General features: G+C 38.4%; 2 protein-coding genes across 6 annotated transcripts in view; both read left to right on the forward strand.

Annotated features, from left to right (window-relative positions):
- The first annotated feature begins 1,462 nt into the window (after window positions 1-1,462).
- On the forward strand, window positions 1,463-51,669 carry LOC113145582 (copine-9-like). 3 transcript variants are annotated; one of them, XM_026332462.1, is made up of 21 exons: window positions 1,463-1,685; window positions 3,423-3,463; window positions 15,761-15,807; window positions 19,008-19,111; window positions 20,292-20,331; window positions 20,568-20,570; window positions 21,721-21,797; window positions 35,704-35,767; window positions 37,133-37,236; window positions 38,223-38,327; window positions 39,349-39,390; window positions 39,663-39,738; window positions 41,494-41,547; window positions 41,847-41,908; window positions 42,342-42,388; window positions 43,868-44,049; window positions 45,277-45,404; window positions 47,164-47,266; window positions 47,955-48,012; window positions 49,801-49,874; window positions 51,005-51,669. In XM_026332462.1, the coding sequence occupies exons 1-21, from the start codon at window positions 1,606-1,608 to the stop codon at window positions 51,185-51,187; spliced, it is 1,674 nt and encodes a 557-aa protein (XP_026188247.1). In that variant the 5' UTR covers window positions 1,463-1,605; the 3' UTR covers window positions 51,188-51,669. The 3 variants fall into 3 exon arrangements, with proteins under 3 accessions (XP_026188247.1, XP_026188245.1, XP_026188246.1); XM_026332460.1 differs by lacking the exon at window positions 20,568-20,570 and having other exon boundaries at window positions 20,292-20,352; XM_026332461.1 differs by lacking the exon at window positions 20,568-20,570.
- Window positions 51,670-63,003: 11,334 nt separating this feature from the next.
- LOC113146203 (Krueppel-like factor 15) overlaps window positions 63,004-72,089 on the forward strand; it is a 10,869-nt gene continuing 1,783 nt past the window's right edge. The window contains exons 1-2 of one of the 3 annotated variants that reach the window (XM_026333537.1): window positions 63,004-63,194; window positions 64,895-66,494. In XM_026333537.1, coding sequence (XP_026189322.1) covers window positions 64,993-66,494 — 1,502 coding nt within the window. In that variant the 5' untranslated portion in view covers window positions 63,004-63,194; window positions 64,895-64,992. The other 2 variants (XM_026333538.1, XM_026333540.1) reach the window with 2 other exon arrangements.

Here is a 72,089-nt window from a genome sequence, read left to right on the forward strand (position 1 = left end):
GCTCTCAGTTTTCCATCTAATTCTCACTGGAAACCTAGTCTCCTATGGTTCATTGCTATAACTAGGTTAGACTTTCATGGGGCCCTGGGTTAAGAAGTGCTGTTTAGCCCCTAATGACTCCTTCACCCAACCTGCCATTCTTTAGCAAATTCTTACTTGTTATACTTCAAGTGCCTGTTAACTGCAGTATGTTCACATCTGGTCATGTATCTTGTATCATGTCTCAGACTTACAGTAGTGCTTGTTACCCTGTGCACGCTGCTGCTGCTGCACTCTAATTACACAATTACAGTGCAGGTCAGTGTTTATAATTGTTTGATTTTTTTTTATTTAATTACTACTATCATGTCCAGTTTATATTTTTATACCATTATGTCCAGTCTTTGTAAAGTTGCATACCTTTCTGTTTCTGAGACAAAATGGTATGAGAGCTGTGTCCAGGATGCACAGCAATGACACTTTCTTCGTTTCACCAAAGGTCAATTGCACAGCAGCTTTTACTGAAACAGGCTGTTTGGAGTTCATCGCCATAAAAGCCCCATTACTCATGAGCCACACGGTGTAAAAACAAGTCTAGCGGTTCACACACCTGACTCAAACTACAGATATATGACAGAGAGCCTTCACCAGATTTTCTATTTCTGTGTATACTGTATTTACTTCTATATTCTATATTGTACTTATTCAAATGTTGTATTTTCTGCTTGTATTTTTCTATTCTGTTTTCATTCTTATTATTTAATAGTTTTCAAGATTGTCTGTATGTAACTGAGCTACTGTGGCCAAGGAATTTCCCTTGTGGACCAATAAAGTTGATCTAATTTAATCTAATCTAAAACGTGCCTATCATATAATTGGATAGACGCTTTGAAGTAACAGTGAAGAGGCATTCATTGATTGATTGTGTGTGAAGTGTTAACTAGTCACATAAAGTCGTGATCACTTGTAATTTCATGCGTGTATGAAATCAGTGACTCAGGCTTCGGTTATGCATGTTTGCCTTTATCAAGTGTCTGCCCCTGAGGTGCGTTTCCTTTTCAGCGGATCTCAGGTTGTTGTTACGCAGCAAAGACATATGATGTGATGATAAACGACTTCTGTAACTTAATACTTGTTGGTACCACAAGATAGAAAATGTATGGCATGTTAGCAGATACTGAGCGTAAGGACATGCGCGCTTTTCAGGACTGGGAATTGCTAATATTTACTCATTTTGTACATTGGAACATCAACGATGGCGTTAACACCTTAACTAACAAGTGACACAAAGGTGGGTGGGGTTGGAGAGACAGCACCGTGCTGTTGCCGGTGCCTCCGGTTGGCTGCGCTCTCCTCCTCCTCCTCGGCACCGGACAGACACGGGGAGCGCACCGTGGACGCACGAAGGATGGATCAACTTTAAATCTGCCTCACAACTTTCCCCGCGTCTCACTGTCTTTCAGCCCGCTGGTGTCTCTCCCTCCTCGCCTGCCCTGTTTGTTCCAGGGGTGAAAATCCAGGGGGAGATCTCGGCAATGGATTTACTGCGATCACGATCCTGTGGTGAATGAACAGTTTTTTTTTTCCCTCTTTCTTTGCGGATGCTCATTAGCGTCTTTAGCCGAGATGATGGCATCAATAGGGGAATTCGATCCTCTCAACACCAGAGTCCCTGCAACTAAAATAGAAGTCACCGTGTCGTGCAGGTAAGGTGCTACTCTCATTGATACACGAATATATTTCAGTTTAAACCCCAAATGAAAGTCTGTAATTTGACCAGCATCATGTTAAATTTATCGGATTCACAGTCAAGCATCGTCACATCATTAAGTTAGATGGATGTGTGCCGTGAATGTCACTGCTGTGTAGTTATAAATAACAGGTTATTTTCTGATGTGTTTTTCATGTAGGCTAAAAATACATTTTGGTAACGTTTGGAATGTGTTTTTTGTTTTGTTTGTTTTTAGCTGCCCAGTGAATTTGTATGAATGAAAAGACTGAGGCTATCTGTGACACACACATACTGCAGAAGGTGCATTTGGTATTTCCCAGACCCCTCAGTGTGTTTCTCTCCTATGCCTGACCTTTTGCTTTCTGATGCTCTTTGCTCGTATATAAAGGGTTAAACCCACCAGCTGCCCCAGTATCCATCACAGTGATTAAAATTCTTGATTTCTGTTCATCCAGTGACCCAGAAGATTACCACTGGTATTCACTGGTCTGGTTGATAGACGATGTCTGTGAATTGTTTGTATGGCACAGTAGCACAGCAGTTTGACATAGTGATCCTGTATCTTACTGTTTTTACATAAAATATAGGAATACAGTCAGTCATTATTTTCAGAAAACATTTTAATTGTAATTTAAAATTCTTAAACAAAACAGCAACTAAATGTGTCTGAATTTACTGTTGCTGGCTTTCTTAGCTGCTCTGCATATTGACTGACTGGCTGACTGGCTGAGCTGTAACACTCAGACTGTCAGCCTGCCTTCATGGTGGTATGCTGACTGTCTTTCCAGACCACTCTTGAATAATGGATGGCTGTGACTCGTGTGTGGTCCCTCCTGATATTAGCCTGACTGGAAGTGACCAGACATGAGTTAGACAGACCTGGGAGAAACATTGTGCACAAATGAGCTAGATGATGAAGTTATGATGTTTTCATTTCATCCCAAAGATTCAAAACTGCAAAATTGCATTTCAGATGGCTGAACTGTATTCACCAAGTACACACCATGATTTTGCAGAGCAGTGGATTGTAATTTATGGTATTTTCTATCTTTTTTGCCTTGAATCATTGGATTATTGGAAGACTGAGTAATAACTTACACAATGGAAAATTCTAGCTTAATATAAAGGTTTGAAGCAGGGAGAAACTCTTTGCCTGACTCTAAAGATAATAAAATCTATGTGCCAGCTCCTTTACAGCTGATGAATGCACACATTATATAGGTCCAATCGCACTGACCATGTAGTCAGTGGGGAGAGTATATACAATAAAACATTCTGTCCAAGAGCAGAATTTTCATCATGTTTCACATTGAACCAGTTGTTGCCAAATTAACGTGATTGAGGTTTGCACTCCATAACAATGACCTTGAATACTACTAACTACTCTAACCTTCACTGTAACCTGTGATCAGTAACAAAGCTTGTCAGTACATTTTTCAAAATTTCCAAAATGATCAAAACCACAAGGATATGGTGAATGCTACCAGATGACAATGTACAGTTTAATCAAAGGTATACATTTTACTAAGGTTTACACAGCAATCAACTGTGTCGATTTTCATTGTAGTTTTAATAGTTCACCTGTTTAAGCAAGAATATCCCTGCTGAATCTTTGCTAGTGTACAATATTTGGTTTACATATGCATACATGGTATTAAAACATTTCAAAAAGTGCAGAAAGGATTTTCTTTTTTTTTTTCTGTTAACACAGGAATCTACTGGATGTGGACACATTCTCCAAGTCAGATCCTGGTATGTATGAACTACTTATTGTCTCTAAAAATGCATTAAAATACTACTATTAATAGAATGTTTTTTGTTGGTCGTCATTATATTAAAGAATAAATTGTTTCATGCCAATTTCAGTATTTAACCATAAATCAGCAATTAATAGTTATTGCATTTTAAAATGTGAGCTGTATTCTGTTATGTTTTTATGTATTTTGTTTGTATTCGTTATGCTTCCTTACTGCAAAAAAAAAAAAAAAAAGGCAAACGCACATAATGCAATGTGTTGTACTCTCCTTTTGCATTGGTAAATGACGTGAAGAAGGTCAGAGTTATCAATAGGAGACTACACTGCTAATGAAACACCAGAGCAGAAAGGGAGAATAACGAACTGGGAAAAGACTAGGGAGGGCTGAAAAGTCAAGGTTGGAGAAAGGTCAGGGTGATTGGTTAAGCTTCAGTAGAAAAAAAAAAATGACAGGGAAGAGGATGTCAGAGCTGGAAGACAATGCAAGTGTTAAAAATCCTGCATATACCTAATCTAGTGTAAGAATGAATTCTACAACAACCTGTTGCCATTCAGTCCTAAATTAGGTGTCTCCCAGAAGACCCATGAGCAGTTGACATTAATTGATACTTTAAGAAGGACCCAGGAGCCACAGATGTTTACCTGGTATCATTATCTAAGCCATGTACAGTAATAATTGAGCTGCACTAACCACACGATTAAATTGACATTCTTCATCCTAAAACCTAATAAATTAGATCTTCATGGTAGGGTAGTATTCTGCTTAGACCAGTGCTACTTTGCAAGAAAATGACATATATAATCAAATAAAACACACTAGTTGCTCATTTAATTAAATGCTATCATTTAATCTAAGCTTTTCTGTTTTATGTTTTATGTAATATACATAGGCCTACATGTGCATAATATATACACAGTAGGTGTCATAATTCTTGCATCTTGCAAATGTCCAGCAGGTGTGAAGCAGCCCAGCATTTCATAAGCCTGGACTATATTTTTTAAAATCCTGACTAGGTTGAAAATGGAGAGAAGAAGATGGACTTCACCGATTTCTGAACGTAGTAAACATGCACCAACATAAAACAGCTGCATCCTGCTACATGATAAACTAAATGATAAAGTTATTTAAATGTTGTCAAGTATTAGCTAATGCCAATTTTCATGCAAATATTACATTTATTTAAAATTAAAATTGCTCTTTGACAGTGGTATAGATAGATGGATTTATTAGGGGAACTGGATATGGTGGCATCACTGTTTGCTGCCAGTTTCCCCAGTGGCCAGTTGTGGTATTGCAACCAAAAACTGCCCTGCAGTAAAGAGAGTAGTTTCTGTGTAGAATACAATTTTTAAAATGTTGTAAATGCATATATGACAGAGGTAATACATGTTCATCAATCCCATAAATTATGTCAAAGCTTGGATGTTATAGTAACGAAATGGAAGGTGGTGGATAGTTCTATGCAGAAGCTGGTAAAATTTTATGGTACAACAGCACATGTTGTTACTGCTTTTATGACTGTTAAATGAACTTTTTTTTTTTTAAAACATTTTTCAGATTCTGGTGTTCATGGATGCTTGCTTTGGTGATCACTTTGAAATGCATACAGACGTTATACAGATATTGCATTTTCTAGAGAAACCAGGTGTGCTAAAGTCTCATGATCTTGTGTGTTGACAGGCTAGGACTAAGACAGGAGTCTGAAAAAAAGTTTTAAAAATACAAGGACAAGCGCTGCATACAAAGTACCTTTAAATTGTATTTTGAGTGGTTTGCAGGTGATGTGCTTTATGTCTTGATAGTAAAAATGGCCATAATTAAGCTGTGAGGACATTATTGCCACATGTTTTCTAACCACCTGCTGTGTGCGCACCCTGAATTTATAAATCTGTCTGTAAATTATGGCAACCAGAGAATCATCTATATGTTTTTGTGGAATACTTGGCAGAGGACGGCAATTAAAAGACAGATGTACTGGACAAAAGAGAAACAAACTTTAGAGTGACAGGTAATAATAAAGAGAAAAACAGAATGATGCGGGTAATTGTTGGTTGCATTGTAGAAACGGAAGATGATAGCTGCGGTGATTTAGTCATTTAGTGCAACCATAAAACTTTACTGATGAAACTAAACTGCCTGTTACAAGGGATCATCCAACACACTTTTCAGAATTTCTTCAGGTCGAGCTGTGTTTAAATCTAATAAATGAAAAATATTGTTTGGCTTCACTGACGTTTAGAAATTATGTCATTGAATAGAGTTACAGACAAGGCAATATAAAAAATTGTGAGAAAGTGTTTTACTTAGAAATTTGATGACAAGCCTGAGTGCATTTGTACATCCTGCACATCTTCTCTGCACCTGGCAATCCAAACTGTTCTGTTACAAGTTTGGCTGTTTATCCCTTTTGCCCTCCTAACACTAATAATTTCTAGCTGTACCTTCAGTATAGTACTTTTGAGAGCTTTTTCAGACATGTTACCCCAAATCAGCCAGACTGTCTGGCTTTAAATGCGTTACACAAATCACAGCTGGAGAGCACAGCTGTCTTACTCCACGCGCCCAGGCTGATCTTAAGGCCATGGTGATAATGTGTGTTTCTGGCCACAGATGTGAGAGCTGCCTGATGAGTTAGTGGGCTGCAACCAGTACAGACAGGGAGAAGTGGTGCATGAGCCTTTCCTTCAGTCCAGGCAACAGATGTTGCAAAGTGCACTACAGCTGGAACATGTATTAGGATAGACACTATTAACAATTGTAGCTTAAGCAGCACAAACAGCCCAGAGAAGAGGACTGGTAGAGATTCCAGATTTAAAGTTTTGTTTTTGTTTTTTACAATGAGCCTCCTACCTTTCTGTCCTTTCTGGGCCCCAGGAAATATCAGAACAATAGAACAGAAACAGGAAACTACAAATCAGAATTTAATCACTGAAAATTGCACAGTAAGAGTTTGCTGTGCAGCAATGAAAGTATTGTGAATTGAAATATTTGCATTAATCTGTATCTCATAAGTGCAACAGGAGAAAAACTGTATGTGCAGAATGAACTTGGTTGGATGTGCAATATTAAAAGTAGAGCTAGACCAATAAATCAGTCTGGCTCATATAAACCTGTTTCCATTTCCATATTAAACTTTCTTGTGGTTCTCATGATCTTGTTTTTCTGCTCTGCCTGCTGTGGTTTCATACAGTGTAATGATATAAAGTATAATTTTGCACCACCTTGTGAACTGTTGCCACTTTACTTGATTGACTCCAATAAGCACATAACTTAACTTAAAACATAATCACTAAGTACTTTCATGTATGTCAAGAATCTCCTGTGAAGCACTAAATACATTCACATTTATTCCCATTACATTCATTGGAGTGCAGGAGATTACCTGGCAGGTTTCTTTAGAAGATTAAAGATGCACTTTTGGTTGTTAAGAGGGATGATGGAATTATCACCAAGATACATGAGTTGTCAAAACCTCCTACATAGTATTAGAAACTACTTTTTGGAGTATTTTGGACCCTTTAAAAACCCTTTAAATCTTCACCTAACTGATACTGTATGTTCACATGTCCAGCCTTTAGGAGAAAGAACACTGAATTTAAAAAAAAAAACTCAGCTTTTGGTTATTTGGCCACAAAGTTACAGAACATGAAAGCAAATTGTTGCTGTTGCTGGAAAGAAGTAAATATGGTTGCAGTGTGGGTGCCACACAGGAGAGAGAAGATTGACCCTCTTAATCAGTGAAACAGTCTATTCCCACTTCTCATCTAATTGCTTTAATCATATTATACACACTTAATCAGCGCTACATGGCAGGACTACTGAATGTGCTAAATATAGTAACTTTCCAGGACAGAGTGCAAAAATACAAAATATACTGTCAAGTAGAAGGCAAGTTAATAACTGTAATCTCATTCAGAACCAAATAGTAAAAATCAGTAAGTGCATCAGCTGCATCATAATGGCACATGAGGTGTTTGTTTGGTCCATCGAAGAGACTTTTTGATTGTGAGACTTTATCAAAGAAAGGGGAGGAGTTATGCAAAATTATCATTTTTATTGTTGTTTTCAGCAGGAGCACCCATCTCGGTATGGTGTACCTAGCCCTGAAATGCCTTGTACTTCGGCCATTTAATTTTTTTTCAAGATGTTATCATCTCAAACCTAACTGTGTGTTGTAACATTTAACATGTAGCTGCTGTTACCTGGCAGCATGTTACATTTTGTTGTTTGGTAGCTATAGTGTTTGTGTGATTTGCTGTAGATCATCTGCTTAATCTGTGTAAGTGAAACCAGGTTTGCATCATTAGGTCTTCTAAGCATTAGGTGAATGGGTACCATTTCATTATGGAAGAAAGGTAAAACTGCCCTGAAGTAAATTAAATTCTGGTGAAGTTGGTGCACTAATGGGTTTGTGTGTGTGCCTGTAAATAAATTGTGACGTCATTTGTAATTTTGCTTTGTGTGTTAGTCTGTGTTTTTTAGTTGTTAGTCTTTGTTTTTTTGCTAACCTGGTAGAAGAAGCTGAGAAGGTCAAAGGTCAGTCACAGGTTGGTGGTGGGAGAGAGCAGGTTAAAGAAGGTTTTTTTTTTGTCTTAACATTTTCTAAATTTTCAGCTGTACCATGTTTTTAATCAGCTTGGTCCTTTCCAAAGTATGAGCTTTTCACCAAATATTTAAAATACTGAATCTGCCTTGAGACAGAGAGAGAATCTGAGCTCCTGAGAAATACACTACAAGTAATGAGAGACCAAGTCAGAAAGCCAGTGAGAGACTGAGATCATTTGTGCATATATTATCAAATGGTTTTTATGGATTAAAGCTAGTGATCAATAACACATCACAGTACAGGGACCATTTGGGACACATTTGGAAAAATAGAAAGAAAGCAGAAGTTGCAGACAGAACTTACAATTTTGTACACTTTATATCAAGATGTTATACCAGTTGATTCAGGTAATTATTCACTCTCATAATTACCTCCAATGAGAGTCTCGTTTCAGTGGAGTATTGGATCACTCCTTTCTTATTTTACCTGCTTCTGTTTTCTGCCGTGTTGTCCTGTGTTCACCTCCTTAGAGTTTTAGTCATCCACAGTTTTGAGCCAATAAGTGTGTGTGTATGTGGCTGTATGTGTGTGTGTGTCCCAGCTTTGTACAAGAATGTGCCAAGATACCAAGGCAAGACCCTGCTGCACTTCTCCTTATCTAATTTATTGATGACTCAGAGTTTGTCCTTGGGGATGTTGTATCGCGATGCCTGGCCATTGTGTAAATTAAATTTGAGTTTCTCTTACTCCATCATCAGATTACCTGATGCCTCTCTGTGTCCGCCCACACATGGGGGATGTATAACTGCAATCAGTGTGCATTTTTGTCTGAAGTGAAGAACCAGAAAGCTGGCTTGCACAGTGGACTGTTACTGGTATTTTACAGTACGTGGACATAAGCAGAAACACTGAGAGCAGTAGCTAAACATGTGAAAGGACATAGTTCCAGTACAGTGCTTTTCCTTTTTGCAAACGAGAAGGCTTCTAGTTCTTTTCACTTATTCTTTCTGCTCTTATGCCGGGTTACACTGGAAGCCCTTTTTAGTCACTGCTTTAGGTTATAACTATCTTTGTATTATGAATTTAATATGCTTTGGAAAGACCATGAACTGCAGACATGACAGTATTCAAGCTTGCAGCTTTCAAATCTATCCTTGGTTTTCAATTCTTCCTCCTGTCTCAGGCTCGTCTCATTCTTGGCCAATGCTCTTGCCCTTTACATTGTTTGAACTTGAATAACTTCAGATTTTTGTATTTCTGCCTCCATCATCCCTGATGAATGTAATGTCAACTTACTTTTCAAAGCAATAAAAAGATGCAGTAATCAATATTTTTATAATAACAATGACTGTGACAATGAATGTGCTACATGAAAAAGATTTATTATTGATTCTGCAATTGTGGCCTGCAAAATCATGTTTTCCTCACCCTCATTTCAAGTCACAGTAGACAGTGGTGTAATTTCTGCTGAAGATGGGGTGAGCTTGTCCTGTCCACTTCTTAATATATACTTTCTGTTCTTGTACCCATAGTTCTCTTCCTTCTGACCTCCATTTTTCTGTAATATTAGTGTCCTCTGATTGTCTAATTGCCAATACAGGTGCGAAAAGAGAGGAGTTGATCAAAATATAATTTGTAATTTGTAAATTTGTTCAATCCATATGCACATTTTCTGCAATATATCAAGAGACACAGCCCAAAGACTAAGGTACAAAAGTCTCACTAATCCCACCTAAAAAGAACATAAGATTCTCTACAGATACTATAAAAATGATTTTAATAGGTGGGAAAAACTACTGAACCGAAAATGTCACTTTTTTAAATGACAGGTGTTTTATTTTGAAACAAAAGATCTTTCACACATGCATTGCTGTTGGTCATATACTTACACTGACACTTTGCATAGTCCCATTCAGTCCTGTTTTGATACTATTTGAACACATTCTATATATTAACTTAAGTGACCTCAAGCACATTGATGTTGCCCTTGGAGAGATTTATAGGAGACTCATGCATTTCCCAGAGCTGAATTCCTCCCCATTTGAACTGTAGCAGCCAAAAGAATTGAAATTCCTGCAGATATTATGGGCTGGAAGAAAAAAAAGAAGTTCTATCATTTTGTGAAACAAATGCATCAATACATTTGGCTCAAGATAAAAAATAATGGAATTCATGAGATATTTTTCTTCTCATTCTCAATAGCTTTAACTGTACTTCCTTCTGTTGGCACAGATTTTCTTCCACTGAAGTCACCCTTCTGCGCTTCAAAAAGTATAATTTCCAACTCCAATTCCCATTGAAATATAAAACGAATATGATTTTCAAAAGCACTATGAAAATCACTGACATTGTATAATGATCATTTTGAAAGTTTAAGAGAAGTCACTGTAAAAATGGAGATGATCTTTTAGTTGCTTCATGTTCTCACTGCAGCACCTGAAGCTACACACAAGTTTTATCTGGTTCTTTTATTTCTATCCACCACTATCAGGCTCCCATATGAACCATCCCACTTCTCTTATGTAACATCATTTGCTGGTGGAGTACTTTCACTTTTCATCCACATGCATGGGTGTTTCAGTCCATTAAAATCTGTAGGCAGGACGGCCTCCCTGCTCTCACCAGCCCAGGAGTATTTAAAAGTAAACACAATAAGTATATTGAATCAAATATGAATATTCTTTGCAGTCTCATTGTTAGGTTAGTGAGTCACAGTTATTAAAATTTACACACTGTTATTTCCTGTACATTTATGTTGTGTCTGCTTGAGGATTCTGACTCATCAGCAGGTAGGAGGTAATGTTTTGTCATAGCACAGCAGGTGTGATTTTAAGAGTTTGTTCCTTGTCATGTTCTGTTTTCATGTCTGCTTTGGTGCTCATTTGGTAAATTTCACTCTGTAAGATGATTAAGGCTGTTTATATAAGATTCAGATTTCAGTTATTTTTGAATGTATATTACTTTTCCAGAGGTTTTTTTTTTCTCCTTTTTTTTCTTTCCTTGTGGGATTTGTTGCTTGAAATAGATGTTTGTGAAAACTGAGTAGTAGGAACATGAGGAGCATAATTCAAGTTCTCCTTTGATAGGCAGGTCAATTATAATGCAAAACAGGCAGAGTGGTGGAGGTAAATAAAGACAAGGCCTGATTTATACCATCTAAATTAAGGTCAGTGGTCTCTAATTAAGCCAAAGGTCTTCTAATGAGATTTGAGGAAAGAGTGAGCAGCTTATGATGATTCAGATGTTCATGGTCATCTACATGACACCCACAGCATTTACTAACCACATTTACTTAAAAAAAGCAAATTTAAAAAAAATAAGTGTCATAGTTACAAATTCAGCTTTCCATTATGAGCATGGATATATATGTTTGTTTATAAGTGCAACCATATAATTTAATAAAATAAATAATTTAATGGTTATTAGTTTGGTTTGCTAAAGTCTCTGGTTGCCTCATGGTCCTCTGTTGCATTCACACTCTCTCTAATTAGTATTTTTCTGTTTTTTTTTTTTTTTTGACTGAAGAACTAGTACAAAACAAATAAGTATTTGCAGTATTTTTTCTTTCAATATACTGGATAATATTAGGGCAGGATGTGCAAAAAGAGGGACATTAGAAAAAACAAAAAATGGTATATAAGCATATGTACAGTATGTAAACATGTATACATTTGTTAAAATAACTGTCTGTACCTTGAGTCTATAGTATGTATGATTATGAATTATGATGATGCTGTTCATTTGGTTATTTTCCAGTGAGATATCATTTTGGCACACGTTGTGATCCCATGCCTCACCCACCCCTGCGATCAGATTGATAAAATGTAGTGAATCACAATCAAACCACAAACTGTCACATTTTTATTTCTGTTGTTTTTAACAAACAAGAGATTTTGTAGTGTTGATACCTTCATCATATTTTTGAACTCTGATCAGAACCATGCTAGTTGTTTATTTTGCTGCCAGACACACAAAACTGGCATTGCTCTTTTCTCAAGCTCTTGGAAAGACAAATCAGCTAAAATGTTGGTCTTAATAGTACATCATATTAACAATATACTATCTGCAACTGTATCTGAAGAGAGTGAATACTGGTCTTACATACAGAAGTAAAAGTAAAACAGAAAGACCACACCAAACACTGGAACTTGATGTTGACAGTCACGGACTCAATACCATCTCAGTGAAGGGTGACACCATCCTCTTTGTTATTATAGCATAGGTATTTCTGATTTAGGCTCATAAGAAGACAGGATATCCCCAGAAAAAAACCTGCCTGGTGCTAGATAGCCCCCTGTATTGGACCCTAGCTGTGCAGCTTTGTCATAGCTATTCCAGTAAGGTTCAAGAATTTGTCTCCAAAGGTTCTTGGCTGTCCTGTCTTATCCCTCTCCTGGCAGCAGATCAATAGATTAGCAGGGCTGTATGCCTGCTCTCTCACCTAAATTACTGTGTGAGAAGTGTATCTGTGAGGGATTTCACAGTCAAACCCTAAAACCTAGCCTTTCATCTCCAAATGAAATCTGTCACCACCTGACTGCTTTAGTCTCAGATTTCTACTATGCTTTAATTTCCTAAATAATCATCTATCTCATCACCTTCACTTCCTCTTCTTTCATAACCCTCCTTTTTTATCGCTTTCCATTTTCTGTTCTTCATTCACCGTTATACTTTCCGCTTCTCTTTCATATTCTATCATGTCGTCCTTCAGTACTCTGTTTCCAGTGCCATCACCCCACTGTCCCACGTTTCTGCCACTTGACCACCTCTCCGTTTCACCTCACAATGAGCAGCTTGTGCCATCAGCCTGTAAGTAAGCCTGTGGCGATCTGTCTCTGCCTACTAGCTGATTATATTTTCCTGCAGTGCAAACCCAGCAGTCAGGCAGCAAGAAATCCCCAGTTAACTGCTGCTGTCAGCTCACCTGGCAGTAGCTAGATGAATACAAAAGTACTGTAGCCACCATTTTCAATTATGCTCAACAGGAATTTAAAAATTGAAGAGAAACAAATATTTGTTAGTGTGTGCTTGTACATATGTAAGCATTGATGTTGGAGATGTTGTTTACTCCTTGTAGCAATAAGTTCAAAATATTACTTGGATGTGTGAAAGTACATGGCACTGAAATATTTATTGGCCGTGAGGTTCACATATTGTGATTTGACTTCCTTTGCCTTTTTTGGTTAAAGTGCCCCTCTGGACCAAAATAATATATATGTGTGTATGTATACTGTATATATGTGTGTGTGTGTGTGTATGTGTATGTGTATATATATATATATATATATATATATATATATATATATATTTGTCTAAAGATTTTGCAGCATATATTGGTTATGGGCTACTGTAGAAACATAGCGCCACAACATGGCTGCCTCTGTGAAAGGTGGCCTGTTCCCGTTATAGATTTAAAGGGCTCATTCTAAGTTTAAGAAGATGCAATGGCTGGTATTTAGTGTGACAAAGTTTAATTTGCTTTAAGCAGTGCAGGCAGTGACTGAATCATGTTTTCCCCTTGGGCATTAATGTTGATGTACTCGCCACTGAGCATGAGTGAACTGCTGCCAATGCCAGCTCTTGCACTGTACATACCTCACAATATCCCCCATACATGCCTACCTGCTGTGCATATGCCAAATAACAGAAAACATTTAAGCAATTTGGGCACAGGAGATATTTTTGTGGTGTCATTTTATGACAAAAACAGCTGTGGCAAAAACAAGAAATGAGATGACATACTTATGCATAAGGTTACATAGCCTCATACTAATGAGAAGTTGAAGTCATTTTTACTGGTTTCCCCTAAATGTGGAGCTTTATGATCTTGCCATTGTACGTTACCTTTATTTGATAATTGCCTGGATATAGCTTAGCAGGTTCACAAATTATTACTATGAATAATTTTATAATATGTGTATTATAAAACCAGTGTTTTGTATAATGTCTTTGTGTGTTTGGGACATCAGTCTTATACAGTGTGCCCACATCCAGAGAAGACATGGGGACACATACAGTGATGTGGGGGTGCCCTTTTACTTATAAAGCCATTGCCTCTTGCAATGTCAGTGCACATATCTGTCAACTGGAAATCCATCTATACCATGCAACTGCAGAACTCTTTTTACTGTATAGAGCTAAGCTGTAGATTCACAGAAGAACTTCTTGTATTTTGCACTTAGTTTTGATTCATTTATGTTCAGGGTCACCTGCAGCCAGGCTATTGTCAAGAGTTGTAGTTGGGAATAGGGTTCACAGACAGTGGAATGCCTTGTGATTTGGTTGCTCCATGGGTGACCAGATGGGCCCTTTTCATTCTCAGTCACTTTCTATAAAGTAGGTAATCAGTCTGGCTCTTCAGACATGGCTGACACTAAAGTAACTTCAATGCAAATTAGTCCAAGCAGGCTGGGCTAGTTCAACTCTGTAACCTTGAGGAAAAAACAAGGTCCTGACAGTCTTAAATAAACAGACATGTTTTCTGCTTCTTCAGCATAATCTTTTTCAGTTGTTGGGCAGAGAGACCACTGGGCTATGACTGATACAAAAAGCTATAATCTCTGTGTATTTATTATGTTTTCTTTTCTGTAATTTAATTGGTGGCGCACATTCACAAACCTGTAGCTCAGATTTTCCAAACCAATTTAAGCAGTGTAGGATACACTTTCTGTATGATTTGCAGTGTGATTGTTTTCCTCTAAAGACACTGTGTCTAAAAGGTTCTCTGTCTGCTGCCTTATCTCTCCCCTGTTAATTGCTCATTAGGAAGGAAAATGTGGTTTTAATTGTCTTCTGGTCCAGACAGTCTGAAGTTCATTAGAGCTAATATCCAAACTTCACAGAGGCACAAAGGGACTGATGGCACCTGTCTAGACACACACAGCAACACTATTATAACATCCCCTAAGACCCTTTACTGAGAGTTGTTTACTTTTGTATGTACATATGTGTGTTTTATCACATTACACAATATGATAAATTTGGGGGCTGTAATTGGGCTGCCTCTGAAACTATTGCATGTTTATGATGTTGCACTCATATTTTTTATCAGATGAAATGTAATGTGCAGTGAACAATCTCCAGAAAGATTTTAAGAGGCTCTGGCCATGCTAACAGCTTTGTGAAAGGGTTGCATTGTTCACTGTCAGAGAAAAGTGAGCACCCCAACTGATAGGAGTCATAATTATACAACTGCTGGAAGGCCATGTCATTTGAATGTAAACATATTGTCTTGTGGCACTTGCTGAAACTAATAATTCTGTTCATTGGATGACAGCATTAAGGCCCAGACTGTACTATTTCATCTAGAATAATGAAATATACATGGCAATCTGCTTTTTGTAATTATAGATGTTGATAGCTACGGAGAGGCCTGGCTGAAGGTGCTGGCAGCATATCTGAGGCAGAAAATATAGATGTTGATTACGTCTGCACTGCTATGAAAATATACTAGCTGGAAATACCACAACAAATATATTGTGTTAATATTTATTCACAATGCCTTTTCTGCCTCACTATCAAGAATGTGTTCATTGTCATGTTCATTATTATATAGTATGTACTTAATTGTTCCGAACATCTTATTCTAACAGCGGTTTTTCAGGAATAATTGACTTTGTTTTTGACTTTGGGTTTTCTTTCCTGAATGTTTTAAGGTCCTGCAGGTACCAACACAAAGAAAATCAGGTTAATCAAAACTGAATCCTAATGTTCCCCATTCAACAACATCTTCTCTTTCCTTTCCAGTGGTTGTGTTGTACTTGCAGTCTGTGGGAACCAAAGAGTGGAGGGAGGTGAGTTAAGAAACCTCTTTCCCCAGTATCACTATTCAATATCTCTGCCTCATGTTTGTTTTGTAAGAATGCTGTATATGATACCTGATGCTAGTGACTTTGAGTTCAGGCTAAGGGAAGGGCAACTTACTGTAAACCCCGAAGAACACTATCGTAGAAAATTGAAAATGTCAGCCTCCTCACTTGCCGACACAGTTATAATCACTGTCTGGGATTGATTAATGTAAGAGAATAAAGCTCCACATAACTTAATGATAAATTAACAATAGAGGTTACAGAATAAATAGATAAAAAGCATCTCATTATACCATGCTTCTTATGTTAGACAAGTATTCACATCATGACTGAGGACTGGGAGAACTGTTTCTAGTTTCATTAAATATTTCATTCATGGCTGCTTCTTTGAATTCCCTCCCTTATTCTTTTTTCCAGCATGTCTCCTTAGCCAGCACACATGTTTCAATGTCATCTCTTAGCTTGATTTGCTGCCTGTGGCATTCTGCTTTAGTTGGTGTATTTACCCATTTGCAGATTCAGAACCAACACAGGTGTGTCTGTGAGGACTTTGCCACCACTGATCCCCTCACTTCAAGACACCTCACATCTCTTTATTCCATGTGACAGGGCTTAATCAAAAACACGGCATGAATTGCACTGCAATCAACAGAGTAAACATCTTGCTGCCAACCAAACACATTTCGACACCATGTGCAGATAATTTTGCTTGAATAGAAAACTGACAAATCTTTTGTCTGTTTTTAATCATGATTGTCATCATGACTTGTCATCATAATAATTTGTGAGTGCAGGTTTGCCCTTAGCAGGGGAAATAGTTTCATTCCTACATAACAATCAACCTAAGCTATAAATAAAATTAGCTTCATAATATCAGTATATCCTCTAGGTCCAGTGTCCCCAGCTATCCATATTTCACCTTCTGCTGTGGAGTCTCTTTTGTGGTTTGTGTTAGTTCATTGTTATTGTGTGTTTATTTTTTTTGCCTTTTTAATGCACCAACTGCATCAGGCTGTTCACTAGATTGGTTTCTGATGAGAAGGGGTTCCATTATCCCCCGCAAATGGATATGATCCTCCACGTACTGACTCCTGCAGATCAACTGTTAACTGCACAGTCAACTCTGTCTGTGTGGTAACATGCTCTGAAACCTGAAAAGAAAAGGCCTGGTCATGTGAGCATTTAAAACAGTCACATTCTGTGATGAAACCAGTTGATTATAATAGAATTGATATGATCAGTGAAGGTTAAATAAATCCATGCAAAGTTAAACTTCAGTTTTTGGGTCTGCCTGACTTCCTGTTGGTTCCCTGCACACATGAAGGAAATAAAAAAATAATAATAATAATCCTACTGTATAGCTCTTCTACCGCTTTAAAATTGATTCACAGCCAAATACTGTTACTGAGGACTTGGCTGGTAGTCCTTGTGCCAGTAACCCTTTAGAATTATAGTAAATATGTGGTGAAGATGCTTGGAAGAATTTCACTTAGCATTTCTGACCTGATTTTTTTTTTTCCAGGTTATTTTGTTTGCACAAAAGGACATAATCATAATATCTAGATCACCTTTCTATTGAGGATAATGGGATCCAACCTAAAAACAAACACTTTACGTCTTTTCTAAGCTCATATTATTGGTTTGATGTCAATAGGGCTCAATTTTGATATGTAACAATCATCCATGCTCCAATCTGTATTAAGAAACATTTGGATAATCAGATAGTTGTGGGCTTGTTTGCCATGAAAGCTGTTTCATTATGTATTCATCTCATTCAGTGTTAAATATTGTTAAATTATTGTTTGAATTATTCTGAGCATGGATTCATCTTGATCTTGGTTTTTTTCAGGTGTGGGGTCACCATAAATTCATGGAAATCACATAGTTAAGTTCAGGGTCAGTTCACATTATTCTGCACTCTGTGTTGACCCATCCACATTTTCAAATTGAAACTAAAAAGGGTAGAGAGAATTGTTATTAAATTGCCTCAGTATACACAGTTAATGTCATGGTGAGGTTCTACTGCTGTACTTTTGCTGTAATGCCATTTATATTAGAAGAGACACACCCGGTGCCCAGACACCGGCATGAGACATACAGATTTCCTCAGCAACAATTCTTTGGAAAGCCTTTACTCTAATGCAAGTATTGTACTGTAGTCTGTATAAGCTCCATTTCATTTTGCCCCAAACACAATGAATGCAAATCTCTTACATATCAACACACAACACTGTGCACATACACAACTTCAAGCACAAATCCTTCTTTTGTGCACCACTGTTGTTAGTATTCAACTGTTATTTTGGCCTTGAGTGAGCTCTTTTGTGAGACAGTGCATTTCTGAAAACATGTTTCTTCTCAAAGGCTTATTGAAGAACAGTAAATCAAAGGATTGGGTTGAGAGATACAGTAGCTGAAAGATATACATGGTATTTGTAATATACCCATTTCATATTTTTATCTCAGTAAAGCCTATGTTCAAACCAATAATTGTCTTTCTAAGTCCTCTGCTTTCTCAAAAACACCCGAAAATGTCTTCTCCAGTAACAAATCAGTACTCTAACCTTCACCCACAGTGTCACTCTTAACCAGTAACACTTGTATGAACACAAAAATAAAAACACTGCAAGGAAATGTCATGGGATTTTCCTTTTGAGTCAATTGAGCAGGTAGGTCTTGAGGTCCAATACACCCCCTTGTAAGGTCTTGTTAATGTATAGGCTGGGGACACTGTTGATAGCGCAGATTATGTGTGCTGGGCACTAAAGACTCGAGTAGAGGTACCAAGGTTGTGGTAAGGCACTGCCAAGATCAATAGCTCATTACATGGTGCAGTCGGGCCTGGCTACAGAGGCGAGGCTGGCAGTCCACTGGGAGGATTACTGGAGTGATTGTCAGCGAGATGGAGAGACAGGCTGGCCCTGGAGGGAGACTGGGACTGGGACATAGTGGACTCGCAGGGTGAAGTGCTGGCTCTAATGTTCATTTAAAGTAGCAGTCTGATTTCTCGGGGGACACAAGATTTAGCATGCAGTGCAATGAAGCTCAGTGTGTTACAGTGTGGTCAAAGGAATTTTGTATTTTTTGATTACAGTCCTAGATTTTTCTAGCATGAGGTTAGTAAGACACAAGATGCTGACCCTTTAATAGTTACTGCTATTATCACTTTTTTTCTGTTTTTCTAGTTTGGTAGGACAGAAGTAATCGATAACACTCGGAATCCAGATTTCGTCAGGAAATTTGTCCTGGATTTCTTCTTTGAAGAGAAACAAAATCTAAGGTTTGATGTGTAAGTAGCCCGACAGTTCTCTAATTCACATTTTAAAAAAATTAATCTGAATTAATTTAATTCAAAATGTGGGGGCATCATTTGGGGAAATAGTCAAATACAGATTAAAAGTAGCCCCAGAGCGTCATCCCTGCTTTGCAAGGTCCTTTTCTATATTCAAGTCCCCCCAAAAAAACTTTTGTGCAGTAACTCATACAGCACTATAGAACATCAGGCTTTAAAAGTTGTCATGAAGAGGGCAGCACTTTCAAGAGTTTTTTTTCTCTTTACTATTTTCAGTCACTTCATTTCTCAAAAATAAATGAAAGTAAAATGGGAACTGGTGCTCAGTTAATTACGCGAATGATTACTTTGTCATGGTTCAGTTAATAGTTGACATTCTGGGAAATATGCTCGGATGAGAGGATCTCATCTTTCATGATTCTCATGTTGTTGCATTAACTAAGCTAGAAGCGAGATCTACTGGAGTTTAGCATAAAAAGTCAATGTGGCTAACCCGCCAACATTACATTCAAAATGTAATTTTTATTACCCAAAATATCAAGGTCCTCAAATTATTTTTGCAATCATTCACCAGTAAAAGTTGACTAACTCCAACTCCAAAATCCCACCTCTCCTCCTTTGTAGAATAGTGTGGCTGAACAAACCTAGAGTGTGACAGTATTTACTGATCAACTAGCTCAGCTCTGGTAAATGCACGGTGACATGTGAGAAGTCCCAAACTCCCAGTGAAACTTTAAACACATCCCTCCATGTCTGGACAAACCCAAGTGCTTCCTGAATGTAGCCTTGCCCATGGTTAGCTACTCAACAATAACATGTAAATAAGCAGAGAAGAGAATAGCAGGACTACCCCCCCCATACAGTGAGTGAACATGTACTGTGTACTGGGCTAGTGTTTCCAATGCATGGCCTCAAAAGTCCTGTATGTGCAAATATTCTGATTCCCAAATTCTTGCTGTAACAGAGTAATCCAATGTAACTCCCTTAAATAAATTACTGGATTAATTATTAATAGATATTAATTACTAAAATAAACATCATTCTGCAATCTGTTCCTCAGTAATATCTTGGTCCCCAATACTGATGATTAATAGTAAAAAAATAACTTAGTAGTGCAGTAGTGCTTCAAATGCAAGTTTGCAAGTTCTTTGTCTTATCACCTGTGTGTTTCTTTCAGGTACAATGTGGACTCCAGAAGCTGTAACATTTCTAAACATGTAAGTTCAGCATGTCAGACAGTCTTGACTCAGAGCCGACAGTTTCCATCAGCCCTCAATGTATCATGTTGTTACTCAGACGGTTAAAACTACTTTACAGTGAATGAGTGTAGCAGCTGATGATGATTCAGCATGAATGACATCTCACTGAGTATTTAATATGTTATAAATCTCTGTTGTAACAGAGTCTTTTTTTTATTTGGTCTTTTCTCCTACAAAAACACACATGAGTGCAGAAGGTGAGTGTATATATGCACTTTGTGTTGTCCCCGTGAGTCCTGGTATTATGTTATCTGTCATTCATTTCACTTTTATGTTTTCAATAGGTTTCAATGTCTTCAGAAGAGACGTGATTTTTTTTTTTTGTTTTATTTCATTCACTTTAATTTTATTGTATTTTTCTCTCATTCTTTCATGTCATTTCATCAAGGACAAACACCAACAGCTCTCTGCTGGAAAGCTTCCACCGTAGTGTTGTTCCTCATTTTGTGCTGCATTTTATCATTCAATCAGGTAATGAAACTTTCAGAACTCGACTTCAAAGTGAAAGCAGCTGTTGATGTTTGAAACAGTTACACTACAACAGATTGTGCACAATGGGACATTTACAAGAGCTACACACTTTTTGCAGTATTCACACTTACACCTGCTCACGCCCACACATGACAACCATCAACAGATAGTGCTCTGGCCTTTATCGTGTCGTGTCATCTTTCTGCTTGTTTTTTGTTGCCATAAGTTTTTCCTTCTAGTATGTGGGCTGGCTGCAAAGTCCAAAATCTTTTGTTCAATGAAAATGCCAATTGAAAGTAAAAAAAAACACTGTACAGTATTTTCTATTTTCTAGTATGAAGGTATTATGCACAACAGTGCTTGACCATCAGGATTTTCTAGGTTTGACCTAGTTAGATTAATGAATGCTAATAGGGAAATTTAAATTAAACCCTAAATTTAATGTGTAATTTTAAATGACACTTCAATAAGATGAGAGTCGACTTTAATTTAACTTTAATACATCTATTATAATCCCTATGGACTTTATAGTCTTCCACAACTGCTATTCAGGTTGTTATTTTCAAGGTTAATCCTGTTTATTAAAACACATGGGAGTCCAGAAAGGGTAATTGGTTTAGTGTTTATTCATGTTAATGTACTGGTTCCCCTGTGCTAAACACTTATGGAGAAAGTTTTAGAACTCCTTAAATAAATAGGAACCTGTCACCACATCGTTGTGTCTTGGAAGTGTGTGAAATTAAGAATAGTACCATGCCTTCATCCACCAGGGCATTATTCTACTCTTCTGTTGTTTAGAGGCTGTTATGAAATCTGGGCTCTCTCTTGGCCCTCTCATGTAATGAATTCTCTCCATTTTATCTTTTCATCCCTAAGGATTTTCTGGGCCAGACTTTCTGCACCCTTGGAGAAATCATTGGCTCCCCAGGAGGACGGCAGGAGAGGACCCTCTCGTGAGTCTGCTAACATCTAACATCCTAGCCATTGTTTAAGTGAGAAATTGCTTCCCAATTATGTTCAGGTGTTGAATCATATTCATAAGATATATGCACATAAATAATTTCTAAATGCGCCCCCCTCCTGTTCCATATTTATTCACGGCTGCTGTGGCAGACAAAAACATATGAGCCATCTCACTAATGCAGTGTGTATGGACTCACACAGTTTAAATAGCATTCCTCTATTTTGTTTGATCAGAGTGTGAGAGGCGAGATCATTCTGTTGCTTCACTGCAAACTGAGCTTTTGTGGCTAAAGTACTATTCAGTTTTTATTACATTAGACAAAACCAAATGAAGCCTGCAATATTATTTTGCTGTGAAAGAAGTCAATGCGTAACTTTTGATACTGACAGATACAGGATCTGCTCATATTTTCTGCTTTGTGATATGTGGAGAGTAGAAATCCATGCTTTTTTTTCACACAATGAAAAGGAGAAAACGGCACATTCTTTGCGAGCACAAACCCCTATTTTTTTATTGTATTTCTGCAGTGTTAGATAACACACTGTAGGAGTGAAAGAAACACTGACAGACAGGGAGAGATGTGGAGTCAGAGAGGTCACAAGCCAGAACTGAACCCATTTTAGTGCAAGGACAAGGTATGCTCTTTTGTCACTGTATAAGAGAATGTGTATCCAAACCTATATAATCTCAGCTGAACAAGTTAAGTGCTGCAGAGGACTTTGTTGCATTTCCTGTGTAGGTTTTACCTCTGGTTTAAATTATTTCTCCTTATGTTTTGAGTTGAATGGTCACTTTGCATTTGGATTTTTTTCAGATTAGAGACATCAATAATCTACTGAGCTGAGTAAAATTTGAAATGAATACAAATCCAACAGAAAAAAATAAGGAGGGTAGATGACAACTTGTGAGGTTTTGTTTATGAGCTGTTTCTTAGTGACAGGAAAGTCAGTTTCAGCTGCAGCTGTGCCTTCCTCTGAACTCTCCAAGGTGGTGGATGTACACTGCCACTTGGTTGCTGCTACCTGTGGCGCTTCTGATGTGAGCTACAGTAAAGTAGCTGTTAGGAGGTGGCCAAACAAATACTGTAAGCTAGTCTGGGCTAGAAATAACTCGCAGTGTGTCTGAGACAGATACATTTCTGACCGAAATACCTTGTACTTCTCTTTTAATACTGCAACTAACGATTATTATAATACTAATTATTTTACTGATTATATGACAAGTCCAAAATGTCCAGTATCCAAGAGTCCAAGTAGTTGAGTGGCTTCAGCAACACAGCACATTACACATCCTGGTTTGAATTTGGCCTGCGACATTTGTCCATGTCCTTGTCCCCTTTTCTGTGACCCACTTACAAATAAAGGCAAAAATGCCAACAGAATATATTATTCAGCAAAAGGAGTTTGCTCAGTTTTCACACAACCGAAGTTCAATACTTCTGTACTACCTCTGTAACAACCAACCAGCTCAAGTATGAGTTTGGTTTTTTTTTTTTTAAACAGTTACAACAACTTTTCCAAGCTTATGAGTTGCTGTCAAAGCTGTGTGGCAGCTCTGCCTGTAAACAATTACTTGTATAATGAAAACTCCAGTCTGTAAATCATATGTCTGTCTGGGTTTGTAAAGCTTTGTTCTGAAATGGTAGTACAGTGTATGAATCACTGACTTGCCAGACTTGGGGATGAGTCCAGTGGGACTGAGTCCAGTTTATGCCCCCTGCAGTTTTCCCCTGCCAGCAGCACTATTGACATGTTTTAGCAAGCTTATCATTCTCAGACAGACCAAACAATCATCTGGCTATGGTTCGCTGTCAGCACAAATGCCATTGACCTGGGCGGAGGGGGGGCATAAGATAGCACATTATATTTTGGCATCTTTAGGATGTAAAGTGACTGGAATGCTTTACCAAAGCCTGAAAACACAGAAAAATACAGAAACGGCCATAAAACCTGATATGAAAATTATGTGATTATATAAAATTTAGCCATAATTCTTACACAATTCATGACTAAAGCTGTTGTGTATTATTTCTTTTCACTCTGAAAATTCTGTCAGAATGTGTATACAAATCCTCAGAAAACTTTTATAGATTTTTTTTTTTTGTACCATTTTTTTTAATTAATTGGGCTTTGAAAGACCATGACAATTACTCACACTCAACACAAACCTGCTATAAGTTCCAAGTGGTTAAATCATCTTTTCACATTATTCATTAATGTAATCACCACGAGTAGAGAAATGATATGGAAATTAATGAAAGGTTACATACAATAAGACCCTTGTCTGAAAGATTTTTATAATCACTCATTCTGTGATTAATGGAAGACAATACAGTTTAAAGACATCCATAAGGGGATTTTCCAGCACTGTGCAGATAACAGCCTGGTCCATCCATCTAATGAGCCCTGTACTGGCTCACAGAACACAGTACAGTCAAATTAAATGATCTCGATTGCTTAGTTACAGAGCTAAAATATATGATTGATTACATGGTCACTGTATTTCTATTTTTATTAAAACTGAAGTTATTATCTTTTTCCTAGAGAAAATCCATTAATTCTATTTGCTTGACCCCCCACACTACTGCTAAAATCAAAACTGTACCATGTATCACAGGACCCTTGAAACTACACACACCCGTGCACCCACCCTCTCTGAGATAACGTTAAGCCCTGAATGTCAATCTTTGCTGTCAGTGAAGGTAGAGACCAAACTCTGTGGAGCCTCTGTTGCTTCTTTCAATGGTCAAAAGAAAAAAGTTAAAGTTCAAGAAAACTGTAAAGAGTACCCCAGTCTGACGGTATCAAAAATCAACATCAAGAAAAGTAGAGTAGCTCACTGTGAAAAAATAACTCTTTCATGTAACAGAGCATTACAGCAGTATTAATAAGTGTATGTATGTCATCTCTGTGAGCTGTCATAACAAGTGAATTTCCCCGCTGCTGGGATTAATAAAGCTTATTTATTTATTATCAACTTATCTTATGTACATTTTACTTCATATAGTCGTTGCAGGTTTGCATAACCAGCAGATGTAAAATAACATTAGCATTTGCGGCTGTGTTTTGCCCAACTAATAAATGTAATTTTAGTATTCTCTTTTTGGCTTTATTATGGTCTCACCCTCCTCTGCTGCTAAATAGTCACATATGTTAGTCAGGTACTTGCTGTCTATGTTTGCTCTATGGTGCTGAGCAGGAAGCATACAGTGGGTTTAGAGCTGAGGGCAGCTGCAGAGTTGGGCAATGTTCACACACACCCCCTGCTCTATCCCTGTGTTGGGCAAATCACTTGATTTATTATTTAAAAAGCCAGTAAAGTGCAGCTTTAAAATCATATCACTGCTTCAGAAAGAAAGGAAGATTAATACAGTGTGACATATTCAGTACAGAAATGTAAAATGGCATGTGTTAGGCTGATATTTTATTTCCCATAATTCCTGCAAAAAATGCTTTTTTTTACTTTTATCCCAGTTGTTCTTCTGTATGCATAGAAAAATGTAATAAAATATGTGAGACAAAAATACCTGGTGACCTCAATTCCCTTAAAGACAAATGTTTTTAGTTTTAAAAAGCATCCCCAAACAAGTCAAGTAACACAGCAGGGCTATGTAACTGTCACATTGTTCCCTAATGATCTCTCGATACACCTCGTGTCCATACAGTTGTCACAAAAATACCTACTTCCCCTCCAACACCCTCTCTTTTCCACCACAGACCGATCAGTTTGGCTCTTGACGTCCTGCAAGATTTAGCAAGAAGAAAAATAGTGGAACCAAAAGAAACAGCTATACCAGTGTTTCAAGAAAAGGCTGACAGTGAAAAACAGAACAAAACAATAAGAGAGCACAATCAATATTCCTCCCATATGGTCAGTGTCTCTGATGATTGCCTGCAGGGAATAGACAGCTGTCTGGAACCTCTGATATATCATACAAAGCAAAGCCCAGGGGTAGAAACAAGGTAGGTTGAAGGGAGAAATGGAGGTAAAAGGAAGAGAGAAAGGGAGGTGTGTGAAGAGCAAGTGACAACTCAGCAGACCAGGAAGAGAGGAAGGAGAGAGAGGTGGAAAGGGAATGTAATTCACCACAAAGAAACAAACATAATAACAAAACAAAAGAGTATATGATGAATTGGGTTAAAGCTTTGGGTGTGATGCAGGGAAGTTTCTTAGGAGAGACAGAAAGAGAGACTTGTGTTTCCAGAGTCTTTTCTATATGTGTGTTATTTCAGAATACTCTACACTCTTGGAAAAAATGGAAGACTGCACATATAGACAACACACAATAAAAAAGCTTGCACTAAGACAACGTATGATATATAAAAACATCTAAGAGTACATCATTTATTGATTTTTTTTTTTTTTTTCCTTCTGCATTCATTGTCATCTAACACAGTCTAAAACATATATGGTTTTGGTAGCCTCCTCATGTTGGTGGGTGTACGTTTTTATAGGTCAACAGTTTTAGAAACGGGCTTCATGCTGTGTGGCGAGCTAAACACTCCTTTCCACTTACCTGTGTGTTACTATGGTAACCGAGGGAGGCTATTAGCCGAGGCGGTAAAAGTATAACAATAATCCAAAAGACACCCTTTTGAAAAAGGGGAAGTTGGGCGGGATGTATAATGTGGACACCCATACAGCTCCACTGCATACCAGAGTTATTTTTAAGCTGGACCTGAGGTTTGTCCAGAGCAACATAATCTGTGATACACTGTCTGTAAATACAGTACTGTGCAGATGTTTTAGGCACTTTAGATGTTTTAGGTTCTTATCACACACCATCAGGTGTCTGATTGATCCCAGGTTCATTGTGCAGGACAACAAGCTCATAAGGAACCCTTTGGAATTCATGAAGAACAATTTTAAGAGTCAAGAAGAACAGTAGTCCTGCATCAGATGGTTAGAGCGCTGATTTCAGCATTGTGGAGTCAGTCTGGGATCACATGAGAGAAACTGGTTTAAGGGCAAAGGGGAGTGCTGCAAACACTGATTAGATATGGGTTTTGTCCCTTTTCCAGCACTTTGTGTGAAATTAATTGATGAATGAAATAATAATTATTATTCATGTAATTTATACTTAAAGTATCCCCTGTGTATTTTTAATGCCTAAGACATTTGAATAGTACTGTGGGAAGCAGAACCAATCAGTACCAATCAGGAACTAAAACTTGGAAACGTCACCATATCATCACCACTTCAGATGGCAAGAAAGCAAAAATCAGACAAATCGCCCATTTGTAAATGTAATCTGAAGAAATGAGGCCAATCTATTAACAATCCCACACGCCACCAGTCACCCAGATGTAGATTGATGAGGTGGATACTGGATTAAATAAGTTGTCCATGGGGATGGTTATGCTGCTGGCTTTATGGCCGCAAACCAGCCTGTGTCATGAAATTCTACGTGTCTAGAATTTGCAGGGAGATATTGGCCAGTCTGTTGGTGCAGTGTGTCAGAGGTCATTGCGTGTAATTGGGGGCGCTTGGTGGGATACATTCTGCTCTGGCTGATTTCATATAGACCACTGCAGACAGACAGTAGCACAAACTTTCTGCAAAATAAATTGTCATTCTGCTCTATAAGAGGTAGCAGATTGCAGCCAGTGTTAGTTACTTGTGTCTGAACTGCTGGGGTGGAGGAGGAATCTGTACATATTGTCTTGTCCTGTTGCACCACATTAAAATGCAGATAGACCGCTTGGAAAAACACTGTAAGATAGTGACTTCTGCTGAATTTAGCAAGTTCCAAGTTCACAGATTTTCTTTGGTCAAATTACTTTATTGTTACTGTTAGGGCAATTGCTTCATTGTATTACAAGTTTGGGTGATATATAAAATTTTGCCATATTCCGTTAAAATCTCTGGGTGTATGAGGCAACTGTGGGCAATGGTGCAACTCAATGACAGATTGATTTTTAGTCATGCTGTTGATGTAATGTTGGTCTGTCAGACAGTTGGTCCATGGTCCAGATGTAAAAATCTGCTGTTGAATGGATTGTAATGAAATATTGTTCAAATATTCATGGTGCCAAAAAGATAAACCCCTAGGACTCATCAAATTTTCGTGTAGTTTGCACCACCATTATGCTGACACAAAATGTTTGTTGATATATTGCCATAGAATATAGTATAGCCATTCATGTTCATCTAAGGATGAAAAATACAATTAGCCCCTTAGCACCATCAACAGGTCAAAAATTTATTGCATATTTATATTATGAATTTGTCAGATATGTTTGTCAAAAATATACATTCCTGTCCATTCTTGGTTATTTTGACCATAACCGTTTCTCCTTTGGCCAGAAAATATGCTACTTGTAATTAAAAATGAGATGATTGTTATAAAGGATATATCAATCTTGTTTACTCCTAAAGCTGTCAGTGGCAACTGTATCTTATTCATGTTGCTTATGTGGTGACAACGGTGATCACTAACACTAGTACAACTAATTAATTCTGGCCACAGGCAAAGATCTTTTTCCAGGACTTACAATCTAAAAAATACTAGAAACAATGGTAAAAAACTAAAACTTCTCAGACAAACTAAGATAATCTCCAATGAAATTTCTTATTCAGAACAACTGTAATAGTTTGCCTTTGGATATGCTCGCACAGCACCTCATAAGAATTTGTCTTGAGTATACTCTGGCCTTCAGCCACAAGTATTTGATGCCAAACAAATCTAAAATTAGAGCATCAGACACACATGGCAGAGATTACTCTCCACTGACACCAAACAATCCCTGGCTGCGCCTTGGTATTCAGGTGGTGCTTATGGGCATCACAAACAATCAGGAGAGGTGACAAGGGCATATGCCCTCAGAACCCATGTTGAGTGTTTAGATTATTGTAGAAACATCAACTTAATAAGTCCACTTTCTGACTAAATGTATTAGATTTATGGTCACTTTGTTTCCCTGTTTTCATTAAAACTCTAATTATTTTCCTTTTTCTAGAGAAAATCCAGTAATTCTATGTATTTGTATCACTAGGCACTCGAAACTACCCACACCCGTGCACCCACCCTCTCTGAGCTAATGTTAAGCTAACCCTGAGCGTCAGTCTTTGCTGTTAGTGAAGGTACAGAGTCTACTCTGTGCAGCCTCTGTTAAAAATATGCTTCAGCATTGGTAAAAGTGAATCATGTGCTGTTAACATCCGGTCTAGAGGTTAAGGCAAAATTTACATATGTAACTATGGTTGATTCTTGGTGACAGATGGTGCGCAGATGTTATATTTAGCTTTTGAAATGCGTGTGTGTTTGTGGTGGGGTTTGATTGCATTTTCTGAATTTGAAGGGCATTTGTTCGAGCTTAAATTGAGTGTCATGCTGCTTTTTAAATAGCCCTGCTTGCTTGAAACTATCTGCAAACCTGATGATCCCTAACTGTCATGATTACCATGTTTTCTAATTAACATTTAATGCATGTTTGATTTAGATGATTTAGCAGTTGGCATTTGGCATTAGCATTAGCAGATATTCATTGAAGTGACAGTGTTTTTATGTCAGGGTAGTGTAGTTAGTTTTTAATCTGAACAACAAAACACCAACACAATCTCTCTCTCTCTCCCTTCACACACACTCATTGTCCCCTGTGGTCCGTGTCCTGCAGAGCCGTCACCTGCCATATGGTGTGGTGGTTCAGAGCCTCATCTGGACTGTTCTGACAGGCACACAGACAAAGCCCTTCTGCTGCTGCTCTTGTGCTCAAAAGCTTACCAGCCTGAAAATCAAATATGTGACATTTAATCTTTTTACTGTTGTACCTGTGATTAAAATGTATAGTTATGTTTGCCCAGGTGAAATTGCTAGACTTCAATGCTATGTTTTTCACATAGTGTACGCTACATACTATTCTGAACTCTTGATGCATGTTCAAATAGGAACAAAAATGTAAATGTATACAAAAGCAAGCTGTTTTATCAGTACCAGTCACCCATTGTAAAAATGTCCCTCACAACAGATGAATCAGCACAGATTCACAACTGCGCGTCCTCCAATTGGCAAGCATTAGCTGTTACTTTATCTTGTAAACCAAAGATATGTTTACAATTGGCTCTGTTTGAGCAAGCGGAAATTAGATTTGAGCTAGTTTCATGCTTGCCAACATTGAGCATTTTGGCAAATTATGTGACAGTGTTTTTCTGCAACAATCACAGACACAGACAACACCTCTAATCTGTTAGCAGCAGAACTTGTTACAACAAGAGCAGAGATTCCAGTAAGAAAATAGAGTATAAGATCATAGCAACTGAGTGATGAGGCCGGTTTTGCAAAAAGAACTTAAAAACATGTTGATCAATTCACACTTTCAGATGATTCATTTAGGATTATATGTTTTTGTTTTTTTTTTCCATTTTGAATATTTTAGGTTTTCATGTGATAGAGATTAAGGAAACAGGCAAAGACATGTAGCAGTGTCCTAACAAAGTCATTGAGAGAGAAAACTAAACCTAATAAACATGGATATTGATGAGGGATTTGAAGGTCAGGAAGGTTTAGGAGTAAACATGTTTGTTCCACTGGGAACCATTAAGGTCTTGGGCTGTGGATGGGGAGCATGGGGCATAATAGTATTATGGGGAAAGTATTTATACGTTTTTTAATTTGGTTCTTAGTGGCCTTGGAAAAAGCAGGTAACAGACACAGGTTAACTGATGTTGGAGTAACCACAGAGAAAGAGGGAGTTTAACTTACTGACTGCAATGCATTTGAAATGGCTGGTGATTAGGGGATAGACACAGCACCAATGTGGAGTAGAGTGATTGGAAAAAATATGAGCTGCACTTCTTATGTGATCTTTTGGTACAACCTCAATAGTAAGATATAATATTTTAATATTAAAATTAGTCATGGTCCAGACACTCTAGTGGTACTCCAAGTACTTGTACTAAATTACCTATTAATGCTAGCTACTACTAATACCAATACTAATAATAGCAGCATTCAACAATTAGAACAGATGGCTGTGTTTCAGTGATGAAATTTTCTTCATTAGGTTTTTGTTGTCTGCATAATTCAAATATAGCGATTATATTAACACAAAATTAACAGTTGCAACAACATTGTGTAATAAAAGATCATTAGATTGAAGTGATATTTTAGTCAGGATAGAGGGCTGAACTTTAAAGAACAAATTCCAAATTTAATTTATAATTTTAATTTTAATTTACAAATTTAATTGAATTTACGAAAATTAAGAAAACTAATATTACGTGCTTAAATGTGACATTTTCTCCATTCCATACAGAAAACGGTAGCAAAAATGATAGTCATATCTGATTTGCACAAACAGCACGCATCACACATCAACAGTGAAGGGATAATGAAGCAATGTCTGTGTAAAGCACAGTGTCAGTGTAAAGTACAGTTGTGATGAAGTAGACAGCACAAGGCTTTCTAGTGTTCTTCTGTGTTTACTGCACAGAAGAGATGTTTTTGAAACTGCTTGCAAGATTCTTAATACTGCGATACTTGTATCCTCAAACGAACAGCAAAAATCATTTCTGATCAGGATGAGTTCATCAGTGAGATCATGTCCTGTATTATTTTTCAAAATGAAAAAGTTACACACTGAGCCTTCCCTGATGGATATTGTCAGGGAGCTGGGTCTGAGCTTGAGAAACTGTCTGGTAGATTCTCATCCACATGTGACAGTCTGAACTTTTCGAATGACAGCTGCAACCTCAAGGTTAACCAGTGCTGTGTCAAGAGACTGTGCTTCACATTGTTTCATTAACAGCACAGGGCAACTTAAGAAATAGCTCACAGCTTTCTCACTTTCATGGTATTTGGTCTCAGTACAGTACAGTCTCAGTACAATGGAAGATTTTGCAAAATCCATATCAATAAAATGAACTTGGGTGTTGTTAATTTGAGCACATATATTTCAGATTTACAGCAATGTACAACAAACACCATCTTCAAAACAGAGCTCTAACAAGTCTCTGGGGCCTAAAATGGATCTCAAATGAGAAACAGAAAAGGCTAAATAATTTTAAAAGCTAGCAGAAAAACAGCATGTCATTATTCTGCAGTCAGTGAGCACTCAGCGCTCAGACGGATACTCCAGAGTCCTGGCAGTTCTTGTATCCGGCAGGCCTGCTGGTGGGTCTGCAGTTGGACACACGGTGTAGATAAATTCATAAATAATTCTCTTACTGTAGCTGCCTGCAACAGCTGGTGGGCACCATGAGCGAGCGGATTCATTGACTTTAAAACTAGGTAATGGAGGAGAGAGAGCAGCAACACAACACAAACTCTCACTGGATTTTACTTTCTTTTCATTATTCTTTCTTCTTGCTCAACCACTTTCCTCTATGTATTTGTTTTCCCATACTTGGTCATTCTCTTTTCCTTTTTTTCCCCCATCTTCTCTTAGTTTCTTGTATTATCTTCTTCAGTCTCAAAGCTGAATATGTCTGTGTCAGACATCTTTTGATAGGCCTGTTGTTCTTCATGCTGCTTTATTCTGACACTGAACTGGGACATAGCTAAAATATGCAGGGTCAGTGGATGGCAGCACTGCCTCCTGGCTTTCCCTCTGGCTCCTTGTTGGATTTGGATGCGGCACAAGACAGCAGATAATGTAGGAAAATCACTCCCCAAACAGGCACAAAAAGGGGCAGCTATAAAATATTAAAATTGTTTAATGAAAGTTGCAAAAGATGAAGACTTATTTAATCAGGGTTTTTCAAATCAAGCTGTCCTGAACTACAAAGCAACACTGATGCATTCAGCAATGTTTTTTATTATGCTGTTGACTGTGTTGCAGGCACAAATACTGCAAACATGTATAATTCACAGAAATATGTTTATGCATTTTGTGTGTATGTGTGTTTAAGAAGGAAGAAACTTTGAAGGGGATTCCTGGTATCAAGGCCCAAACATATTGTGCCCGTGCCATACAGTGTGACTCAGCGTCACTAGAGCTGTCTCTTAATACACATTTCAAAAGCTGTCAAATGGTCCTAGTTTGGCTTTGTTCCTTCAGTGTGGAGGGAAATTTTCATTAACATTAACTATCTACTGACATCAGTACTTGACTGAAAGAAAATAGGCCAATAGGCTGCACTACTGCAATACACAGATAATAATCAGTGCTGTACCATCTGTGGAAATACTTAGTTAATAACGAAGGTTCTCCAATCAACTGTCTACATGAGGACTAACTACAGAATTAGCCATTTCTCATCTACTGAAGCAGGGACAGGAAACAAGGACTTAAATAAGGCTTTAGATTGGATTCTGCAAATCACAGTGCAGTTGTTCAGTACATACTGGGTATCAAGAAATATACTTACTATGTACAAACACATAATTTTAGGAATGCACAATATATTAGGAAATAAGGAGGTAACTTAGTTTTTATATGGTGCATATATTTGTGTGTGTGTGTGAGAGAGAGCGAGAGAGAGAATTTACCCCCCTTAATTGTCTTTTACACTTTATTCTGTTGTAGATTAAATTTTAAATGGCTAATTTGCAGATGAGTCTATACAACATGGTTTCCCCTCATATTTAAAAAGGCATACAGACCTTCTAAATGCTATTCAATTGCAGCCTGTTGCTTTAATTCTCCTTGGGATGTGTCTAGAACAGTTAGGAAAATTGAATTTGGTTGGACTATGTGATTGGTCTGCATATGTAATAATTCACACTGGATGTCAAGACAGAAAATGATCAGAGCAAAAGGACTATAAAACCATTTCTGAATCTGGGAGTGTTTCCAGGAATATGATGGCCAGAATAATTATGAAACATTATGAATTGGAGACAGAGTTCATGGTCCAGCCAAGCTGAGTAACTGGAGAAGGACTTTGCCAAGAAAGTGACCAAAAACAACATAACCTCGGAAGTCCTCTGGAGAGATGGAAGAACTTGCCAGAGGGGCAACAATCTTGGTTGCTCTCCATTAATCAAGTATTTATGTTGGAGTGACTAGATTAAAGCCATTTTGAGTGAAAAGCAGATAACAGCCTGCTTGGAGTTATGCATTGATCATCACCTAACACAGAGACAAAAAAGAATTAGTCACAACTGAGAGGAAGATGAATGTAGCCGGAGGCAACAAACCTGTTCCAGAGGCCATGTGACACAGTCTGTTATATTTATAACTTTATACAGAGGTATAATCTAATCTCTGTTTACTGTCTAATGCTTATCAAGTGTTCCAGTCTTCAGTCCTAGCTGTGGACAGCTTTTACTTCACTGCACCACTTATTTTCTGATGCAGTTATGTTTTATGTTTCTACTTTTATTCCAGTGCATCTATTATATGAAGTTTAAATAATATGCACTTAACTATTGAATACAATCCAACATTACTCATGACTCAAACTGTCTTTCCTCTCTTTTCCTTCTCTCATCTTACAACATTCCTCTTTTTTCATCTTTATGCATCATTCCTTCTTTTACCTGCTCTTCTCCTCCCCCATCTCTTTTAACTTCAGCTTGTGATTCAGGGAAATATGACGCAGCAGTCAAGCTTGGCCCATTTGTGTCCTGACTGTCCCAAAGTTACCCTTCATTTTTTCTTCTCACACTTCCAATCTTTTCCTGTTGTCCTTTTTACTGACTGATTGAGTTTGCTCTCTTTTATGACCATTCAGTAACCTGTTCTTTCACCCCAGTCAGTTTTACAGGAATTGAATTGGTAGAGAAACAAAGGAAAAGAATAGTCTGTAATGAATGGGTTGTATGAATGATGTAGATTAACCTTCATCCCAACCTTGGATATTTGCACATGCACAAAATTATATACTCTAATAATGATAAAATGTTGTTCTAAATTGTTAAATTCAGATTACAGTTTTTATTTTGTATCAGTATTGCTAAAAGCGACATTTGTTTCTGGTTAAAATTACGCCTTTAGCATTTTTGTCCACTTGACCTCAAGCAGAAACAATATTCAGGCACTTAATGGTTCCCTCTATATTAGTGACCACTACCAGTGTTTCAGTCACATTCCTGCTAGAGGACAACATTGTTTCTCTTTGATTGAGACTTGTGTTCAGAGGTGGGCAGTCATAAGTTATATTTCCTCTGTTAAATGTCCTGGGTTCTGAGTGAATTGCACCTATTGGAGTAGTTTTAATGCAGCATATAGTTTACTCTTCCTTGAGTAGTGAATGTGCCATGAAAGTGAGGACAGTTGTGAGGTTTTAGTATTATCTATGCTTACATGCTTAATAGCTACTATCACAGCAAGAAGGTCCCAGATTTGCATGTTTTCATGTTTTACTTGTCTGTGCTGGTATCCTCCAGTGTACTCCAGTTACCTCCCACAGTCCAAAGACATGCAGTTTGGGGTTAAGTTAACTGGTGACTCTGAGATTCCTGTAGATTGAATGAGAGTGCGAGTGTTTGTCTGTATCTATATGTCAGCTCTGTGATAGTCTGGTGATCTGTTCAGGATATACCCTGCCTCTTACCTATAGCAGAATGCAGATTGAACCTCACGATTCCAAAAAAAACTAGAAGCAAAGGTGGATAATGTTCATGAAAATGTAGCAGATTAAGAATATCTATATTAAGAATATATTGAAATCTCTTGTAAAAATAGCACATGAGCCATTGTGTGTCCTAAATCAACCTTGACGCAAGAGGACTTAGGTGCCTGATTCAGGTGCATGGAATTTTGTTTCTTCAAGGCAAAGATGTCCTATAATTATTTGTCCCAAAAGATCCCATTTTCAGAAATTACACTGAAATGAAACAAGCATTTTCTTGTAAATATGGCATTCTGCATGCTGGGCTCTCACCTATCACAGTAACAGCTTACAGCTGTGAATGGCATCTGCTTGGAAATTGTATTATTTATGTCACATTGCAATTAATGTCTGTCTCAATCTTTGTCTCTGGCTCTCACTCTGTCTCCTTTCACTCTCAGTGGGATCCCAGGGAAGAAGTGTGGTGTCATTATCTTAACTGCAGAGGAGCTCACTAACTGCAGGGTCAGTACACACACCACACACACACACACACACACACACACACATAAAATGAAGTCTTGCTGAAATATTATCATAATGTCTGCATATTTTATCTGCCCTGAGACTGTCTTCATATACTCCCCCCAACACACACACAACCACTGCCCGTACCATTGTCACACATCCACACAGGCAAATCCACTGAAGATATTTAATGATAAACCAAGCTTTCAAAAACACAAACCTGAAATGTAACAAATCTGCTAGAAATCTGGAAATTACTTCATCAGGAAGCCTCACTCTCAGGTTTATCTGTTCTCTGAGTTAGTTTGAAATGAATTGTCCAGATGATTTTTTGTTATGGATTAAGAGATTTAACTTTTTGAGCTGTGCTATTCCTCTGTCACAGTAGTAGTTTAATTCCAACCAGGCAGATACTGATTTTTTTGTGACTGTTGTGTAAACATGTTAGCTTTGTAAGGATTTTGAGCAGTCCTTTAACCTTAACCTTAGTTAGGTTTAGGTTAGGGTTAGGGTTAGGGTTAGGCATGTAGTTGAGATGCTTAGGGTTAGGGGTTATGGAATGCATTAGGTCTCACAACTATAGTGAGGCATAACTGTGTGTGTGTGTGTGTGTGTGTGTGTGTGTGTGTGTGTGTGTGTGTGTGTGTGTGTGTGTGTGTGTGTGTGTGTGTGTGTGTGTGTGTTTGTGTCTGCCTGCTCTAGAGACCATTATGTGAACAGGCTTATCTTGGATATGTTTACCATCATTACTTTGGGAGCTTTGCTCCTGACAAGATCTGAAAGCTCCTCAGAAAGTTTGATAAGTGTATTATGTTTGTGTGGCGGAGTGTATGTGTGAGTGTGTGGACGCTGACAACCTCTGTCAGTCGATACCTTAGATTTACAATGATGCCTTCCTACTGAAGGCAAAAAGCCTCGTTATCTATCTATCCATCCATCCATCCATCCATCCATCAGAAACAGGAATGTCACAGCTCCTCATTAACTTGCTGTAACCATCCATACATATGTATGAAGCTATCCCCTCTGCCTGACTATATTACACACATCCCATAATAAAATCTGTTTCCCCCTCTAATAAAGTAAAGTGTGTTTCAATCACAGTTATCTACGTATGCAATGATTATTAAGCCATTCCAGCTACTGGAGTTTGGGATTGAGATCCACATTAGCATCGTGATTATGTATGCATTTTTACACTTCTAATTACAGTACTTTGCATTCACAGGGAGTCTTGGTTTCAAATTTGTTGTGTTCATGTCCCACTAAGACCTGTGCCGTCTATCTCAAGAAATGAGTTGAAAATGAGAAGAAAACAAGTTGCGTCAGAATAATTATATTGCGACTTGTCACTTCCCTCAGGATATTGTCACCATGCAGTTGTGTGCCAACAAGCTGGATAAGAAAGACTTTTTTGGTAAATCGGATCCATTCCTGGTTTTCTACCGGAGTAACGAGGATGGAACGTGAGTCTGAGTGTTCAGGGTGGATTCAAATGTTCAACTGTCTTTTATCACCCACTCTTACACCTGTGAGCAGTATATAGCAATATATCAAGCACGGATATAAACAAATACCTTATTTGCATATAAACAGATAATGTGCTTTGAACAGATTTTACTGCATTATTTGATATGGATGCCTGCAGTAATGTCAGTCACTTTTTAAATAATTTTTATAGACACTTCAGAATTTTCATTTCAGTTTCATTTTAATGCAGACCTCATCCTCTTGCTTACACAAACTTCAGTTGTCTAAAAAATGTGTTCCGGCCAAATGCATTTTCTAACAGCATATAAAAAGTGCATGTATATATAAGTGCTGTTAGAAAATAAAGTACAAAATTCCGCCATAGTATTATTATGTATATTCTGTGTATTCTGTGGGCAGCTAAACATACATGTAATAAAAGTATACCAGGTAGCAGGGAACAATGGAACAATTTTAATTTTGAAAACAAGCACAAATAAAGGAAGATTACTAATACTTAAAATCAATTATAGACATTTTATTGGACAAAGAAAAGTTTGAAGGTGTTGAATTGAATTTTAGAGGTGACACCTACACACAATGGGCAAAAATATAATTTCATCCATTCAGTATTAAATTGTTCAACACAATAAAGTGTTTAAAAAGTGAAGGAATCTGAATACTTTCTGTATATCCATGAAAATAATGGTGATTGTCACATCTGTTTCTCTTAAATGGCAAGCTTTTCAAGCTTTAAACATTTTTACTTCCTTCCACTGTTCTGCCTTTGAGAGATGTTTACAAAAATAAAACTCCATCTGCAATTTTGCCATGTCCCCCAGACATACTTGAGCAGATAAAAAGAAACAACAACCTGCAAAGCATTTTTGTAGTGTTTCAGACAAAGCTGTGATAAGTGATGTGGGATTATCTTCACAGGTACTCTGCTTTAGTGGCCTTATGTCTGCTATTTTGCTGGCAGGTTCACCATCTGCCATAAGACAGAGGTGATTAAGAATACACTGAATCCAGTGTGGCAGCCCTTCACCATCCCTGTTAGAGCTCTCTGTAATGGTGACTATGACAGGTGAGAAAACACTGTTTTTCCTGAGTTATTTCATTAACAATACAATTACCTTATAATAAAAACTGGATGGATGTCAACAGGCCACCTGATGTTCATGAATGTTTACATAGGCAGCACAAATTCCTGTGTCCTGGGAAAGCTCACTTGTTAAGGGCAGACTCTTACGTGGATGACACCACCTGTTGCTGGGTCGGTCAGAATAATGCCAGCAGTCGGTCATGGTTTCCAGGGACCAGCACTGGTGTTATTGAGACTGACTCAGTATTCTCCACAGCACTGTCTTATAAATTCAAAGGTGTGCTGAGTGGCTGTAATGGTCATATACATACTGTTTAGAGTACTGCGTAACCAAAGCGCATATACTGCCTCTCCTGCAGTGATAGGAATTATTATCCTTTACCTTTCCCTGTGACATTTTATAGGTTGTGGAGAATTATTATCTGAATGTTGAAGAACTTATTTTCTAGTGAGTTTTAATATCTGTACAATTACTATTGTGAATGGGCTGTTTGTGGGAAATAAGCACAAACTGCAGAAACTGTACAGCAGTGAAATTCACAGGTATAGTTTGGGGTGAAAATGTATACCTTCACAAAGAGGAATCTGCAACTTCTCACCAGTAGTGGCATTGTGTACTGTACATTAGAAATGTGTTACTTTATATGACTTTTCACAGATTGCCTCATTCATGTAACAGCCTAACAATTTATATACAGATATATATCAGACTCCTTACCTATAGATGGAATTACATATTCATGGTACTTAATGAATTCTTAAAAGCTTTTTTCATTTTCTCTCCTAGATATGAAATTATGACTGGCTGGATATCAGTCTGAGCACAGACAGGACTTAGGAGTTTACATAATGACCACTTAGCTAATGATTCTCTTCAGGGTGACACTATTGAATGTGTAATTGTTTGGTTCCTTGTGTAATGTGAGTGAAAATGGATTACATTTTACTGATGCTAGATGATCTTTTAAAGAGTATATCTTCAGATAGTCTTTGTTCATTTCAGGACTGTGAAGGTAGATGTCTATGACTGGGATCGAGATGGAAGGTAAAAGCACCAATTCATCAAACCATTATGATTCACATTGATGTTTTATTTTACTGAAGCAAATTAAATGTTTTGTGTATATTGTATGGGTAAAGAGTTTTGGCAAATTGTGCTCTAAATCTGATGCAGTGAGGAGAGTGATCAGACAGAGGGAAGATTGACAGGAACAGAAGGAGAAAAAGATGTAGATAGACAAAGACATGACAATTTATCTTAGATGTTAAAATCTGTGTACATGCTCGCCTGTCTGTGTGGGTGTTGTTTGTCTGCAGCCACGACTTCATCGGTGAGTTCACTACCAGCTACAGAGAGCTGTCTCGGGGGCAGAACCAGTTCAATGTCTATGAGGTGAGACATGACATGGGGGTGGTTTGTTATTTCTTAACTCTTTCGTCATATGAAGACCTTGCAACTCCAGTTTAGGTGATTTGGGTATTTAAACTTCAGTTGGCTGCTTCACAAAGTAGAAAACTCTGCAGCCCGCGCAAAGCTTATACAACCCTCTACACTGAAGTCATTAAATATAGGTGATACAGTAGGTGGTACAAATCGGTGCTCTCAAAGTAAATAAGCTATAGATGTACACATGACACAACAAAAATGATGTAACCCACAGCTAATGGAATGGTTTAGCAAATGCTGCAAACTGGCCTCTCTGGAAGGAAATAACAGTCAGCTAAAATTTGACTTCTCCCTTTATTGTCAGAGAATAGAAACTATCATGATACTGTAGCCATAGGTTTGTTAAAGGAAGATTTTTGTTGGGTTTTTTTTGTTTTTTACAGCAACCATGTTGCTGTAGTTCAAATGTGGGGTATCACTGAATAACATGAAACTTTTCTCTGGATTATCTATTTGAAGAGTGCTTTGTAAACTCTTCCAAAAGCAATCCAGAAATTCTAGTGGCCCTCCAACCTGGACATCATGATGACTAAAACCTTCATCAATAACCAGCAACGCCTTTTAAAAAGAAAATCTAGTGGATGCTGATTACAATTCCTCTCAGAAGCTCACATTAAGCATAAATGGATGTGTCATTAGGATGGAGAGTGCAATGCATCTTGGGTGTTGTATTTTTCACCTTGGGAGCCTTTAAGAACAAGATGTCCTTTTTCACCTTTTTTCCAGTCATACAACATTAACATTAAATTTGATTGATTTTATTTGATTTGCTTTTTTGCTGTCTGACCACATAAAGGGCCTATTTGTGTTAAATGGTCATCTGTGTGCCAATACATAATTCCTTTAAGACTTATGGCTATAGTCTGTATTCCAGGTGTTTTATTTACTCATGAGGTCTTTCACTATGGTAATCAGCATTCTTGTACATTAATCATGTTCCTGTAGCTATACATAGCATTACTTATCACCCTGTTAGGGATTTGCGTTGTCTGTCCCTTTAACAAAGTTCAACATTTGGAAGGACTCATTGTGCTCGTCCATATGCACTCCACAAAAAGAGAGAGCTGCCCAGCAAGTTTAACTCTCTCACTTACCAAGTGGAATCTAGTTAATTAGTTAGTCTAGCTTGCCAATATTGGCACTGACTAATGGCCAATGACTGTGAAAAACTTGAAAGGGCTGTAAGTGCTAAATGCAAATGTAATGCTTTGGGTAAAAGTAATTAAAATGAGATTGTCCAAGCCAAATCAATAACTATTAAGAACTATTTATGCTGCAAAAAGACAGTAAAAATCACTATTTGCCATTGGCTATTAACCTGTCAAAATACTAACATAACACAAGCATCTTAATAAAGCCTAGTCAACAAATCCATACTTTGCTCCACAACAAATCAATGATACGACTACAGCATAATCGTTTCTAATAGGCATTTGAAAGCGGAGTTTACTAATCAGATCTGTAATGATGGATGTAAAGGAAAGGATGGATATTTGAATCTCTTCTCACGGTGCATTTTTATCTTCTCTGCTTTCTATATACACACAGTTAAACATAATATCAGTTTCAGATCATGATCTGCAAGTATTATCAGGTGTCTGTTGAATTATTCATGTTCATTATTAAACATCATTCCAGGATATAAAGTGGTTTTACAAGGACCCTCCACATCACTGACTTACTTTTCCCCTTCACCGACAGGTTTTAAATCCCAAGAAAAAAGGCAAAAAGAAGAAATACATCAATTCTGGAACTGTGAGTACACCTGCTTCACCCATATCTGCATGTAATTCCCTTTATATTAGTTTTTCATAATTTTTATATATTTAAAAAAGGTTTCATCACCTCTTGCATCTGCTTCTGTCTCACTGACTCTTTCACTGTCCACCTGTTTGTTATTTTGCCTTCCTGTTTACCTGGCCCTGGTCCCTTCTCCATCCTCCTCCTCTGTTTATCACTGTGCATCCACTCTTGTGTGTGTGTGTGTGTGTGTGTGTGTGCGTGAGAGAGAGCGTGTGCGTGCGTGCGTGCATGTGTGTGTGCGTCTTTTCCAGGTAACTCTGCTGTCCTTCAAAGTGGAGTCCGAGTATACCTTTGTGGATTTCATCCGAGGAGGGTGAGTGGAATAATAATCTTCTTCTCATAGTGGGTTTCAATAGCCACCACTTTTGTTTGTTCCTTTGTGAGTTTGTGTGTGTAGTTACCTGAAGATACTAGATGGAATTTCACAAAAGCTCTTTTGTGAGCATCATCAGAATTTATATTGACTCTGAATCAGCAAACTTTTGGGAAGCTTGCATTGATAAGGCAAAATTTCAAATACCTAATTTATTCACTCATTTTTAATTACTGGTTCTGTGTGTCTTACCTAATTAGATCTTCAAGATGGTGAAGGGAATATTATATCACCATACCAATTAGCCAATCAAGCAGTAAAGTGATTGTTTTGCAGTTTGTTGGAGTGTGTTCGAGTTGATATGACATATATTGAGGCCTGATGTTCTTTGTTTTGTTTTTTTTCCTTAATCTTTTATTTCCATTTGTCATAGGACCCAACTGAACTTCACAGTGGCAATAGATTTTACAGCATCCAATGGTAGGTCAATGTCTAGTGTGCTTTAGATATATGCTTTTCAGTTTCCCATATTTTCTTTTATTGGGGTGTGGATGTATGCATTAGTCTATAATATTTCACTGCCTTCTAGCTACTGCATCACAAACCTCCTATAGACCAGATGTGATCCCACAACCCTTTCAACATTATGTTCAAAATGATGCAAGGGTTTGCAATTTGCAGTACATCCATGTGCATTGCCAGCAATGAATAGATTATCTTACATAAGAAATGTTAAAGGAATAGTTTTGACCGGTTATATGTTCAGTTGTATATGTTCATTCACTATTCAAATGTGAGAAAGAAATAGTCCTAAAATGTGAGTGTAAAAGGCACAAATTGTCTTTTTTTTTGGCCAAACCAGGGTAATGGCTTTAAGGACAGCAAGTGTTTGTCTGTGAGTCGGTCAACCACTAAAATATCTGGGCAATTATTGTACAGACATTCATGTTATGGATGACTAGTGACTATTGACTGGCGATCACCCAACTTTACCGTTAGTGTTACCAGGAGATCAATGTTAGCACTAAAACTGTTTTAACATAATATGAGCATGATAACCTGCATAAGGGGAGGAAAATATAGCTAATATTGGCAAAATCTTTAGTTCTCAGTCATATAAAACAAAAGTGAGCTATTGTATTGAATATTATTGCAGACATGTAAGAATGTTTTTAGAGTATGAAAGGCACTTGTCTTTATCCCCCTCTGTAATGTAACATGACCATTCTTCATTTTTCATGGCAGGTATACCTGTGCATGTGGTAGTGGGGACATCGCTATCTTGTTGTGGGTCTTATTTCCTCAGAGATAAAAGTGCAGTCAACTGTGCAAGGTGCACAGGACACAGTGTTTGGTATTTTCATGGCCACGGGTGTGTTGTACACCTGCAGCATAGTTGGAAGCTAGATGGGATTATGGTGAATACATTGAGAGCAGGCATCTGTCATATTTAATCAAATCATGTCCCTCTTTTCATCCCATTAAAAGCAGGGCACTGGTTTTATAATGGAGGAGAGATTTCAGACCAACTCATCTCAAGGGGAGAAGACAGAGCTGGAATACAGATGTTTACATGTGTACAGTAATTCTACATCTCAAAATATTATTGTAGAGTTGTTTATTTTACCAAAATTGTATAAACTGATAACACACATAATAATCCTGTTCACACTTTGATTTTTGAGATATAAAAAAGTCCCTTCTTTTTTCCCTGCAATTTTGAAATTTACTGTTGTAGCCGCAAATCATAAAGCTGCTCTTCACATTCATCTCTTTTGCATTGCTATCTAAAATGCTACCCACTACTTTTGGGTAACCTCTTTGAAAGATTAAGAAGATGATATTTACTAGGCATCAATCATCTCCTGTTTTTAATCTTTTACAGGTGAAAACCAGACAAAGAGAGGGAGGCTGAAACGCTATTATTTTTTTCATTGTGTTGTGTGTGCATCTTCTAAGGTAACCCATCCCAGCCCACCTCCCTCCACTATATGAGTCCCTACCAGATGAATGCATATGCCATGGCCCTGAAAGCAGTGGGTGAGATTATTCAGGACTATGACAGTGACAAGCTCTTTCCTGCCTATGGATTTGGAGCTAAGCTGCCCCCTGATGGGAAAATCTCCCACGCCTTTCCACTGGTAAGACACACACACACACACACACACACACACACACACAGTTCACCCATAGGAGGGCGTGGTGCTGCAACAGCTGGTCGCACAAGTTGAGAAGTTTACTCATCTGGCTCACACTTGGATTCTCAAGCATCATATTCACTTCTTTCTTCTGCCCCTATGAGCGATGAGGGAAACCAGTCTGAAACCACTGGATGCTCAGCTGAAATGCAGCTAAAGCTCTACTTGTTACCACCTTTTCTGCCTAATTTAGAGAATTGGTAATAATAATAAATAGGAAGCAAATAGTAGTAATCATCATTACAAATACTAGTTTGAATCCACTAGAACATCCAGTGCCATAATTAAGGACACACTTAAGGGTATTTCCTGCCTTATAATACATTTGCCAAAAGACCTTTTCAGCATTTTTAAACCCAGCACTCTGTTGCCTCCTTCCTTTTCCCCTAATAATGGTTTCATGGTCATCTCACCTTCGGCTTGAGGATGTCAAATTCTTCACAGAAAACCTGCTTTACTAGCTGAGGGCATGAAGTTTAAAAGGTGAAGGCAGGGTGTAAATTGTATTATGGGATTTAAAAGGCACTAAAAGTCCCTAGAAATCAATAGTTTGGCCTCTGATTCCTCGATTTTAAAATTTCCAAACTTTAAATCCCCAAACTTGGAAATTTTGTTTTAAATCATTGGAGTGAATCTTAATCTAGCTTGAAATCACTCTGAGTGCTGCTCACACTATGTGAGCAGTCTTGAAATTTCTTGGAGAGTCTGTAACTTACTGTAGTTGCCTGAACCTGCCAATTGTAAGAGAAACTGATATTGTTCTCCAAAGACCCTCATTCACGACTGTGGTTAAACAAAAATGCACCCAGTAAATTTAATTAGATAGTTACTTATGGTAAACTATGACAGAAAAGAGGGAAATTTATTTGGGAGAGGCTTCTTGAGTTTCCTGGAAATAAAGTTGCTCAAATAGTAGCAGAGCACAGCTATGAAATCATTTACAGTAATAATTATATGTTTTAGAAATATTCCTTGTTCACTTTGGAAAAATAAGTGAATGAAATTTTAAATTACATTGTGTATTACCTTGTCTTTGCAAGTGCTTTCATCATTTGAAGTGTTTGTTTAAAAAAAATCATCTTTGTGAATAAACAGAGAATAATAAACCAGTTTCTTGTACTGGTTTTACATTAGATTTGTGAAGAGTATGCTGTATGCTATCTGTTGCAGGGCGGTGACAGTGATAATCCAAACTGTGTTGGAATAGAAGGGGTCTTGGAGGCATATTTCCAGAGCCTGAGGACGGTGCAGCTGTATGGACCCACTAACTTTGCACCTGTTATCAACAAAGTGGCAAAGTACGTTTTGAAGAGTTTGTACATGGTAGAGTAAGAGCAGAGTGAGAATACAAGCAAACCTTTCAAATGGAGGCTAAATTTAGAATGGGCTGCTCCATGGATTTTTGTTTAGTTTTGTATTTATAGGCCGTGATTAAAGCCTTTTAAGGAGCATGACTCATGGCTGATTTTTCACCAGACAGAAACAAGAGAGCTCTCCTGCTTTATAGTAGAAAGTAAACAATATGATAAAAAATCAAAACTAAAACCAGTCACTAGTACTCCTCATCTGTTATGGACATTCAGCATAGAAATCAATGCCCAGTTTAAGGGAATAAACGCATTGGTCTCTTTTTGCATCTTAATGCTAAGACCTACAATATCACACATTCAAATATAAAGGTGTGATATAAAACAAAGGATTCTGCAATTTCTCTGTTTTTTATTTTTTATCCCACCCAGTATTTGACACCACTGTATCAGTTGGCCACAGGCTTAGAGAAAAGAACACACAATAACATAGCAGTGCTAATACACACAGACTAATCCTAACATGAAATTACAGTCCCATGCACCTATACTGTAGATACACACACACAGAAAGACACAGACTGTCTTTTTGTAAAGGACACACACACCTACGTGCTCAAACACTCCTCCAAATTTATCTGGCATCATATCAAGCCAGGGCTGATACTGTGGATATATTCATTTGTTTTTCTCAGCAAACGCAATGTTGGAAAGGGAATAAAAGGCAAAAACATTTTTTTCCTCATGCAGTGTTTTGTTCAGCTTGTTATTTTTGAAGGGCCCTCTGATGAGGGTTGTAGTTTTGGATGGTAAAAAGGTCAGTGGTCTGGTGTGGAAGCTGCCTCCTAGAACAAAGGTGCTGCCTTGGTGTGTGTGTGGGGGGGGGGGATCATATCCATCATATCTGTTTATTTTACATCGAACATCATCTAATCCCATCCACAGGTAAATATTTCTTAAATATAGAATGGCTTTCTGGTCAGACAATAGTGTTTAACGTTTGTTCAGTATGGCCCACTGTGGCCTAAGGTTTGTTAATGTTAGAGATCATGCCAGATCGAAAAAGGTGGTAGTGACAAAATCATGGTGGAGTGTTTTGAACTGAACGTAATTTTATTTTATTCCTTATAAGTTTAACTTTTTACTTAAGAAGAACAATGTTTTGTTACAGTACATAGTCTTGCTTATATTCATAAATAAGATGTGGTGTGGTTTGGATGACATGTATGCTCATTTACTAACATTATCAATCAAATTGTTAGTGGAAGAAATTCTGATTTTCTTTTTTGAAAAATATTTTTATCTCAATGTATTTGTTTGTTCCACAACCTCAAAAAGCCTGAGTTTGTGTTATCCTGCCAACATCTGAACCTCAGAAAGCAATAGAAGATTATTTGAGAGCAAAAAGCCAGATGTGCTTTGTGTTTTCCTTATTAATGTGCTACGTACATGGACTTGCAGAAAGTCAACCATAACCTGGATAATTACATGTGTATGTATTTGAATGGCTATAAATTGTGAGAAAGAAGTTTTATATCATGGGAGTGTGGAGAATTGATAAATCCTAAATGGATGTTTGAAGGGTAAGATTTGGTTTTAGGGTTAAGATTAGAATTTGGTAAGTTAGTGTTAGTTAGCAGGTAGACATCCTTCATATGAAGTAAGCGTTTCAACTGTGTGTGTCTGTGTGTGTCTGTGTGTGTGTCTGCGTGTGTGCGTGTGTGTGTGTGTGTGTGTGTGGGGTCCACAGCTGTGCAGCTGAGATTACAGATGGCTCTCAGTACTTTGTCCTGTTGATGATCACAGATGGAGTGATATCTGACATGGTCCAGACCAAAGAGGCTGTAGTCAATGTGAGTAAATACCAAGCGCACACACATACATGCATGTGTAAACAAATACACATGCATGGACTGATGGATAACAATGCTTTCCCCTCAGTTGCTCTTGCTACTGATGTTCATCTCAACATCCTCTTATCTTTTGTTTACGTGAAGCAGGTGGGGCTCCATTATATTTCACAAGAATAATGCTTTTTGTGATGTTTGGATGAAAAAGCAATAAGGACTCTGTGATCAGTAATGTCCCGGAAAAACAAAGCAGTGAAGCTCAAATATCATTAATATTCTTTTTACAATTCAAGTCAAGGTGCAGAAAAGACATCTTTCTTTTATTGTAGCTTTTAATAGTTCAAATAATCTCTGTAATTAATTTCTGCGAGGTGTCATTTTGTCATGGCAGAGTACTTAGTACTGTATATCTACATTGTAAAAAGTTTAGTTTAAGATATTTATTATTGTCTGCCAAGTGATCTCCGAGTGAACATCTTTTAATTTTGTGTGAAGGAGAATTAAGGTTTGGAAAATGAAGTTATTGTTGGTTAAGCATTGGATTAATAGCCAGGTTGGATTAATACCCTCACAAGATAGAAATCTATAACAAGTCTGAATCAGCACTTCATTTATTTTGCAAGACAGTGCTCATGATTTCACTCCCATAAAGTCTGAATGTTAAGTGTCTTGTGTTTTGTCTCCGGTGCAGGCAGCATCTCTCCCAATGTCCATAATCATTGTAGGTGTTGGGCCTGCTGAGTTTGACGGTAAGTGTTCCATGTTAACAATCAGTCTATGTATAATTTTCTATTTTAACATTACAAAGGAGAGGAGTGTTACCTTCCTATAATGGAAATTTGCTCAGTCTTATTCACCGTTAACAGCGTGAGGAGCCAGCAGAGACATACACAAGCAGGCAACTCTTTTTCACATCAGACTATAAGAAGTGATGGCCATTTTTAGTGTTTAGAAAATAGTTTTTGACAAAAGATGGAACCCTCTTTGTTGTTTGGAAGAAACATGTCACCCAGGGAGGCGGTGTGTTTTTAATAGCTGTTGGAATCTTCAAATTTACACCTTTCTTGTTGACTATATAGTCTCTCTTTATGAATAGAATGCATTTGTTGTGGTACTTGATACTTACTATAGGATCAAATTTCATGCATTAATAATTCTAATGGATGGTGCTCCCATTGTTCTTGTATTGATCTGATTTTTCTCCTTCTTCCTTGTTCTGATGCTGGATGTTGATTTGTTGTTATGCAGCTAATTGCTTTGCTGGGTAGATTACCAATTACCATGAAGTGCTTTCACCTGTGTGCTTGTTATTTAAGAGGAACCTACACATTCAAGCATCTGTGATGCTGGTGAAGGCTGGGACACATAAAGTGTTTTCTCTTCTGTAAATAAAACCTCATCTTGTCATTGAATGGGACTCTTTCCCTGCAACACCAGTCAACATAATGCAGATAATACACTTATTTTTCTCAGCACAGTGGAAATTTACCTTCAGAACTTCAGTAAAATATACTTGAATAACTATGCCTCTAAGTAATGGGATTTTTGTTTCACTTAATGAAGCGTGCGGTATAATATCAGTGTCTGAATTATTTTAAACCTAATATAACTACTTTGGGGCAGCACTAAAATGTAAACACTACAGTGTAAGCACTACATTGGCATTTTTTAAAGCTGATATGGGAAAACTGTTAGCAAACAGTAAAGTATAAATAAAGTGACTGTGGGAGAATACAGTGGGGAAATTTCTGAGCAACTCTACTTGTTTAAACAATTGAATGGTGAGAAAACACTCAGGCATGTTTAAATTTAATAAGGTCAAACTGCTTTAATGAGACCTTGCAGTCTAGACTTGCATGAGGACTAGTTTGAGTTTTTTCAATTGAAATGAAAATTTTTGGGGAAGGTGAGGACATTTTGACTGATCCTCATGTTCTGACACACTTCACAAAGATGGCTGTGCATCTACACCTTATTGCCAGGCTTAATTGCCTTTGTTTCTTAATTGCTCTATTTTCAGTGTTTGTACCTGTCACTTTCAGTGTTGTGCTGTGCTGGTGTGTGTCTTAATGTTTGTGTTTGTTCTGTTTGAGTCTGTTTGAGCTGGTTGGACCTTACTTAGACCTCACCGGGGCTGCACCACAGTGACTCTGAATATAAATGGTTCTGCAGGTGCTGTATTTGAAGACATTTTGCCATTGTCATCTCTACTGGAGTGAATTGTATTGAGGCATAGTTGAATTTGATGTCTGAAAGCACTCATGTTGCTACACTCAAGCTTTTCCCATGAGTGGTCAGAATTATTTTAATTTTCTGACCTGTATTGTAATTATATGTAATTTTAGCTAGAGAAATGACATTTTTGTTTCATAAAATCTTCTAACCATTGTCTGCTGAATATCTGTTCTGACCCACATGCCGTGTTTCTGCTTCAGCTGTTACATTATGAAAATACAAAAGCACATTCTGGACCTTTTTTGTATTCTCCCTTGGTGGTTTGAGTATTGAGTCAGGCTCCTTCTTGTCACTCTTTTTAGCTATGGAAGAGCTGGATGGTGATGAGGTGAGAGTATCCTCCAGAGGACGTCTTGCTGAGAGAGACATTGTACAGGTACTCATCATAATTCTGTTTCTTAACTTCACAGGTTAGACTTTAGCTTGTTTCTGTCAACAGCAGCAGCATGGGGGAGTTATCCCCAGTGGAGGATAGGTTACAGTTATAACACACATTGAAACACCACACTCATGCAATCTCAAAAAACAAACATTTACTTTAGAGTATATGTGCCATTGAACAGGCTCAATTACTCTTGTTTTACATCTTCACTCTGCTTCCATCTGTTCTGGATAACCAAGGCTAACGGGGTCAGTCTCAGATACTGTGTCTTATAACGTCATCCAGTTCCATGAAGGAGTGTGTATATTTTTTTGAAATTCTGTGAAAAAGTTAGTGAAAATGAGCATAAGAGTGCGAGAAACACAACAACATAAAAACCACAGAACTGAATAGTATTTTATAAGAGAAACACAGGTGAAATATTCAGTAATAAACCATAATAAACATTTATGATGGTCATTTTCTGAGTGGTAAATGCAAATATATGGTCTCTATCTTGTCATGCCCTTCACAACTTTGACCAACAAAAACTGAGTGTGTGAGTGTTTGTGTGTATGAATGGTTGAATGGGTAAATCATGTAAAAAATCCTTTGAGTGCACTTGAGCGTAGAAAAGTACTGTACAAGTATAAGACCCTTTACTGTTTTGACCTTTTTTACAAAAAATATACAGTATTTAAGAAGCTTTTGTGATCCTTAATAGCTGATTGATAATAAAGTTGGTCATACTTGTGGCAGCAACTATTCATATATTTTTTCAGTTATGCCAACTGTGAGTATTCATTTTACATTTAAGAACTGGAATTAAACAAAAGTCAAAACTCACTGTCTTGTGCACTGTGGGACATTATAAAGTAGCCAGCTGAAATCATTATCTAATAAAATCTGAAAATTTATGAGGATTCACTCTGTGAAGAAAAGGTGAATGTCACATTGGTCTTTGACTTGAATGGCATAATAGGTTTTAAAATCCATCAGTGATGCAGCTTGTGAGTGAACTGAGAAGACTTCGATGTAAAGCCTCCTCTATGATTACTGACCTTTCCTGAAAAGGGTTACTGACAGGAAACTATATATACAATTTATAATTAAAGACTGAAGCTATAATTTCTTTCTGCTTCCAGTTTGTTCCTTTCAGAGACTACATTGACAGATCTGGCAACCAGGTCCTCAGCATGGCCCGGCTGGCTAAAGAAGTCCTCGCCGAGATCCCTGACCAGCTGCTGTCTTTTATGAAGAGCAGAGGAATTGAACCGCGACCTGCCCTATCTTCCTCACCGTTGCCCGAGCTCCACCGGCATATCTGACAACAACACGATTCATCTCAGCCTCTCCACGCTGAGTCACTTTCTCTCCCTCTCCCCCTGCCTGCTTATCTGCACACTCACTACTTGTACAATTATTTGTCACTTTAAAGGCACAGAAAGGTCGACCAACGACTTGCACTCTTCCTCTCTTATCACCAGTGAAACTAAACAGGCACATCACACCAACACAGTGGCAGGTCATCCCTGACTCACCCACTGCTGTTCCTCATCTTTTCCTGCTTTACTCATCCTGTTATAGCAACACTTTTCATTTAGTGCATGAACGAACAGAGAGCCTGGACCATGTTTTTCCCCCCTCCCCACTAAGCATCATTTAGAGCTTGTTTTAAGTTTGTCCAATTATTCTCTGGGCAGCATGATATAGTGGTACCTAGCTCTGTCGCCTCACTATAACAAGGTTTCAGGTTCGAATCCCACTCGACATGGTGGCTTTTTGTGTGGAGTTTCCATATTCTTCCCATGTCTGCATGTTTTGTTTTTTTTTCCAAGTTACCTTTGCTTCCTCCCACAGTCCAAAGTCATGCATGTTAAGGTCATTGGTAACTCTACTTTGTCTGTGGGTGTGAATGTGAGTGTCTATCTCTATGTGTCAGCCCTGCGATAGACTGGCTTTCCATCCTGGTTGTACCCCACCTTCCACCCACTGTCAACTTGAATTGGTTGCAGCTGCCCTGTAACCCTAGAGACCAGGAATTATTTGCATGAAATAGTTTTTACATGTGTCCTTAACAGTGACACCACTCACTTTAGTCCCAGGAGGTGCAAAAGACTCCAATAATTGAAGTTAGTCCCTAAATGAAAGCAGAGCCTTTGATGAGCGATATATGCCAGCTTGGATCGGGTCCTCTGGGGTTATTTTTGGCTAAATTTTGACTGTAATTCATTGGAGTAATTGGTTACCATAGGACAGGTGTTTGTAGTTTATGCTTTATTGTCACTGAGCTGTGCCTAATCTCTTGAAGAAGAAATAAAGACGTTGAGCACGTAATTGAACCCAAACAGATGAATTAGAGATGCGGATTCAGGGAGACTTAGAGGTTCTTGTGTGGACGTCATGGAGAGGGCAGCAGACAAGAGTTGGCGGATGTAGTGTGTTCATTATTACCTGTCACACACATACACATTTCTGTTTGCAATACCACCCCACCCACTCTTTGCCCAGCTAGACTGGGGCTGGGGGCAGATTCCTCCCCTGCTGTTAGAGAAATGCCAGTCTCTCCAGCTTCCCTGCAGAGAGGTGAAGGAGGAAGGAAGGAAGGAAGGAAGGAAGGAAAGAAAGAAAAAAAAAGACAGAGGTTAGATGGTGTAAGAGAGTGAGGAAGAAATGAAAAGAAAAAAAATCAAAGATAAGCATGTAGATAAAAGAGAGAGATGAAGAAGGTCACTGGAATGAGGAAAGCATCAAGAGCTTCGTTTGATGCTAGACAGGAAAGAAAAATGGGAGAAGCAGATGGTGGCAGATGAGAAGCTGGGCTGGAGAGACAGTGGAGGCTGTATCTGAGTGCAGTTTGGTTTGACAATTATTTATATGCATATTTACTGAGAAAGAAATCTCAATGAATGATAAATGCAAATTCTTTAAAAAGCAATATACCTGACTCCCAGTGTAACGTTCGCCCTATGCATGTCCCTCCCTCTCCCCTATCATGACTTGACATTTTAATCCCAGTCAGACTGAAGCAGTGTACAGTGGGCAAAGTCTGCTCCCTAGTGTTCATTATTTGTATTACAGCATATCTTTATTATGCATGACTACTGTACAGGCCTATTCTAACTCACACAAACAGCTGCATGACCCGATGCAAATGACATTGGTATCATAATTAGAGATACAATACAAATTCTGGCATCCAAAAGTTAAATAACTGAGACTTGTGTTGATCGTCAAGAACAACAAACATCTATGTTCTGTGAAACGTATCACTTTTTGACGACGCTGTGCTGATGTCAGTGCGATGGCTTAGAGGGGTGTTTATGCTGTTCTATGTGTTGTGTACGTATATACTTTTTTATAAACCTGTAGATTTTTGGTTTTGCATGTTGGGGAATAAGTGTGTCAGAGTATTCATGTTGGTGTTGTCATTGCAGCAAAAAAGAGAAGTAGTTATATCTCTCAGTGATATGCATTTTTCTTGTGCCATTATACATTTTCATTTTTTGATTCCAAAGCTAACTTGTGTGTGCAGCATTTTACAGAAACATGGTCTGTCAGGCAGTTAAGGCTTGTGAAGTTCCCCATTGAGAGACATGTATTTTTGATATTTTACAATGATGTGGCCTCTAACCAGGGTCATAAAACACACGTGTAAAGTAAGAGACCACTGGTATTAGCAAGTACTCTGACAGCACACCAACTTGTAGTGTGATTCTTGTCCAAGAGCGTTTTTGCCTTTCTTGTCTTTGTTTTGGCTGTATGATCATTTCTATAATCAGCTATCTGATCATAGTATTTAAAAAAAAAAAAAGGACAGGATTACATTGTATATACAGTGCAATACAAAATATTTCCCATTCATTTGCCTACAGTAGACCTATAAAAGCTTTTTACATTGTCTGTAATAATAATTATTGTGTGTATACATTTTTATGAATGTCCTAATAAGATTATACAATGTTGAATTAGACAATGGTAGTTGTTTTGACAGATATCTTGTCGTTTTGATATGAGATTTGACTCTTGTGTTTACTTGTATCTCCTGATGATGACAAATGGCATTACAGTATTACCAAACAGAAGTGACATCATCTGATTGTTTTTTGTTGTTTGTTTGCCAGAAGATGAATTAGGCAAGTACATATTTGCATTTTGTTGTAGCTGTAAAGGCCTATTACCAGCCGCACTTTGTTAGCCACAATTAGCTGCTTGCATTTGTGCAACATACCATTAAATTCAGATTTTAATTCTTTACTCACCTTATTATACAAACATAACCGTAGCTAAACAGTAAAGGTACATGTCGTAAGGCCAAATGAAGATGAAAGATGAGAGAAGCTCCACAGAGCTGAGGGGAACAGAACTGTTGGATGATAAATCTGTGGGTTTGTCATTTTGAATCACTCCTTCAAATGACACAGTTCTCTGTCCACGACTATTTAATACACACTTATGACATGATGAGATCAACTTTATTCATTCTCAAATGAAAATTCAGGAAGTCTTTTAGTTTAAATAATAAGTGGTCAGTAGTAAGAGTAGTCAGTAACAGTCCAGTTAATGTTGGTTAGTCATCTGCCATTGGCTAAGGTGTTATAGAGCCTGATGGCAGTGGTGATGAAGGATCTCCTCTATCGTTCAGTCCTGCAGTGCAATGAAGTGAGTCCAGCTGCTTCTCTTCTCTTCTCAGGATGCTGTGAAGGGGATTGTCAGTGTATTCCAGGTTGGCCTCTACCTTTTTCTGTGTGCATCTCTCCACCACAGCCTCCAGTGAGTTCAGCCTAGTTCCAGTGACTGAACCAGCTTTTTCCACCAGTTTGTCCAGCCACCTTGAACCCTTCTGCTTTATGCTGCCTTCCCAGCAGTCTTCAGCATAAAAAGCCACACCACTATGGTACTAAAGTTTGGTGAAACATTTGCAGCATCTCATTGCAGACATCTAAGGACTAAGTTGCCTTTTGGGGGATGTCTCTGCTCTTTTTTTTTTTTTTATTAAATAATCTTGTCAGTTTTCACTGAACGGTCCAACTTATTGCCCAGGTGTACACCTAGATATTTGGAGACTGGCACCACAGCAATGTTCGCAATGCAGATGTTGACTGGACAAGGAGGTGGTTTATAGAAAATCCATGACCATTTCCTTTGTCTTAGAATGTCACCAAAAGTCTCAGTCGAGAAAAGTGATGAAAGAGGTCACTACAATTGCACAAAGAAACAGTTGGTGCTGGACATGCTGTGACAACTGATTAAACATAATGGCTTAAAGAGCCGGAGGAGTAGCTCTGCCTGGATATAAACATGCTGCTAATGGAGATGTTTTGAAGCAAGCACAAGTCAAGTAAAGACACAATGAGGGTTCAGACTGAAGCAGTTCTGGGAGTGAAGGAGCACAATACAAAAACTTTAAAAACAGTGAGACATGATGTCAACGTAATTTGTCAATGCCAGCCTTTCATTTAGCGACTTACTGAAGGTGAGTTCATTTTTACTTAGCCAGTAGCACCTCACTCTGCGGCAGCTCTGGACAACAACAACCAGATACTCATGTCATTACAGCTTGTTTTTCCTTCATTCTAAACATAATTTTTTTTATGAGTAAATGGAAAGAAACAAGGAACAACATCTGGCAAAAATGTGTGTTTTTTAAAGGGACTTGAACAAACCTGGTTTTGTGGGACTTTGGGTAATAGGTCAGAGAGGCTTAGCTCAGGGAAACTGTGGGCAAATATAAACGAAGCCTTGAAGCTTAAAAAGGAGGAAGAAAAATGAGGCACATTTAAAGCTTGCAGCCAGCTGCTTGAGGTCTACTGGAGTTAGACAAACTACTGTAAGATTCCGCTTATAGCTTTTTAAAAATGCTTGAACCTCAGGTCTCAAACAAAGGCCCTTGAGTGTTTTGTGCACACTTCAATGGTTTCCTCAAGGGTTAACTGAACCCAGGTTTAACTGTAGCTGTATGATCACTTATGAAAGTATGGAATGACAAAGTGACCGTTTTAGCTGTACGTGCAAATTGATGTCAAACTAATCAAACAGACATACGCGTGTTAAATTTTAACAGGCTCAATCAAGGTACCAGTAGTATTACTAATAACAACAGAGCTCCCTTTCTGTGTTTCCACTTACCTCACCACCCGAGCTGCTTTATAAAACAGCTTTTTGTTGATGTTTCGCTGTCACAGCTGAGGGTGAGCTGCTGTGGATAGAGTTATAAACCTACACTGTAGGAGAAACATGGCCAAAGCCGACACAATCATAGCTAAGCTGTGTAAATCCATGTAATGTCTCTCCTGAGGGCTTGAGTCGAACGTTTTGGGATGTATCCTTGTTCACTTTCTTACCAAGAGTTAGATCAGACTAGTGCCATGTTTAGGACTGAAAGCTGGATCTGAATTTACAGTGAACAGGCCAGAAACAGCTATCCTTGATGTGTCTAAACCAAGAAATAACCAACCAAGCAATTTAATGTCCAAGACAATACATTTGTTAACAGTTTGTGGTGTAACAGCAGAGGACTGATTCAGCTCCCTAAACATACTTTCACTTACTGTAATGTGAGCTGGTGTTTGGATAAAATCACCTGCTAAAAGCATGATACTGCTGCCAGTACAACTGCAGTTATGTTAACATAATAACTGGTTTAGATTGCATCTTACCTGTTATATTTTTCTCATTTCAGCCAATTTACTTACATACAGTCAATTTAAAGTTGAGTGAAGAGTCCAGACAAAATTGATTGACAGTACTTTTCTTCCTCATCATACAATTTCTGTCTTCTGCCGTCACTAGAGTGTATGAATAGGCAGAGACATAACTTAAAGCCATTAAATCATGAGTTGGCCACTGTGGTGTACATACTGATGCAAACCATTTTTAGATCAGAGCAGACAGAGGGGGAAAGGGATATATAATACCCCTGTTTTGCAGCTTGAATAAAGGCAAAGCTTTGTTCTCTGTGTCTGTAAACGGTTTGGATTAGGACTACAGATCCAGGACTTGGAGGCATAATATTCTCTGCGGAGCATGGCAGCAGCCATGACAGCAGTGCTTAACACTGCTGCCTCTGTCCTGGAAAAAAAGGCAATGTCTGGGAACTGAGGAGTTTTAGAAAACAATGGTGGTGATGACTGGATTTATTAATACAGTGTCGTAGCAGCTAAAGGTCATGTATTTACAATAAGCACAATAAGTTCAAGTTAACTTAAGACATTGAGGGAATGAATAAACACAATGGATCCTGTCCACCCAAGGCTTCTCAGGGAGAGCCATAAGCAGATAAATTTGGCTTTTCTTCTGTTGTTTGTGTCAGTTTGTGATCAGCCTGACAGTTTAGAATGGGACTCTGGTCCCTCAGTTATTAACAGTCGTCTGTCATTACCACCAGGTTTGGCCAAATAAACTTGGACTGAACTAAAAGTGTGTAACACATCTGTGGGAGGAGTACCCCAGTGGTCTGCATCAAATCATTCTTTGTGCCATGTGGGGGCGGTGGAACCAACTTGTAAGAACTGGCATATTATATATCTTTAATTGTGAAACAGAAGTGGCTTATTTATATGTTGACCCTACACAGAGCCACATTAGCATTCATTTGAAGGTGCTAATATGTTTTTGCTCTGTTTTTGTTCTCAAACCACTTCTGAAAGGAAATATCGGTCTTTTAAGCTGCTAAATGCTCCACTTTGTTCATCAGCTAGTTGCTAACTTTGTTTACAATCTGGCACTGAGCATGTACTATACAGGGAGTGTTTAGAGCTTTAAAGCAGTAAAGTTAAAGTGAATGGAGTCTTGTTGTCACCTTGTGGTTGGCAGGAATGCAGAGTCTCAGCAGAGATCTTTTTTAAACCATTGGACAGACCCTAGCTGTGTGCGTGTTCCAAGATATCAAAAGTATTGCTTCAAAGATGTAATAAAGGTCTGTTGTTGGGGGGAGAGAGGGATGTAGGTGATAATTATCTGTGGGTTTCTGAATGATTCCCTTAACATAGTACCAGTTCGCTACTTTACCCCACTTCAGGTAATAAACCTTGGCCTGAGAAATGCAGCCAGATGTGAGGAAAACCTGACCAGTGGAAAATACTTGTAGACAACAAAGCAGGGCCATTAATTCAGAGCAGGCATTATGGGGATTGTGCATATTGTGATGCTATTTGTGCTGATTAAATTGGACGAATAGTGACTCACTTACGTGGGACACTAATGACATCATGTTCACCCAGAAATCATCAAAATGTGAGGGAGCATGTGCTCTAGTTCATCTCTAATAACAGAACAGAAACCGTGATTATGAGGCAGTTAAACAGTTAAAATCATCTAAATAAACATGTGGGGAAGTGAACTCTGCTACACATCATGTGCGTCACTGTGTCAAAAGTCACGGTTCATTAACCTGGCTCTCTCGTGTTTTCTGTCATTCTCTAACCTTGAAACATACCTGGACTCATGTGTGATGAAAGTCATGTGTTGCTTCACCCTACACTCACAGCCAGGTAGCAGCAAGAACCACAAATTACTGTGTCACTCACACACAATGACGCACATATTCAGCTCTTTCAGTCCATTAGATTATCATTTGATCCACATATTTAATATAATAGTAGAGCTAGTGACATATGGAAAAGCATGAGAAGATAAAGTCCAGATTAAAGCTGGATTAACACTTTTTTAAGGCTATTACCAATATTGGAATATGATATGATTTTATGCATAACATTAACAAATAGTTTAGGAGGATCCTATTTTATCTGCAAATGTTAGCATGCTCAGCTAACTAGCAGAGGTTCCTGCTCACATTACTAGTGTAGCTTCCAATTCCAAGAAACGTATCATTAGTTCACTACATCATTTTGTAACATGACATTAAAGGTGACATTAGATGAAGCTTCATCCAGAACTGGCACCAGATGGTTTTGTATCATAGGCTAACTTTAGCAACTCTTCTCTATTGATTTTGGGTACGTTCGCACCTTAGGAAACCCAGCCAGACCTGTCACCTGATAGTGCAGGTTTGCCAAACACATCAGTTAGTCTATCTGAAAACCTTGTTAAAAAATTTAAATATACAGCTGAAAATATGTACACTAAATCATTAATCCAAACTGTCTTGCTTTAGCTCATGAGCATACAAGAGCATCCAACTCTCTTGTCCCTCTGTCCTCACTTGCCTTATTCCAGATGTTTTGGACCTGGACCATCAACCTCAGGGAGTCCCAACCCTTTTCCTCGTCTCTCTCTCTCTCTCTCTCTTTGTTTGTCTGTATGTTCCTTGTCCTGATGAGTGAGTTGATGGGTTTTTTCTCGTGTGTTTGTGTACCTTGTCCTCCTTCCAGATCTTCATTGTGGAGAGGATGCCATGTGGCTCAGGTGTGTACAGCAGTACCTGGAAGCTGCTTGATCATATTCTTCATGTATGTTTAGAATCTGTAATCACATAATCTGTTCCGTATCTGTCCACACTGGCACTGGGGCAAACAATCCCATGGCTCTTCCTGAGCTTTCTTCCATTGATCTTTCAAAGAAACTAGACTCTGAGGCTTCTTGAGGAAAGTTTTTTGATTTGTGATATTGAACTATACAATATCTATGCTTTGTTGTCTCATTATGGATTCCTACGTATCTAAATTGTTAAAATGCAGTAGCATTCTATATGTGCTGTGTCAGACTGTAAAGCTTTTTGTTAGATGTAGGCATACATTATTTGTGCGGAGCCCCAGGGAGAGTTCCCCCAGGAGAAGGAGAAGGAAGTCTGGACTGCCTGTGTTAGCACTTCCTGGCAATGTCCTGACACTTAGCAGCCAATATACTGTACAATTTATCTCAATGTAAATTGACCTGTATAATATGCTAACCTAAGAAACACTCTGGTGTGAAGCTTTGCAAAGTTTAAACACAGACACAAATACATATAAATACACTATTCAGTGTGCTTCAAGAGTCTACAAAGGCTTTTTGCTGCACTGTACACTGTAGCCTTGTATGAATGATTCTGTACCTTGCAATATGACTCAGTGTATGTAGGCAAAAGGCAAAGACACTTAATCCATCAAATAGGATGAGACTTGCCAGTGTAACTAAAAGCCAACTAAGCTGTTTAAGACAGAAGGGGTGTTTGTGGAAGTGTTTGTGTTGGTGACTCTGTGGTAGAGTAGGGGGTGGAAGGGTTTGGGTTCTTTGCAGCTTTATTAAAAACTTATTGCATAATTCTCTGAGGGAATCTTTGTTCCCAATAACAAGCTGCATTTTAACAAATTTTTCACCATGCTATCGGTACTGTGAGCATCTCAGGAGAGCATCTGAAAATAGATTGTGTGTGTGTCCTTGAGAAAAACAGCAACTTTAGGCAAAAGGTGACAACCCCGTAATAAATGGAATTCTCCTCAAATGCACGTTTTTTGGAAAAGCAAAAAAGAAAACATAACAGCTTGCAGTGGATTTAGATTTTTTTCCAGTGCTGCCACACAGATCTAATCATTTCCAGCCATAAACGTACAGTATGACAAACTAAATTTAAATGTGTTCATATTGTTTGACATAAGTATAATGTCCAGGGAGGTGAAATGGTTAGCTCTGAGACAGCTCTGTAAATTCAGCCATAGATTTGCCCCAATCACCCAGTGAACTACTGCAGCTTCCTGTTTACAAGACAGGATTTAAAGCTTCAGCGGTCTGTGTCAGCTGGTGAGGCTAAAGCTGGTTACAACTTAAATACTCTACCCAAGACAGACAATTCAGAAGGGAAAAAACTATAATGTAAAACATCACAACAAAGCTCTAACTGCAAATATCACCAAAACATTTTATAGCCTAATTATATGTAGATTTTTGACTTCATTTTTAATCTCCTTTTCTTGACAACAGTCATTCACAACTTGGATAAGAATCTTAAAAAGTATTCACTGACACCCCCCTTGCAGTACTTATTGGTGAGAATGTGAGGTTTGTTAAGGCTATCATCTGTGATCGTTGCAAGCCTTAAAACGCACCCAAAAAGCACACATTTTCCCCATTTCACTTCTGGCACATTGGAAGCATTACCAGCCGAAATAAATCAATTTGATCCATTTAGTCCATCTGGGGCTTACATAATATGGATATGTGAAGGTGTTTGTGAGTTTCAGTATAGCAGCCGAAACCAATTAGTTTGTAGGGCAGAAAAAAGGACCTCTGTTACAGATCACTATTAGCCCTGCATTTCCCTAAACACAAATTACATGTTAAGAATATCTCTTGGGACCTAAAATTGGTCACAGAGATAACTCCAGTAAAGCCTAGCTTAACAAGTTACCAGAACTTCCTAATAGGTTTAACAAACTGACTACTGATATGAATAAGGATGGAATCTATGTGGGTAAACAGAGAAGTGAACAGCAGGAGTCTTGTTTCTCTTTAAAAACATTGTAACCAGCAACTTTACAGGACCCGATCTCAGTCAGTCTCAACTGAGGGAGACTGAGAGTTTGTTAAATTAGCCATGGTCCATTTCTTTGGTTAGGAAAGCAAAATCATCAGAAAAGAGCCATTTAAACTCAAAATGTTATCTCTGACAAAATTAAGCAGCAGCAAAAGGAAACAGTATAGTTTTTTTTTTTTTTTTCACTGCAGACATTTTGGCTTGTCGTAGTAGGAAAAGCACATGCGTTTCTAATGGCATTAGCCATGGTTCTGTTCAATTCAAGCATCCCAGTAAACCATGACAGTGTGACAGTGAACCAGCACAATTCCAAGACACTTAAACTGAACCAGCTAAATGACATTCAGCAAATTGATTATACTGGTGCTTTTCCTCTGGGGGAAAAAGAGAAGTGTGATACATGCAGTTTTTTGTAACAGTAGCAATTTTATATTGTACCATAGAGTAGCTGTAATATTATTAGCATTAACAGTGCTATTGTTGGCATGTTGCAGGTATCAGGAGTTTAGTAGCAGTGGTAGTAGTATTAGCAGCAGTTGCAATTCCAGTAATAGTTGTAGTAACTCTTGCAGCAGCTCTAGTTGTAGTTTAAATTGTACTGAGAACTGCAGTAGCACTAGCAGTAATAGTAGTATCAGTAGCATTAGTGATGGTAACACTAGCAGTAGTAGTGAGCTTTTCAGTTAGAGTCATGTAAAACAGACCTCCTCAGTGTAACACTGTGTATCCTTTTACACAGAATAATAGCTGCTGGCTGTGTATTGTATACAAGTACACACGGAAACACTGTTCACAAGCAGGCTGAAAGTGGATTGTTTATCCAAACACACTGAAGGGCAAGCTAACCTGTGCAGGGAAATTGAATTAGTTCAGAGCCAGTAAAGTTACTTCAGCCCAGCAGAGGTGTTTATATGAGCTCTGCTCAGCTGGAGTGAAAGCATAACTTCTATTACTGATGTTAGTAGGCAGCATGTAAACACACTCACTTACCTTCTCTGTGGCTCCCTCATTCACTGTCACTTATTCAGCCAGGATTATCTGTAGCAGGCAAACAGCTCAGTGTGCTCTACAGTAGGTATTAGCATATGTTATGTATGCTCTTATTTACCTCTCCAGGAACAATATTCTCTTACACACATCAGCTTAAATATCATAATATACTGTACAGTGCAAATGGTTTAGGTGCTAAAAGTAAAAACTGTGATGGTGTAAGTTAGTATAAGAATCTAAACATGAATCCAAATATTTGCACAGTACTGTGGCCAATATCAGTCCATACAAAGTAGCATACACTCTTAATTCTCAAATACAGGGAGTTTTGCTGTAATGTTATGTAAATGTTATTTGGTATAGAGCAAGATTAGGCTACATAGTTGAATTATATTACATCAGAAAACGAGCTAAACACGAGAACATTTAAATAGCCGTATCACATGCAGTACAAGGAGCAGTGGCTCAACTGGAATGGTAAGTATCAACACAATGTAGAGAGCTGCATGACCTATCCAAGTCCTCTACTGTTATAATAGGGCTATGAGATGTTTTTATGACACACATACACACACACTCTTCCATTCTCTCTTTTACTTGACGCCGACCCTGAGTCCGGCCTCCCTGCACCAGAGCCAATTGCGGCGCGCCGAGCAGGCGAGCCTTCATAAGCCGACCCCCTAATTTGACTGTTTTAACATACCGCACTCCGATCATGTGACAGTTAAGCGAACTACCAGTCCTCTGGAGAGAGAGTGATAGTGTGTGTGTGTGTGTGTGTTTGTGAGAGGGAGAGTGTGTGAGGGCGCATAGCTATGCAAGATTCGCGTCGTGGATTTATATTGTCATTACGCGCTATTACGCACTGACAGCTTTCTTAAGGAGAGCGCACAGTGCAGAGGAGCGAAATTTTGGATTCCTCGTGTATACAGGTGAGTTCAGAAAACGCAAGGACGCTGTCATAATTTAACAGCAGACTGAAAAATCCTTGTTAATTTCTGCTTTTGTGTTTATTCTCTCTGTGGAATAGGTAGCATGAAGCAACCAGCTGAGTATGGAGAGGAGGCATATCTATACAACATATATGCGAATTTAGAGCGACGCTGTACGGTTTACTATGGCAAATCCATGTAAAAAAAAATACATCCACCGAGGCGCATAGAGATCATAATTATATCATGTAAAATGAATGTCATTGTGGGATCTGAAAAGCGGCCATACCCCGCAGTGTTAAACATGCCATAAATTCCGAGTTAACCTCCATAAGTGATTATCCACGCAGCGTGGTGAAGTTCAGGGCGCATCGTGCTGTCAGCCTTTCTGATGTCTTAGGGCGCAAGGTTACTTTAGGGCAAACAACTTAAGACTTGACCAAGCCAAGGTGTAGTCAAACTATCTTGGCAAACCATTTTTTTTCCATGAGGTATTACTTAGCAGCAGAAGCTCTCAGCTCCCCGATATGATATGATGGATGTTTTTACACAGAGCTTGAATTATATAATTACGCTGACAAAGAAGAAAGAAAACAGAAACATCCTAAGGAAAATCGTTTTTAATGTCGTGTGATTGTGGTTCCCTAACTCAAAGTCAATGGAGTAATAATCAAATTCAACTTTTTTTCGGTGATCTCTGTGAGCGCCCCGGTGGGTTCCCTGGCTTTAGTTTGGAAACCGCTGCTTTTTCGCTTTACAGAAGAGGGCGCTTGTTTCCAGGCTCTTTTTTTGTTTGTTTGTTTTTTTTGTTTGTTTTTTTTTTTTTGTTCATACAATAGTCGACACGTGTTGTCTTTTAAGTGTTTAAAGATGAACATGTGTCATCACTGTAAACCACTGGCTGCGTTTAGGATCTGATGACTAGTATTATCAATCCATGTAAACCTGTACGTGGTGTCCTGATTGTTTGATGGTTAAACTCCTTCACTAATCATCCAACTGAAATCTGCCGGTCTTATATTGAATAACTGCATCTTTCTTTGGCAGCTATTCCTCTTTGTCTGCAGGAAGTCGTTAGGTCGTATGTATAGGCTATTCCAATCTCTGAATGTGTACCATTATCTATGTGTCTAACAGTTATGTAATATTGCAGCGGTTTGCTCTGTGAAAACTGTAAACTGTAATAAGGACCAGAAGGGGGAAGAAAATTAGAACAACCCTATGAACGACAGTAGAACCATTTGTCTTTAATGATAGAAGTGGTTAGAAATGGGAACCTCTGAAACCACATTGTCACTTTGTACTCACCAACAGCTGCAATGTCTGCACACACATACTCTGCCAGTCTTTCCTTTTCAAGTGACATCAGCTACACACCTTGAGTAAAAGGCAGGTAGAACTTAGACACCACATACTACAGAATATGTAGCCAGTCTGCTGGTTTACTTATTTCTTTAACAGTGTAAAGTTGAGAGACTGTCTTGTAAAACATTAGCCTCAAGTTAAGTCAGAATGCCAAACTGACCACAGATGGGTTTTTTACCATACTGTTATCCCCTTTTTTGGTATTGTTGTTGTTCACTCCTGTGCGCAAAAGTTGCATTTAATTAAATTTGAATTACCATTACTGTTCAAAGATACATATCTTTCCTTTGTGTCATTGCCCATAGATAATGTAAACAATAATTTGTCTCCTGTAGGAGGAAGAAAAAAAATTATCAATATTCAACCAATCTCCATCAGAGCAGTTTGATCATTAGAGCAGAGTCGAGCCCAGCTGTCATTCGTCCGTACAGGAATGGTGGATCACTTGCCACGTGTTGAAGAGACCTTCCTGTATTATACCGAGTTCCCGGGGTGTGATCATAACTCTCTTTGTTGCCACGCCAATGGTGGCGTGTCACCAGGCATCATGGTAACTGATGCGTGTATGTACGATCACCACCCCTACCAAGGGGTGATGCTCTCCTCCTCCCCTAACCTCTCTGAGGATGACCTCAGTGACTCCTCCAGCCCTCGTTCCTCCTTCTGCTCCAGCCCAGAGTCCTTGTCACCAACTTTGCACCATGTTCGTGGCTCCAGCTATGAAAGCAAGAGCAGCCGGAGCAGTAACTCCTCAGGAGGCGAGAGCCAAGACAGCCTGCTGGACCACTTCCTCTCACAGGCATCTACCACCACCTCATTAGGCTCTAATGCCAACAGCAGCTCTCAATCTTCTCCTCTGCCTTCCTCTATATTATTAGCTTCTCCACCAGCCGCGTCCTCCCCATCTGTCTCTCTTTTACCCATTGGCCTGGACTGGGAGCCCAAAAAAGAGCAGAGGCTGAGTCTCTTCCAACACCAGGCCAAAGAGGACTGTTATGAGTACCCTGTCTTCCTGGATGAGCTGCATGATCCTACTGCACTCCTCTTTCAGCCCACCTTGGAGGAGATTGAGGAGTTTCTGGAGGAGAACATGTTATTGGCAATGGAGAAAGAAGAGGAAGGGAGTGATGAAGCAACATCACCAACATCAGAGGACGCTGAGGCACAAAGTTCCAGGACCTTGGCAGGAAAGTTTGTATCAGTATCACAGCACTCAGATCAGACTGTGCCTGTGGCACATTCTCCACTGTCCCACTCAGAGACCAAATGTGAACCATGTGCGTCTGACATGGAAAGTTCACCAAGTTCAACAGTGGATGCTAATTGTATAACTATTTCTAGTTCTACTAGTAGTGGAGCTGATGAGATCAAACAGGAGGATGGGGCATCATCTCCAGCCCCCTCAGAAGGTTCCAGTGCTGCCTCCAGTGTGCCTGTCATCTTACAAATTCAGCCCATACAGATCAAACAGGAACCTAACCCCAGTGCCATATCAGACGCTACCATGCAGCAAAGTAAACCGCAGCAAACCCAGCCCCAGGTAACACAGGCCACATCAGATATCAAAATCACCCAGCTCCTTGTCAACATCCAGGGGCAGACCTTTGCCTTGGTGCCTCAGCTCCTTTCACCAGCAAACATTAGCAGCTCAAACAAAACCGGAAACACAGTTTCTTCCAGATTTGTTCGAATTGCACCAGTGCCCATTGCGGCTAAGCCCAATGGGCTTGGAGAATGCAGAGGTTCGACAACAGGGGTCCTCGCTGGAGGTCAGAGGTACCAGAAGAGTGCAGTAGCAGACCTTATTAAAATGCACAAATGCTCTTTTCCCGGCTGTAATAAGATGTACACCAAGAGCAGCCACCTTAAGGCCCATCTGAGGAGACACACGGGAGAAAAGCCCTTTGCCTGCACCTGGCCTGGCTGTGGATGGAGGTGAGCTTAATGAAGTGTTTTTCACTTATCCAATTAAATTATTCAAACAATTAATGAATCAAAAGGGAAGTCAGTTATTTCTGGAAAGGTGAAGAAATAGAGCTATATTAGAACATTGTTTCTTCTTCCTGACTTATATACATTAAAATTTAAAGTATGGATAAGTGGATAGAGATGAATGCATAGATTGAAGAGTGGACAAAACATGTAGTACATCCACTGAAGGAAAGTGCAATCAAATTGTGTTTATAGCACCTATAATACCAGCTTCTATATACAATACAGAGTTACTGTAACCAGGGTCATCAATTTCCAATGTGGCCTCGTAAACAGCCACTTGAAGATAGCTGCTGATAACTGACTTTCCCTGATGTTTGTAGACGTTGAAGACATTTGGAAAATGCTCCACGTTAGTGTGTCACATAAATAACATGTTGTGTTATTCCCTGTTGTGTAGATATTACAGATGAAAAATATTACACATAAACATAGAATGTTCAGAAAAAACAGATCGGAATCCATCAAGTGAAAGAGCAGGAAACTGTATGTTTTCAACTCCTGCCTAAATGACTCCATGTTGGAGTGCAATATCACAACTTTAATAGTACCAGTAGATTGTTTTGCAGGAGAGATAAATGTTTTATGAGGACACTGATGTGTTAAACATACAAGGAGAGGATTCATTTTAGAGATTTTATGGATTGAAGGGGAAGGAGAAACAGCCCATCTTCAGAGAAGCAACATTCAAGTATTCAGGAAGGTTATATCATGGTGTTTCCTACACAAGGGCTCTGTGTCCCAGCTATCTGTGTGTCTTTCTACCATGTTAAAGTCGGAGATTAGATATAGTGCCTTTGAACATTGCGGTCATTCAGACTTTGTCCCCTGCTAGTTATTCCACTTGTTTGCTCAATTTTTGCAACCACTTCAAACACACAAACACTCATACAGCAGAGAAACACGTAATTTATTTGAACACAAGGAACAAGGATTATAGGATTATACATCCATCCATCCATCAGTCCATCCATTTTCTGTACCCGCTTATTCCTTAACCAGTGTCACAGGGAGGATTATAAATGTAACCTGTAAACATTTGTGACACTGGAGAAGTAGAAACTGGGGTCTTGGATAACTTTGTATTAAGAACTGGGGTATTCCAAACAAACATAAACTAGCTTGAAAAGTTAAAGAAAATGTCAGCAAATACCAATTTCATAACCTCAGTTTGGTTATATAAAAAACTGTGTGTTGTATATATACATTGTTGTATACAAACATGGCAGACTACCTTAAATGTGCTTTACTATCCTGTAGTCCTTGCCCTTCACCAATGTAAATAAATTATATGTAATAGCTTGTCTTCTGTCCAAAGCACAAATTCCAATGTATGACCTGTCAGTCAATGGATTCCTCTTCTATACATAGGGTCATTGCTCAGGGGTGCAAATGGTGTCTTCTGTGTCTGAGCATGAGGCAGGTTTAATTTATAGCAAACATTAGGGATATTTTTAGGTTTTTCATTTAAGGGTAAAGTTAGAATTAGGTTTTGGTTCAGATAAAGTAAATAATGCAAGTGTCCATATATGTGTGTCTATCTGTATTTGTGTGTATGAGAAAGAATGAATCAGATAAGTTTGACCCAGCTCAGCAAACTGTTCTGGTCCAGTGTTTATCAGTGATCATGGCTCTCCCTGCAAATTCCACAGGCTGTGAGGAGGCTGTGTTGCACATGTGGCCACTTAAAATCCTACAGATCTGCCACTTTTTTCACAGTATGCATTATGCCTGGGGGCCTAGAACATGTATAAGCATATTATGTAATATCAGGTTGTTTCCATGTGCTTTATTACATTTGCATCTTAAAAGTCTTCTTAACTGGGCAAATTGAAACAGTTGCTGTCCCATATTGTATCAAAATTTACTGACAAGAGAAAAATACACAGTGATCCTTTATATATTATTTTCATATAGTGAAAACCCGTAATGTGACATCAGTAAATAACCACTGACTATATCCAACATACGTTTCAAATATGATGAATCCATAGTATTGCAGTCTGGAGGAATGGGGCATCATCACTTTGTTGTTTTGGCTGAGACATGAATACATTTAATCTTTGCTAAAATCTTGCTGATTGCAGCTCAAATTTTGCTCTACCACCGGAAACATAGACATTTATGAAATGGAATTTATAGCACTACCTGTAGAGCAATGCATTTTAGATAGTGTTGGATATGTGAAGTGAGCCATTGATCTCTCTAACAAGTGTTAATCCATTAGCTAATTTTGTGGTTATATTGTCATGACTTCCTTTTATTAGTCATCGCATTCAGTCAGCGCTTGTCTGTCTGCAGCATACAGGTGCAATGTTGCTGACTTGTCAAAAAGCAATATAGCAAATATAACCCTGCAGTTGTACTATGTAGCCTATTAAACAGACTGTTTGCATGATATGTCTTTGTAACATGTAGCCCACATATGCAGTTATTCTGTCATTCAGTTTACCTTTATCACACACTTCTATAGCCTGGACAGCAGCAGTATACAGTATTATACAGTTGGCCTTCCCTTGCTCCTCTCTCTCTATGAGCTAGGAAATGGAAATAAGCAGAGGGGTCGGACACCTCTTACCCTGTGTAACCTTAGAATAGATCCATGTGTTGACTCTTCTGAAGTAGAGAGGAGTAGTATTTCACTGGTAGGACTCCTAGATATAACTCTAGTGAAAGTTATTTTTCTTTCTGTCTTTTTAAGACATCTCAGACTTTTAAACCTCTCTCGTTCTCAGATTTATGGTTATGTTCATATACATATTTGTGCAGAGATAAAGTAAAATATAACCACTATAACCAAATGAGCTCCAGACCCCAGTGACCCTGGATAGCAGGAGTAAGTGGTGGTTAATGATAGATGGGTGAATGAACACATGCAGGCAACACATACAAGTATTCAGTATTTTCAACTTAGACATGCATAGAAACTTATTAGAGGTATGTAGTTGGCAGCTGGGCTCAAACTCTACCAGTTTACTGTAAAAACAGAGTGATAACGCTGGCTGACTGACATGACTGGATGCAGTCATTGTTACAATGCATAGTGCTGTTTGGTGGTGACAGAGCTGCCACGGTTTCATTTTAGTTCAGACACTATGTTAAATAGGGAGCTAAAGCAAGTTTAAAAGGGAGTGTAGACGTATCTGTCAGTTATAACATGTTATTGATCCTCCTGGGAAACCTAGTCCATCCCTTTGCTTAATCTCTTATGTAGGTTCAGCAAGTTTGGGGTCATGTAGAAAACAGACTCTTGAGCTATAAAAGAGATAGAGTCCTGCTAAAAAAACAAAATGGAGAACTGCATCAGCTTCTGCTGGTTTTTAAAAAAAACAACAACAATTTGGATAACCAGTCAAAGGAGCTTTTATGTTTTCTTGTCTATAGCTTTGCATGTAGAAGGTAAATGTCTGTCACTGATTAGTGCAGTCATGCAGCCATGTGAGTTTCCTTTGAACTTACAGGGAGACTAATTTCTTTGAGCTGACAGGAAAAACTAAACAAAAAAAAAAAAGACAAACAAAGTAAAGATGGCTGATCAAAGTATGTATAGTAAGTGTGCTTGCCAGTATCCACCGTAAGAGAGATATTGACTTACTACTGTAATTTTCCAGGTGTGTATCCAACCTGACTGCCCCACCCTTCTTAAATGTTTTGACTACGCTCTACTAACTGCAAAGCTAAGTTTAAGGACAAGCTAGAACAAAACCTGCATATGTGTTTCGCACAGCACCCATACTAATAAGTACACTGTGTGTGCTGCAGCCACACCAGCTGCCCTGAGGACGTAAGGTGCAAAACCTGCACTCCTCCAGAGAAAAACACACTCAGACGATAAACAGAAGCGCCTTCCACCTTTGGAGTTAAACTCTGTGACCTCGCCCACCAGGTCTGGAACATGCAGAGCAAAGGAAACTTAGGCAACTTAGACTAGTGTGGGAGTAATACCAAAAAAGAAGAACAGAGGAAGACCTAGAGCAACAAGGGACATAGGTTTGTGGCGACAGATAGTGATGTGAGAAATCTGGCATGTCAGTCTGCAAAAGGCGAGTTTCTTTTCATGTACGCGCACATGAACGCATGGTAAAGCAGGACGCGGTTATGCCTGTTGGCGTTTATCAAACATGGATAGGTTTTAGGGAACACAGTCCAGGAAGTGGACGGCAAGAAAGCAACACACAGAGCAAGACATACACAAGACATAAACACAGTGCAGCACTAACGTTAGCACACAAACTCACTGTTACCACACAGGCCTCCCGGTGCACAGCTCCCACTCATCCTCTCAAAAATGTGGATTTGAAGAACAATCAGGCTGTCTATTTCCATAAGTCCTCTTTTGAAAGCTCCTCCACGGTACAGTACAGTATGTTATAGTTGGGCTCAGGCCCAGTTTGTGTCAGTAGAATAGCTGTACATGGTTTCCATCATGCCTCAGCTTGAAGCTGATAGAGTGCAGCATTAGGGTATATGGTGTGCAACAGCACTGCACACAAATTACAGTGAGGAATAAATATGCAGACACATATAATACCATGCATCAATAAAGTGATGCAGTTTGTGACTCCTATCTAAATAATGACATTCCTTTTGGTGTTGTAGAGTTTAATTAAGTAAAAAGTCAAAATAACAATTTTGCCTCCTGTCGTAGAAACTTTATTAACATTGTAGCTGAACTAATCACTATTTAATATTAACAATGGTGGAACAAATGTTAAAGCACAATTTCTGGGTTTCCAAGATCAATCTTTTAGAAAATGATAATGAAACTGAAACTTTTTTCAACAAAATAATTCAACTTGACATGCCTTTACTGCAGGCATATTTTACATATGTGCCACAATAATAATAGCCAGATACAATCCATATATTTGGTTATATTGCTGGAGAAAAGGTTATGACACATTAAAGATTCTATCAACAAGGTTGTATTTTATCTAAATCAATGACAGCCTTAATAAATTTGTTGCAGAGAGTTCGGAACAGTGCAGTATGCTCACAGCATTTGAAAACAACAATCCATTTATTATTCTGTACTTCAGCAGTGAACAGCATCAGTGTGCAAAAGTAAAGTATACCTACACTCCTTGTAAATGAGGTAGTGATGACTTTGAGCTTGCTGTCAATATTCACTGTAAAAATACAGATAAAAAAGGTCTTAGTACCATAACAATTTGCCAAATGAGTCTGTAAGTCTGATTGTTTTGGTGTCTTTTCAAATGCCACATTTTAGCATTATTAGCTGTGTCAGTTATCTTCTTTTTATTCCTGAGCTATTAAAATGATGAATAGAGCGGTTGTGTAATCCATGTCTAGAGTGGAAATGGTTTGAAATAACTGTGAGTGACGTCTTTACATCCCTGTGAGTTATCGCCTTCCTGTCTTCAGCCTGCTGCTGCTACTGGAATTGTGCCAGAAAATCAATCTGTGTTGCAAATTAATCTGATCCTAACAGCTTTACTAATATGTAGAGACACACTAAAGGACATACACACCAATATACAAAAGGCACTACTTTATCATCCAGGGAGTCAACCCTTC

The sequence above is a fragment of the Mastacembelus armatus genome, chromosome 7 (genome assembly GCF_900324485.2).
Source record: "Mastacembelus armatus chromosome 7, fMasArm1.2, whole genome shotgun sequence".
NCBI lineage: Eukaryota > Metazoa > Chordata > Actinopteri > Synbranchiformes > Mastacembelidae > Mastacembelus > Mastacembelus armatus.

Coding starts and splice junctions, on each gene's coding strand:
- LOC113145582 (XM_026332460.1), top strand. CDS start 1,606: ATGATGGCATCAATAGGGGAATTCGATCCTCTCAACACCAGAGTCCCT. Junction 21,798..35,703: donor CGGCAGGAGAGGACCCTCTC/GTGAGTCTGCTA, acceptor TTTCACTCTCAG/TGGGATCCCAGGGAAGAAGT. Junction 49,875..51,004: donor CTGAGAGAGACATTGTACAG/GTACTCATCATA, acceptor TTCTGCTTCCAG/TTTGTTCCTTTCAGAGACTA.